Source organism: Bos taurus, chromosome 27 (assembly GCF_002263795.3).
Source record: "Bos taurus isolate L1 Dominette 01449 registration number 42190680 breed Hereford chromosome 27, ARS-UCD2.0, whole genome shotgun sequence".
Lineage (NCBI taxonomy): Eukaryota > Metazoa > Chordata > Mammalia > Artiodactyla > Bovidae > Bos > Bos taurus.
In genome coordinates this window covers 8,205,517-8,277,605 of record NC_037354.1, presented here as the reverse complement: position 1 = coordinate 8,277,605, position 72,089 = coordinate 8,205,517, and positions in this window count along the sequence as shown.

Below are 72,089 nucleotides of genomic sequence, written 5' to 3'. Positions count from 1 at the left end.
CTGGAATGGGGCCAGGGGAGTAATGAGGAGATGGCCATGTATGGGGCAAGTCTGCGGAAGGGGAGTTGAAGATGAAACATGGGTTAACAGCAGTATCAACTCTTGTCTCCATTACTTTCCAACAAGAAATAGTGAGGCAGGGTACAGGTCAGGGATTGTACAGAGGCATTGTCATGTAAAAATGCCAGCATACTTTTACACTGGCATGGTGAAAATGTAGTTCATTTGTTGACTATGACAAATGGTCCTCAGCATCAGTATCATTGGCAGTGTCGAAATGTTGTGTGAATGTTGTGTGACATATATCAATAATAAAATCGTTTATTTAACTAGGAAAGGCATTAAGGTGGTCTAATGTCATGATTTAATTCTATGTATTGGTGCTTGAAATGTAGCAATTCTCTGGTAAGAACTCCCCTCCAAAAGAAATGTCACATATATTGATAATTAGGAAATTTTTCAGAATAAAAAAAGTGGAGGAGAGAGAGGGAAAATAATTAAGTAATTCAAGAATTTTAACCTACATTACTCAGTACTCCTTGGAAGGCTATAGGTGGGTCTAGATCTCAAAACAGAATAAGCAGAATGACACCTTCTTTTCAAATCATGTCCAAGTCCAAATCCCAGGAACCTATGAATATGATATGTCAGTCAGTTTAGTCACTCCGTCATGTCTGATTCTTTGTGACCCTGTGGACTGCAGCACACCAGGCTTTGCTGTCCATCACCAACTGCTGGAGCTTGTTCAAACTCATGACCACTGAGTTGGTGATGCCATCCAATCATCTCATCCTTTATAGATTCCCCTTCTCCTCCTGCCTTCAGTCTTTCCCAGCATCAAGGTTTTTTCCAATGAGTCAGTTCTTCACATCGGGTGGCCAAAGTATTAGAGCTTTAGCATCAGTCCTTCCAATGAATTCAGGACTAATATTCAGGACTGAATTCCTTTAGGATTGACTGGTTTGATCTCCTTGCAGTCCAAGGGACTCGCAAGAGTCTTCTCCAATCCCATAGTTCAAAAGCATCAGTTCTTCAGTGCTCAGCTCTCTTTATAACTCAACTCTCACATCTATACAGTTCAGTTCAGTTCAGTCACTCAGTCATGTCTGACTCTTTGCGACCCCATGAATTGCAGCACGCCAGGCCTCCCTGTCCAACACCAATTCCCAGAGTTCACTCAAACTCACATCCATCGAGTCGGTGACGCCATCCAGCCATCTCATCCTCTGTCATCCGCTTTTTCCTCCTGCCCCCAATCCCTCCCAGCATCAGAATCTTTTCCAATGAGTCGACTCTTCACATGAGGTGGCCAAAGTACTGGAGTTTCAGCTTTAGCATCCTATCTTCCAAAGAACACCCAGGACTGATCTCCTCTAGAATGGCTGGATCTCCTTGCAGTACATGGGACTCTCAAGAGTCTTCTCCAACACCACAGTTCAAAAGCATCAATTCTTCAGTGCTCAGCTTTCTTCACAGTCCAACTCTCACATCCATACATGACTACTTGAAAAACCATAGCTTTGATTGGATGGACCTTAGTCGGCAAAGTAACATCTCTGCTTTTTAAAATGCTATCTAGGTTTGTCATAGGTTTCCCTCCAAGGAGCAACCATCTTTTAATTTCATGGCTGCAGTCACCATCTGCAGTGATTTTGAAGCCCAAGAAAATAAAGTCTGTCACTATTTCCATTGTTGCCTCATCTATTTGCCATAAAGTGATGGGACCAGATGCCATGGTCTTAGTTTTTTGAATGCTGAGTTTTAAGCCAGCATTTTCACTCTCCTCTTTCACTTTCATCAAGAGGCTCTTCAGTTCCCTTTTGCTTTCGGCCATAAGGGTGGTGTCATCTGCATATCTGAGGTTATTGATATTTCTCCTGGCAATCTTGATTCCAGCTTGTGCTTCATCCAGCCCAGCATTTCACATGATGTACTCTTCATAGAAGTTAAATAAGCAGGGTGACAATATACAGCCTTGAGGTATGCCTTTCCCAATTTGAACCAGTCCATTGTTACATGTCCAGTTCTAACTGTTGCTTCTTAACCTGCATACAGGTTTCTCAGGAGGCAGGTAAGAACTTACCACAATTTGTTGTGATCCACACAAAGGCTTTAGTGTAGTCAATGAAGCAGAAGTTGATGTTTTTTTCTGGAATTCTCATGCTTTTTATATGATCCAACAGATGTTGGAAATTTAATCTCTGGTTTCTTTGCCTTTTCTAAATCCAGCTTGAACATCTAAATCCAGCTTGAAGTTCGTGGTTCACGTACTGTTGAAGTCTCACTTGGAGAATTTCAAGCATTACTTTGCTAGCATGTGAGATGACTACAATTGTGCGGTAGTTTGAACATTCTTTGGCACTGACTTTCTTTGGGATTAGAATCAAAACTGACCTTACCAGCCCTTTGCCACTGCTGAATTTTCCAAATTTGCTGGCATATTGAGTGCAGCACTTTCATAGCATCATCTTTTAGGATTTGAAATAGGTCAGCTGGAATTTCAAGATCTCCACTAGCTTTGTTTGCAGTGATGCTTCCTAACGCCCACTTGACTTCTCACTTCAGGATGTCTGGCTCTAGGTGAGTGATCACACCATAGTGGTTATTTGGCTCATTAAGATCTTTTTTGTATGGGCTTCCCTTTTGGCTCAGCTGGTAAAGAATCTTCCTGCAATGCGGGAGACCTGGGTTTCATCCCTGGGTTGGGAAGATCCCCTGGAGAAGGGAAAGGCTACCTACACCAGTATTCTGGTCTGGAGAAGTCCATGGACTGTATAGTCCATGGGGTCACAAAGAGTCAGACACAACTGAGTGATTTTCACTTTAAGATCTTTTTTGTATAATTCTGTGTATTCTTCCCATCTCTTCTTACTATCTTCTGCTTCTGTTAGGTCCATACCATTTCTGTCCTTTATTATGCCCATCTTTACATGAAATGTTCCCTCAGTATCTCTAATTTTCTTGAAGAGATCTCTAGTCTTTCCCATTCTATTGTTTCCCTCTATTTCTTTGCACTGATCACTGAGGAAGGTTTTCTTATCTCTCCTTGCTATTCTTTGGAACTCTGCATTCAGATGGATATATATTTCCTTTTCTCCTTTGCCTTTCACTTTTCTGCTTTTCTCAGATATTTGTAAGGCCTCCTCAGAAAACCATTTGCCTTTTTGCATTTCCTTTTCATGAGGATGTTTTTGATCAATGCCTCCTATACAGTGTTACCAACCTATGTCCACAGTTGTTCAGGCACTCCATCAGATCTAATGTGATGAATCTATTTGTCACTTCCACTGGTATAATTTTAAGGGATTTGGTTTAGGTTATACCTGAATGGTCTAGTGGTTTTCCCTACGTTCTTCAATTTAAGTCTGAATTTCACAATAAGAAGCTCATGATCTGAGCCACAGTCAGCTTCCGGTCTTGTTTTTGCTGACTGTATAGAGCTTCTCCATCTTTGGCTCCAAAGAATATAATCAATCTGATTTCGGTGTTGACCATCCGGTGATGTCCATGTGTATAGAGTCTTCTCTTGTGTTGTTGGAAGAGGGTGTTTGCTATGACCAGTGTGTTTTCTTAGCAAAACTGTTAGCCTTTGACCTGCTTCATTCTGTACTCCAAGACCAAACTTGCCTGTTATTCCAGGTATCTCTTGACTTCCTACTTTCACATTCCAGTCCCCCATGATGAAAAGGACTTCTTTTTTTGGTGTTAGTTCTAGAAGGTGTTCTGCTGCTGCTGCTGCTACTAAGTCGTGTCAGTTGTGTCTGACTCTGTGAGACCCCACAGACGGCAGCCCACCAGGCTCCCCCGTCCCTGGGATTCTCCAGGCAAGAACACTGGAGTGGGTTGCCATTTCCTTCTCCAATGCATGAAAGGGAAAAGTGAAAGTGAAGTCACTCAGTTGTGTCCGACTCCTAGCGACCCCATGGACTGCAGCACACCAGGCTCCTCTGTCCAGGGGATTTTCCAGGCAAGAGTACTGGAGTGGGGTGCCATTGCATTTTCCCATAAGGTGTTCTAGTTTATTATAAAACTGTTAAACTTCAGCCTCTTTGGCATTAGTGGTTGGGGCACAGACATTGGATTACTGTGCTATGGAGTGGTTTGCCTTGGAAATGAACAGAGATCATTCTGTCGTTTTTGAGACTGCATCCGAGTACTGCATTTCAGACTCTTTGGTTGACTATAAGGACTACTCCATTTTTTTTTACAGGATTCTTGACCACAGTAGTACATATAATGATCATCTGAATTAAACCTGCCCATTCTGGTCCATTTTAGTTCACCAATTCTTAAAATGTCCATATTCACTCTTGCCATCTCCTGTCTGGCCGTTTCCAATTTACCTTGATTCATGGACCTAACATTACAGGTTCCTATGCAATATTATTCTTTACAGCATCAGACCTTACTTCTATGACCAGTCACATCCACAACTGGGCATTATTTTCACTTTGGCTCAGCCTCTTCATTCTTTCTGGACCTATTTCTCCACTCTTCTCCAACAGCATATTGGGCATCTACCTACCTGGGAGTTCAATTTTTCAGTGTCATATCTTTTTTGCTTTTCATATTTTCATGGGTTTCTCAAGGCAGGAATACTGAAGTCGTTTTCCATTCCCTTCTCCAGTGGACCACATTTTGTCAGAACTCTCTACCATGACCCGTCTGTGTTCGGTGGCCTTACATGGCATGACTCATGGTTTCATTGAGTTAGACAAGGCTGTGATCCATGTGATCAGTTTTCTGTAATTGTGGTTTTCATTCTGTCTGCCCTCTGATGGACAAGGATGAGATGCTTGTTGAAGCTTTCTAATGGGAGGGACTGGATCTTGCTCTGGTCCAATGGTCAGCCACTGTCAGTAAATCTTTAATCCAATTTTCTGTTGATGGGTGGGGCTGTGTTTCCTCCCTGTTTGCCTCAGGCCAAACTATGGTAGGACATTAAAAAAAAAAAGGACTTATGGAGACTTTTGAAGGACTTTTGAAGAAGGTGCTGGCATAAGCTAATATGATATACTTCTTTTTTTTATTTAAATTTATTTATCTTAATTGGAGGCTAATTACTTTACAATATTGTATTGGTTTTGCCATACATCAACATGAATCTGCAACGGGTGTACACATGTTCCCCATCCTGACCCCCGCTCCCACCATCTCTCTGGGTCATCCCAGTGCACCAGCCCGATATACTTCTTTACAAAAGGGACTCTGCAGATGTGATTAAGGGCATTGTGGATACTATTGTAGATTATTCAAGTGAGGGCTTCTGGCAAGTATTAGAGAGAGGACCAAAGAAGATGGAGGCATCCCCAGGTGACAGCCAGCAAGAAAACAGAGACTTAGTCGTACAGTCTCATGGAAGTGAATTCTGCCCACACCTGAAGGAGTAAGAAAGTAGATTCATCTGCAGGGTCTGTAGAAAGGAATAAAGCTCTGCCCACACCTTGTTTTTAGTCTGGTGATTACCCCCAGCATGGTAAAATAATAAACTTGTATTAAGTCACTAAATTTGTGGTCATTTATTATGGCTAGAATAGAAGAGTAATACACAAGGGCTTCCTAAAATTGTATGCAGTATTTTGTATATTTGTGTGCAATATATTTCAGATGAAAGAAGCTGTATATTTAATCGGTCTTTTAAGAGTCAATGAGATAAACAAGGACCTATGTATAAACAGGGAAACATATTCAATATCTTGTAATAACTGCTGGCTCAGGTGGCTAAAAAATATGCCTGCAATGTAGGAGACCCCAGGTTTACTCCCTGAGTTGGGAAGATCCCCTGGAGAAGGGAATGGCTACCCACTCCAGTATTCTTGCCTGGTGAATTCCAAGGACAGAGGAGGCTGGCAGGCTACAGTCCCCAGGGTCACAAAGGGTCAGACATGACTGAGTGACCAACTCTTTCACTTCACACAGCTGAACAGGTTGCTGTATGGCTGAAACATTGTAATCCAACTGTACGTCAATTTTAAAAAGTCAATGATCACGCTGAGTTGCTCAGCTGTGTCCTACTCTTTGTGACCCCATGGACTGTAGTCTTCCAGGCTCCTCCATCCATGGGATTCTCCAGGCAAGAATATTGGAGTGGGTTTCCATGCCCTCCTCCAGGGGATCTTCCCAACCCAGGGATCAAACCCAGGTCTCCCACATTGCAGGTGGATTCTTTATCATCTGAGCCACAAAAGCAAGAATGAACTATTATCCTTCTTCATCCTGTAGCAGTAAATACATCCTCATTCACTATGAAAGAACACTTCTCATTTTACAATTCAACTGGGAAACATGTGTTTTGTGACAAACAACTGAACAGGAGAGCATGCAGCTTTCCACTGTCCTCTTCTTCCTCGCCCTCTGTACCTCCAAACCAAGCAACATTTAGTGCTTCTTTGTTATGTTTCCTGTGAACTGTGAGCTATTATGGATGCTCAGTGTGGATGTGTGTTCCTACAGAACAGCATCTTTTTCTTCTGCTTTGTGTTTTCTTTCAGCTCTCCACTATACCTGGTAGAGGTACACTCTATTAAAAAATGTCACATGATTGAATCAAAAGGTTAGGTCTTCTCTTAAGACAGTGACCTGGACTACCTAACATTTGGAACTCTTTCCAGACCACTGACATGGTCTGTGTATTAGTTTATTCTTTAATATCTATCTCATTATTTCCTGCAAAAAGCAGAGTTCTCATATATTTCTATGGGAAAAATATTTCAATACCCTCAGATTAATTTCTGAGATGAGAGTCCGGATGGATCATAGGGAAATATTGGAACAGGAACTTTGATATTTCTCACTGATAACCTTGACTCTGTCTGGGATGTTCTCTATTTCACTAAGTTCATCTAGGCTCCAGCAGAATATTGCTTAATGTTCAGGTATGTAATCAGAAGCGTAGTGTTATTTATTAAACAGACGTTATAGACCTAACTCTATTTGGATAAATCACAAGATACACTGATACAAAGAAATCTTGCAGTAAATGAATACATTAAATATTAAATGGAAGAAGGTTAGATGAGAATTTAATAGTCTATTTTCTTACTAGGTTAGTTCAGAATGACTTGAAATTATGGCATGAATGAGATGAGGATGATGACTGAAAATGACTTTGCATGTGGTAATCTGCTTCACACTCAACCTTAAATATTTTTATAGGATATCTGGAATTGATAAAGTGTTAATAACACGTACACAGGTTTCTCAATAAAGTGTGCAGAGGTGTGCTGAACCCCCATACAAATGGAAAATGAGAGGGGGAAAGCCTATAGAAGTTGGAAATATGGTAACAAATTTAAAACATGAGATTCAACTTGAAATAATGTGAGGAAGTGTGTCTGCAGAAAAATAATCAGGTATTCAGTGGAAGGGAGACAGCTGGAAAGCAGTCAAACAGAACAGGACAGAGGGGAGAGGATACCAGACAGTAAATTAGATGAGACTGAAATACTGTGACAGTTTGGAGAAAAAAAGCTGAAAATCACCTTGGTGGCCATAGGACGTTACCAAACAAGAAAGTACACCTGAACTAGAATTCACTTTGAGATAGTGCTTTCTCTTTTTCAATATTGAAGAAGTTAGATGAAATGGAAGGCATTCAAAAAAGAACAGCAAATACAATTAAGCATCTAAAGGGATTGATTTACATAGTGAGAGGGAAGAAATAAAATGTGCAGTCCTCGGCTAAACACTTCTGGAGAGATCTTAATAGTCCCAAGTCTTTAAAGGATTTACATGCTGAGTCAATAGAGAGTGATTTAGTTCAGTAAGAGGGAATTTAGGCAGAAGCACAGGGAGATGAATATAAACTAATGCTGAAAACATTTTTCTGACTTTGTTAATACCAGAAACTAAAGTGTTTCAACTGGTGCTGACTCAAAGGTCTGCTATTGTTTTTGTTGGTCTTTTTAACTCGTTTTCAGATTTCTCCTGAGTGACCAAGGAAGACAGTTATTGGAAAATTCTTTATACCCCTGTTATTCTCTTTCTAACAGATTGAGACCTTTCTTTCACAGTATACAAATGACTACTGATTTTATATTCCTAGCTTTATAATATGTCTTGATATCTGGTAGGGCAAGTCCTCCCATATTGTTGTTCTTTAAAAAGAACAACTGTTCTTTTCAAAAAATAAACTAGGCTGTTTATTTTGTCTCTGTATATATACTCTGTGTACTCACTGATTTTAATATATTATTATAGTAGTCTGCTCAGGCTGCCAAAATAAAAAAACACCATCAATTTGGTGGCTTAAACAGAAATGTATTATCTAACAGTTGTGGAGGCTAGAAGTTTCATTATAAAAACTTAAATATATGAGAATATAGAATAACATCATAGAGTATGGCATATTAACATGAAAGACTAAGCATTAAACCACTATTAAGAAAACTGTGACTGTTTAATTACAGCAGTTATAATTTCAGTTATGTTAAAATAATTATAGTAATGAGAAGGTGCATAACAGGTGTATATATATATATATATATGCATATATGACATATGGCTACTGCTATTTTCTTTGAATAATAGAAAGTAGAAATCAAAGTATTAATTCCATTTATTTTCTCTAAATACAACATTGTCATAATTTAAAAATATAATCCATAAGAAGAAGACATATCTCCACTAATGGCCACAACACAGAGTCTTATAAAAGTAGAAGCTGAGGTTGCCACCTGGCTACTCTGGTCTCCTACTGGAGACCAGACCTACTGGATCAACCAGCAAAGAAGGAGGTTAGTCTACTGGCAGGGGCGATGGAACCTGAGTGGGAAGGTGACACTGTTGTTAAGACACAATGTAGAGTAGAAACTGGTTGTTACTATACGATGGCAACCTGGAGGAGTATGTCTGAAATGTAGATCTTCTAAGTTCTGGCTTAATATTATCCCCGTATTACAAGAAAAAAAATAAAATACTGTAAAATATAAAATACTGTCCCAACTCATATAACAACTTCATAAAGTACTATAAAGCCCATAAAATACTATAACAACTCACACTGGCTTATGAGAAATGAAGGTCTGTTTTACCCTACCAGTTAAAGAACCTAACCTCCAAAGATGTTTGCTGAGAGTAACAGGAATATGGAAAAGGAAGTTTATAATCCTCAGTGAGGAATATATGACTAATTTCAAATGAGTATTGCAATAGTTGAGTCTTTCTTATTGTGCTCTGAATATATGTATGTGTATGCATGTACTGACCAATTATTTTTCTTTCATTTCCATTTCTTCTCCTATTCTCTAGCACTAGATGTGTTAATAGTGGTTAAACCTGTATTTTCAGTATTTAAGTTACTGGACAGCAAATGCCTGAAAGGACACATTTATATCCTGAGAGAAACTGATATAAAGTAATCAAAATACACTGGCAATATTATCATATGTTTAAACATAAGGAAAAAATATTATAGTTAATTAAGAAATATAATCAAGTCAACCAAAAGGTATAATCTCCCCAACAAGAGTTAGTGTAAGAAAGCAATCCACAAATTATCAAAGAAGGACATTCTGTTTCATGTTTTATGCCAAGTCAAGCTAACAAACACAATATGTAAAAATTATGCTTCTGGACATAAATAACAGAAAAATCCAACCTAAATTGCCTCAAATAAGAGACAGGTATAATTGAAATATTCACTGATTGGAAACCATCAATCATGGTTCAGTCAAGTCTCTCAACTTTTTCTTAATTTTTAACTTAATTTCTCTGAGATTTTCTGGGCTCTGTTCTTTCTGTGTTGATTAACATTCACAGGCTTCTAGAAGATGGCTATAAATTTCTATGCCTTATTTAAACACATAAAAATTTTTATAAAAAGAAGAGCAGAAATTGTTTTTATAGAGGCTCATTATTAAGAATAAACAATTTATTTCCATAAATCTATATTCATGGATTGGGGCTAAACTTGGTACCATAACCATTCATTTACAGATGCTTCTCTCCAGGGCACTTTTTAAGCATCTGAACAAATTCACATGTCCAGGTGATTCTATGCACCAACTGGCTTAGGCCTGGGTTCCTGAATCAAAGACTGGCAAGTAGATAAAACTTCTCTTAGACCAAAAAAAAAAAAAACTTCTCTTAAACCAATCAGCATGATCCCCAAACCAAGATACTGTAGTAGTAAGCACTGACTTCATAATTCAGAATATTCCATCACTTGTATGATGTATTTGTCTAATTAAAAATTTGACACAATTCTTCACTCAGTATAATGTATAGCATTGAATTTATTAACTTCTAACTAATTAATACGTCAAGCTTTTATAACTTAGAGGAAAGATGAAGATATTTTAAATATTCTGAAGAAATTAAGAAAGATACTAATTGAAAAACTATTGAAAAATGTTCCCTTTCTTAAACAGTTTCAAATACTTTTAGTTTATCATATTCTCCTCTCATACTCAACTATGGAGTGAAAAGTTATGTACGAGAGAAAAATTATTTACAACTCATTTATTGCATAACCTAAAGAAATTTAGGCCTCCAAACTTTAGTCTTTCTTAATAACAGAAGTAGCTAATTGACCATTATTTACAACCAAAACCTAATTATTTGGAAGATGTGACAATAGTATTTTTTTCAGAATTATATTTTGATATTTTTCTAAGAGATTTTGTAATCTAAACAAAACTTTTATAATGATACAAAGTTATAAATACAATTTAGCATATGAATCATCGTGTTAGTTATGCTAAATCATTATGGCTAATTCTCCTCTGAAAACTTTCCAGGAAGAGTTTGATCTTTCCTTCTTAGAAGATGATCCTGTATTTAGAGAATTTAAGGGCCCTCTAGTTGAGTAACAAAAACTGAACAGCTGATGTTTTGATGGCAGTTGAACTAAATATTTTGTAGCTATTTCATAAAAAAGAAACTCTAGGGATTTCCAACTAGTAAGTGAAGGATAAGTAAAATATGAAACCTTTTGGTCTAAGAGGTCAGAAATTATATCTCAAGTTGTCTAAAGCTATGATTGCTTCTCAGATATGAAAACTGTGGATATGGGAAGACATTATAATAGATTTCTAAAAACTCATGGTTGTTTGGTAGAAATATTTGAACTTCTTCTTGAGTATATAGTTACTCTTATAACAAAAGGGTATAAGCTTTGTATATTTCTTAATGATTTATGTCCTATTAAAAGTTTTAAAATATAATATTATTTTACACGCATTTTGAGAAAAGGTGAAACTGAATAGGGTAAATTTTCAGGGTGTATTATGAACAAAATATTCAAAATCCTAGATTCCTAACCTCTGACTAATTAAGCTATGCTGCCTTGGTGAATCAATTTAGAAAGTAAGGAGAAAAACTTCGTTTTAAATTACTCACTAGGTGTGTATTGTGGGGAAAGTGTCTTGATTGCTTTAAGTCTCAATTTTCTTAAGTATACAATGGATATATTAAGGTACCAGTAGATAAACTAATTTGTTGATAAGATAGCAGTTATTTTAATCAGCAGAATCATAGGCAATACCTTAAATGCATTCTTAAAATTAAAAAGTGCTTATTTCTATGAATATCAATTCACCTATAGTGATGTTTCAGAACCTTGGGGGAATATGGGAATTCATTGGGAGCTTTAGAAATCACCGGTGCCTGGGACTCAAACCAGAAATTTGTGTTCAGTTGTCCTTATTATTATGTGGACATCAGGAGTTTTAGAGATTGACTTAAACGATTAATTATTAGAATTTATCCTTGCATAGTTTTGAATAAGAGTATGTATTTACTTTTAAACTTGATTTGTAAATATCAGATTTAAACAGCTTAAAGTATAACTAGATACAGCAGTACATCTATATTTATTTATATACACATATAATTAAATATATTTAATATTTTATTAACTAAAAATGCATGATGAATTTTAGGCCAACTTATGATAATCCTTGTAAGAATAGACACGTATTACACTTGAGAAAAAATGCTCTCTGTCATTTTTCTTTAGATATCATTTCCTGGTGATGTAGAATCATTCATAAGCCCTTTGGGATACACAGTGAAATGCTGAAATTGATACAAATAGTGTAAAGTTATACCACATGAAAAACTGAACTTCTTTTTAAATTTTGGTCTTTAATCATGCTATATTCTCTAGTTAGTGTACTCATGATATTTTTTTCCCTACAGTTCAAATCTCAAAAGAGAAACTTTCATTGTAAGTGCCTTAGTATATAAGATACATGGTTTATATTATTAGAGTTGGCCAGATTTGATGAGAACTATTAATCACCACTGTTCTTACAATGGCAGAAATAGATGAACTTAACTATTTTTCTTTTTGAAAGGAAGAGAAAGGGAGGAATAAAATCTTGTAGAATTTAAAATAGCTTATTGACAAATTTTGTAAGACAATTATGATAAATATGTATTGTAAATTCTCTGTCAAATTCTTTTATTATTGAAAGTCTTTAGACCTTAATATTAGTTTCTTTAAAAATGAATTTTACAAAAAAAAAAAAAAACTAGTGTGATTTTGAGTACATGAATAAAATACATACCAAGAATAAGGAAATAGATTTTTTTAAATACTCTATAAAAATCTTTGGTCATTTCTATTAAAAATATATATTCTAAGTAGATATTATTTTCATTAAATATACTGGATTCTTTTAAATTGAAAGAACTGCTTGCATAACTCTAGATAATACAAAAGAAGATGTCTCAATTATGTAGTTTAAATTATTTTCACTTGCTGTATGAACTGATATAGTTCTATCCCAATATAGTACTTTAGGAGAACTTGGCAGATAATTAGAAGAAACATCCAATTGAATGAATTCTATTGTCAATAACATGCCAGGCTTGGCAATCCTGAAATCCTTAACTACAACCACATAAAGATTTTTGATAAAGTATTAAAGTTTAATGAATGGCTTTTGCAAAAGGAAGAAAAATGTCCAGAAATCCTGAACAATCAGGCAAAAGAAGTCAAGTCCTAGGAAGCTGAAAACTTAATGAAAACTGTATACTCTTCACTAGGTTCTTTCAGGTCCTCTACTCTTACTGCAAAAGCCATTCTAAACTACCCAACAACACCTTGATGTAGGTACTATTACCCTAGTTAATGATACATAACTTGGCCCAGGTCACACCAGCAAATGTGCATTGGAGTCAGTAAACTTAACCAGCTCATGGGTTAGAAGTCTCTGGATCTGAGATAACACAACAGTCTCAAAATGTTCAAAAAAGATTTTAAAAAAATACACAGGAGTCATAATGAAAGACAAGATACTAAATAAGAATAAACATATTTGAAAAAAGATCTAAATAGAACTTGTAGATGTTAAAAAAAAATAACTCACTAAAAATAAAACTCATTTCACTTAAGCATTGCTTGAGTAAATTGCCACTATTCCTAGTGGAACACTGAGATTACAGGTTAGCTGAAACCTGCTGTATCTATTTTCCGTCACCAGTTTGGGAAATGAAAATGCACCACATGCTTGTATATTGGAAGTCTGAAAGCTTCATAGCGTCCTGCTGCCTCAGCATCCCCACTAGCAGGCTGTGGGCACCCTGCCCAGATGGCCGGAGCAGCAATGTCCACAGGAACCCTTTTTTGTCCGAACTGTGACCTAGTGGAATTGCACACACCAGTGAAACCCGTGCATACCTTTGGCTAGCATGCTCCAGCCCGCGTGCCCCAGTTAAGGCAGTAACCCAAGGGCCCTCCTTCCTCCCTACTTCCTCTCCCTGCCCTCCTCAGCTCCCCCTGCTTGTCTGGCATTCTCTCCTAGAGCTCCCTCCAGGGCCCCTCTGATGGCTAGCACTGATGGTCTCTCCAGGACCTGTGAGTACAGGAAACATTGCTTTCCTACCTCTTCTGTTTCCCCTCTTGTCAACACACCTGATCTACCATCTCAAGAAAAAAAAGAACAGCTGGCTCACAAAAACACTTGATCATATCCAACCACACAAGTCAGCAAATTACAGTCCTACAATGTACCCAGCTGGAAGAGAACCAGATTATTGGAAAATATTTATATTATACTGAAAGTATTCTTTGACATATATATATATATATGCACACACACACACACACACACACACATATATATATATATATTTAAAACTGGGGGTGGGCAGGGTGGGATGAAGAAAATGAATTTATTCCCTTTCTTTTTTAGAAATAAGAATCACTTAAATGATGGAATATGTTTGGATGGGCATGCAAATTTACTGACGGGAAGATATAATAGGAATAATTTTAAGTTTTTAAATACTGAACTGAAGTGCCCAGGTCAGTGGGCTCCAGATGCGGCTCCAAATGTAAGTTCTGACAAATTCATTTTATTATTTCCCTGAGTTTTAAGGTTAAAAGAATCTTTAAGAATTTTACAGTGTCATCATTGAATTTTCAAAAGCTTACTTTTCTTATAATTAAAAAAAATCTCACTAATAAATCACTGTACATTTTATCCACTCCCTGTCTATCTAATACAGTGTACAGATACCATGCTGCTGCTGCTAAGTCGCTTCAGTCATGTCCGACTCTGTGTGACCCCATAGACAGCAGCCCACCAGGCTCCCCTGTCCCTGGGATTCTCCAGGCAAGAACACTGGAGTGGGTTTCCATTTCCTTCTCCAATGCATGAAAGGGAAAACTGAAAGTGAAGTCGCTCAGTCATGTTGACTCCTAGCGACCCCATGGACTGCAGCCTACCAGGCTCCTCCGTCCATGGGATTTTCCAGGCAAGAGTACTGGAGTGGGGTGCCATTGCCTTCTCCGACAGATACCATAGTCACCATGAAATAATTACAAACAGAAAAATAATCATAAACTCTAATACCTATGAGAGTAGGATGCTTTTTTCCCTTATTTTGATAAAGAGGCACCTACATACTTCAAAATGATTTTACAAATGAAAATCAAAATTATCACTGAGAACATTTCAAGAGCTCAAATGTGATATTAAATATTACTATCATTACTGATTATGAATTAGTAACTGAAATAACATTTATGCAACTTTTAGTATTAAAGAAAAATGGAAGAGGCACTGTAGAAAATACTTTCTGTTCTTCTATCAGGTATTAAAATAAAGCCCTGCCGAATTTTGGCAAAGAGACAGCAAGACAGACCAGTTTGAACATAACATAAAGTTCTTAGATCTACATAGCTAGTTCTTAGATCTACATAGCTATCATGTGCAAGCCTCAGTGATTTCACTTAGCTCCATAAAATCCATGCTAAAAGCCTCAGAAGGACTGTAGAAAGCAGATCTCCTAGCCCCCTTTTAATGTTTTTTACAGTATTAACAAAATAACATTTATTTTCATCACCACGAATCCTCAATAAAACATGAACAAACAAAATCCCACAACACATAAAAAGGATCACATACCATGATCCAGTTAGATTCATTCCTGGGCCACAAGTATGGTTCAGTATATACAGATCAATCAATGCAATATGTCACATTGACAAAAAGAAAGACAAAAACCACATGAATATCTCAACAGATGCGGGAAAAGCATTTGATGAAATTCAACATCTATTTGTGATAACTCTCACCAAAGTGGTTGTAGAGGGAACATATCTCAACACATTAAAAGCCATTTATAACAAACTCACAGCCAACATAGTATTTTTTCCCCATAACTTATAATACTAACTTCTCGGGGCAGGGGGTCACTAAACATGACATACATTTTGAATAATCCTTATTACTTTCTTCAATTTACTCTTTATGTTTTAATAGAGTCAACTGAGTTACTTTTTATCCTAGGGAATTCTCTTTGATTTTTCCAAATATTTCTTGCCTAAATCACAAATCACCGTTAAATTAATCTTACACTGGATTAAAACATGCCTCTGAATGATGAATCAATATGAATGAATGACTGATTATGCATCAGACATCTGACACATCCTGCAGTAAGATGTCAGGTCCTTCCTGGGGAGATCAGGAAGTTTGCTGGAGGATGCTCTAAGGGGTAAGCCTGAGAAACCAGGGTCTATGTGAGAGCAAAACTCCAACTCCTCTTCAGTCAGGCTACCTCCTGAGGTCACAAGACAGGAAGGGAGAGAAGATAGGAGGAGAAGAGGAGAGAGGCATCCAGATGCCATTTGGACAAAATAACTTCATTTGAATGCCCAAGGTGCTTGATCTATAATTATTTAAACCCTCTCATCTCTTATAACAAACATTAATTTTAATAAAAATATCTTCCATTTTTGAGTATTTTTACTTTCTTTCCATGTACACGTTACTGAGTATTGCTTAATTTATACAGCACATTGATGAGGCTGCTTCAGTTATAATTCTCAGCTTATGAATGAAGAAGAAAAAAGATTTAGTGGCCAGCCCTGTTCACATCTGACATGTAGCAATAAAGCTGCCATGAGTTCTTGAACAAATCAATGAATAAACAAACACTTGAATCTTTTATTGCTACTGCATTAGAAGGCAGGAAAGTCTCCAAATTGCAAGCATGTTTTCTGATATATTTTATATTCTCATATTTTTATACTTTTTTCAATGTTGACAGAAATAAAATTGCTAAGGAAGAGTAAAATTTGTAAAAAAAAGTATTCTGAAATATGACCTATTTTAGAATCTTTTCTAAAATATGAGCTCATTTTCTAAAAATGAACTCAGAAGACAATGTCAATTCTGATTAGTCACATCAGCACTTTTCATTTATCTGATTAGTCACATCAGCACTTTGATACCTTACCCCTTTGTGTTTCATTTATAACCTGATTTTACTCAGCTTCCTTCTCAAATCTCACAAAAAGTCCTGATTATTTCTTGGTCTCCCATGATGCTGTGCATCTGCCCTGGCAATTCTCAGGTGGATGACTGGAGTCCAGGGAGATTGGCTGACTAGCCAGAGATCACACTCGAGCTACTGAAATTTAGGACTAGAGTCTGAGAACCTTTTGACCTTTAATTTCCTCTCCCCCAACAACCATTAAGATTAATTACTTCAAAAAAAGGTAAAACAACCACAAAACCTAGTATTACTTCATTCTTCTCATGACTGAGGAACTGCATCACAGACCCAACAGATTTCTAGGATCACAGTTCAATAATCAAAGGAAAGAAAGGCACACAGCACTTTGCCTTGAAAATGTAGAACTGAAATAGAGGCTTAGCTGGGAAAACTAATGGTTTACCTTAGTGTCTTCAGTCCTTCCCATCTTGTTCTTCATATTCCAGAGAGACTACTCTTCATTTTGTACTTTTCCTAAAACATGGTATCCTTGAAAGAAAAAATGAAAAAGTATAGTGTGATATGTTTCTTTTACTTTAAGTTACTCTAATTTAATTTGATGTAGTACCTGTAATTAAGCATGTAGGAAGCTTTTCTTTAACAAGCAATAGTTAAGTCCCAAATTTTTAAGAATATCTACAAAAGAGCCTCACACCAACCTTCTGGCAAAGAGTAAATAAAGGACCAAAGTGAAAGGGAAAGGGAAAGTCGATCAGTTGTATCCAACTCTTTGCAACCCCATGGACTATACAGTCCATAGAATTCTCCAAGCCAGAATACTGCAGTGGGTAGCCTTTCCCTTCTCCAGGGCATCTTCCCAACCCAGGGATTGAACCCAGGTCTCTGGCATTGTAGGAAGATTCTTTACCAGCTGAGCCACCTGGGAAGCCCAAGAATACTGGAATGGGTAGCCTATCCCTTCTCCAGGGAATCCTTACTACCCAGGAATTGAAGTGGGGTCTCCTGCATTGCAGGTGGATTCTTGACCAACTTAGCTATCAGGGAAGCCGCAAATAAAGGACCAAACCAACTATCCAATACTTAGACAATGGAATGCTTGACTGAAAAGACATGCATGTATAAGAAAGAGAAAGGATAACTTCAAATTACTTGGAGTACACATGTCACATGGTTACAGGGGAATTTTACCCACTTACACATCATTAATTAACAAGTGGTCTAGACAAACATTTCACATGTGCTCAATTATGACTCACTGATATAATACCAGGGAACCTGATATTTTTAGTTTAGCCTAGAATGGGCATTTTACAATGACAGTGGTACATATATTTTACAGAAATATCAAATTTTGTTTACACATATGTTCACTGATGTTGTTTAGTCTCTAAGTCATGTCTGACTCTTTTAGGACCCCATGGACTGTACCCACCAGGCTCCTCTGTCCATAGGATTTCACAGGCAGGATTACTGGAATGGGTTGCCATTTCTCCCCCACAGAAGGGACAGAACCCACATTTCCTGAACTGACAGGTGGATTTTTTTTAACCAATGAGCCAACAGGGAAAGCCCTTATACATATATAGACAAAATTTATAATTTACTAACAATTAATTTAAGAATATAAAAAAAACTTTTGAAACCTTTAATTTATAAAGTAAAATGATTGGGGTTATCATTTTCATTTCTTTCAAGGAGGACACAGTTTATGGTAAATGTGAGATGTTTTCTATGAGCCTGATTCCTGTACCACATCAATGCAAACTCTTTTTCAGTCATAAAGGATGTGAGTCAGGTATATTAGTATTTTTGTCATTGTTTTTTCTTGCAGTTGAGGGAAAGGGAGGATAAGATAAGGATTTTAATCAAATACATTAGTTTGAAGGAAAATATAAAGAGAATCTAAATATTTTAGGTATTCAGAAATTTTCCAGCTTGGCATTACAATTTGTTTAAATTATCTCTCACTTCTCTCCTTTTCCCCCCTTGCTATGTATATTATCTTGTACAAATTGAAAACAATTGTATTGAAAGAATTTCAAGTTCCAAAAAAATTTGTGACTGACTTTAGTTGAGAATATATAATAGATTACTGACTTAGTCATATTCCAGGAAGCCTGTCTAAGATGACAGTTTAAAGAAATTTAAATACATTGTTACCACTTTTTTCACTACATCTTGAATAGTGTAGAGATCTCTATCCCAGTTATCTTAAATGCTTCTTAACTTTTTCACCCATATCAAAATATCTTCTCTCATTTCCCTTTCCACAAATAGAAAAACAGGAAATAAAAATCAGAAGTTCTTAACATTATACATACATTTTTTCAAAACAAAGCTTTTAACTATGGTGATAAAGCAGTCAAATAACAAAACTATTAACTCCAATTTAAAAATAAATATTATACCAAGAGCATATATTTATTATGTCTAAGCAGACAATTGATGTAATGTTTTTGATTAAATGTGATATTATACTTATAATAAAAACTTCTGTTTGCATTTTAAAGGACACATTTTGGGATGTACGTTTTTATAGTAAAAATAATTAACATGTTTAAATTTTATTTTTTAATATACTGTCAAATGTAAGTTTTATATTAATTTAAACTTTAAAAAGGTACAGTTTTAAAAAGCATATTACAATCTTTTCATATACAGTCATGAAAACAACTTTCTTTGAATGGTCAAAAAGACTGATATTTAGTGTCTGTTTTTATTTCAGGTTGAAACTTTGATTACTTTTCTATAGGCTTCTCCATTTTTTTCTTCATTTTTTAAAAGGTATGCACCTTGGTAAAACTGCAACATTTTAATGGATGACCATTTAAAAAGATAAAGTATATATTTGATAATTATATAAGTTTTAAAATATACTATCATGTCATTTAAGCTTTTAATCATGTCTAACATACTTTTTTTTTGATTGTCCTTAAAAGTCCCCATGTCTCTCCTTTATAGTTTAGCCTTTTAAGTACAAGAAATTTCCATGTATCCTCTCAGCCTGTGGTGGAATATGTGACTCAGACTGAATTCAATAATTGTTTTGCGGTTGTTGAATAAGTGGAGTCCAAATGGTTTACTATGTACATAAACTACATTGTACATATTATTTCTATTCATTTCTTTCAGAACATATTTAATCATGTCTTCAATGTTGTTCATTTGTTAATTTATTCAACAAATATTTCTAAAATATTTGGATAAGGAATCGACTCTTCCTTAATGAAGTAACAACAGCTGTCCAATCTTCTGTGTCTATGTTCATCTTCCTAAATATGGCTAAGCCCTTGCATTCCTGAATTTTAAGCATATGTCAGATCCACTCACCGGGATCTGAGCTGTGGTCTTTCTTGAGCTTGTACTATCATCTTGTCATCATGCTCTGGTATGACAAAGTTCATAATGAAGTGGAAAGAAAATTTTATTAATTAAATAATACATAAATGTTGGCTTTCAGAGTGGCTTAAGTTATGAGGCAGCAGATACCAGAAGCATCTGTCACAGAGCCTGGAGACATGAGTCTCATTTACTTTGATTTGTACGTGCAAGCTGTCTAAGCTCTGTCTTACTCATCTGCAAAAAGCAAATATGTGTAGCTTGGTAACACAAGACTGCTGTGTTTAATTCATTTGTGAATATGTGAAAGCACTGAAAAACTATAAAATGATATTCATATATGGACTGGTAAGCTATCCCCCGTGGGCCAGTCACCTGCTATTTTATTGATCAATAAAATAAAATTTTATTGGATCACAGGCATACCTCTGTTGATTTATGTTTTTTCTATGGTAGACTTCAGCAGAATTGAGTAGTTGCAATACAGGCCTTGGGTTTGCAAAGCCTAAAATATTTACTGTTTGGTCCTTTATGAAAAAACGTTGACCTCTCCTAATGATATTAACACTTACCACTAATAATAATAGCAACAAAAGTCAATTTGTACAAGTCTAATGAAAAATATTTAAAATATTGCAAGTGGTGATGTACTGTTTATTTCTTTAGGAAACTAATATAGTTAATTTTGTTAACTGATCAATAATATCTAACAGTAAATTTTTATATGAATATGCCCAAGCTTAAATTTAACATTCACATATATGTTAATCTCTATAATGATGAGTTTATTAAACTCTTAATATCACACTTATGCATTTAATATTTATACTAAATACCATATAATACTGATTATAAAAACTAGAATGCTGACACTAGTGTATAATCATAAATACATTTATGATATTTAAATTGTGGTACACTGAACAAATATCATCTACATTTACTTAATTAAAAGACTATAGATTAACATTCCTTAGTTTTATTTTTTTTAATTTAAATTTATTTATTTTAATCGGAGGCTAATTACTTTACAATATTGTATTGGTTCTGCCACACATCAACATGAATCCGCCACGGGTGTACACGTGTTCCCCATCCTGAACCCCTTTCCCACCTCCCTCCCCGTACCATCCCTCCGGGTCATCCTAGTGGACCAGCCCCAAGGATCCTGTATCGAACCTGGATTGGCAATTCCTTTCTTATATGATATTATACATGTTTCCATGAAATTCCCCCAAATCACCCCAACCTCTCCCTCTCCCACAGAGTCCAAAAGAGTGTTCTATACATCTGTGTCTCTTTTGCTGTCTCGCATACAGGGTTATCGTTACCATCTTTCTAAATTCCATATATATGCCTTAGTATACTGTATTGGTGTTTTTCTTTCTGGCTTACTTCACTCTGTATAATATGCTCTAGTTTCATCCACCTCATTAGAACTGATTCAAATGTATTCTTTTTAATGGCTGAGTAATACGCCATTGTGTATATGTACCACAGCTTTCTTATCTATTCATCTGCTGATGGACATCTAGGTTGCTTCCATGTCCTGGCTATTATAAACAGTGCTGCAATGAACATTGGGGTACATGTGTCTGGTTTTAAAATATCAAAAGTGAAAATCAATCAGACCACTTGATCTAAGGTAATTAGAGAAGCATATTCACTTTATTAAATCTTTGGATTAGAGGCAATTGAAGCCATCAGTGACCAAGCAAGAAACCATACAAAAAACAATCTATTGGACATCAATAATACTATAAAGTCATCCTTTGTAAAGTGAAGTGGCAGAAGACACTTTACTATATATAAAAGTTAGTCATATAATTGACAAGTACAGAAATGCAATGGACTTATCTGAGTGGGAAGGGAGGCAGTGCAGTACAGCTTAGAAGATGATGTATTGGTCTTGATACTGTTTGTTATTTGAAGAGACTTATTCTTTAAAGGCATTTCATTTGCTGATAGATCAGTTGTGATATATCACAGTTTGAATATGATATTTATTTGAATAAATTAAAATAATATGTTATTTCCTTTTGGGGCATATGACAAAAAGATAGACTTTTAAAGATTCTAACAGTAACTATAGCTTGTAGTCATTAATTGAAATAATAAAACTAACTCTACATGATGTTTAGAAATAAAACATAACCTATAAAACAGATACCCAAATGACAGAGGACTTAACATACAGGTTACCTAGTTTTAGAAGCTTATATGTAAATCATCTTGGTCTTTTGATACAACTCAAAAATGGTCCCTCCTTGGATCGCACTCAGTGTAGAATGAATCTACTGTAATTCTAGTCTGTTTTCATGAAGTTGACATGTATTGATGAGCTATCAGAAAGAGTCTCCTCAGAAGGAAAAACCATCCATATTCTTTGATTAGAAATTCAATTATTTCTTAAGATGCCATGTGACCATACAACAGGGATCTAACTTCTAAACTAGTGTCCTACAGACACAGCCTTAGCATCAAGCCAGGGTAAACAGGTATTACTTAGTAATGGAGTACCATCACTACACACAAAAATTACAAAACACTGATTATCTTTGAAGCATACAACATATATAAGACTGCAAAATCTGTGCCGCAAATCTGTTGAACTATAATCTTCCGCTTTCTCAGCTATGTGGTTGCTTCAAAATATAAAGTCTACAATTTTCTCTTTCATTTTCCTTTCAGACACTGACTAAGTGTGACAAATAGCTTTATGTCACATCTCGTTTCATTTCCATGATGTGATCTTCAAAACCACAAATGCATCAAGAGCAGAAATGACTTTATACCACTAATTCTGGTTGTTTTCATAGGCCTAATCCTGGAGGCAGGAGCTGCTTGACAGGCAAGTCATGGCCTTATTTTGGCCCACAAGAATATTTTGCTTAACCAGCATAGTATTTTAGAAATTGGGAAATTTTGTGAATCACTCCTAATCTTTGACTTCTCTTGAAAATCAAAAAAAAAAAAAAAAAAAATCTTTCAATATGAGTCCACAGCTCCAAATGGTAACAAGCAGTTAGATGTGATTCGTGTCTGCCACACCCTAGACCAATTCTACTGCTTCACATCTGAGACTTTTGATTGATTCAAACTGCCTACAGAGTATCTACATTTTCTGACTTTCTGAGTTTTTCAGTGATTTGGCCCCTAGCACAATTAGAACATAGCAATTAACCTTTCCCTGCATATTTGATAGGCATTTCCTATTCACTTACCTATGATTATACAGTGGAAGTGAGAAATAGATTTAAGGGCCTAGATCTGATAGATAGAGTGCCTGATGAACTACGGAATGAGGTTCGTGACACTGTACAGGAGACAGGGATCAAGGCCATCCCCATGGAAAAGAAATGCAAAAAAGCAAAATGGCTGTCTGGGGAGGCCTTACAAAGAGCTGTGAAAAGAAGAGAAGTGAAAAGCAAAGGAGAAAAGGAAAGATATAAATATCTGAGCACAGAGTTGCAAAAAATAGCAAGAAGAGATAAGAAAGCCTTCTTCAGCGATCAATGCAAAGAAATAGAGGAAAACAACAGAATGGGAAAGACTAGGGATCTCTTCAAGAAAATCAGAGATACCAAAGGAACATTTCATGCAAAGATGAGCTCGATAAAGGACAGAAATGGTATGGACCTAACAGAAGCAGAAGATATTAAGAAGAGATGGCAAGAATACACAGAAGAACTGTACAAAAAAGATTTTCACAGCCCAGATAACAATGATGGTGTGATCACTGACCTAGAGCCAGACATCCTGGAATGTGAAGTCAAGTGGGCCTTAGAAAGCATCACTACGAACAAAGCTATTGGAGGTGATGGAATTCCAGTTGAGCTCTTTCAAATCCTGAAAGATGATGCTGTCAAAGTGCTGCACTTAATATGCCAGCAAATTTGGAAAACTCAGCAGTGGCCACAGGACTGGAAAAGGTCAGTTTTCATTCCAATCCCAAAGAAAGGCAATGACAAAGAATGCTCAAACTACTGCACAATTGCACTCATCTCACACGCTAGTAAAGTAATGTTCAAAATTCTCCAAGCCAGGCTTCAGCAATATGTGAACTGTGAACTTTCTGATGTTCAAGCTAGTTTTAGAAAAAGAAGAGGAACCAGAGATCAAATTGCCAACATCCGCTGGATCATGGAAAAAGCAAGAGAGTTCCAGAAAAACATCTATTTCTGCTTTATTGACAGCCTTTGACTGTGTGGATCACAAAAAAATGTGGAAAATTCTTCAAGAGATGGGAATACCAGACCACCTGATCTGCCTCTTGAGAAATCTGTATGCAGGTCAGGAAGCAACAGTTAGAACTGGACATGGAACAACAGACTGGTTCCAAATAGGAAAAGGAGTACATCAAGGCTGTCTATTGTCACCCTGCTTATTTAACTTCTATGCAGAGTACATCATGAGAAACGCTGGACTGGAAGAAACACAAGCTGGAATCAAGATTGCCAGGAGAAATATCAATAACCTCAGATATGCAGATGACACCACCCTTATAGCAGAAAGTGAAGAGGAACTAAAAACCCTCTTGATGAAAGTGAAAGTGGAGAGTGAGAAAGTTGGCTTAAAGCTCAACATTCAGAAAACGAAGATCATGGCATCCGGTCCCACCACTTCATGGGAAATAGATGGGGAAACAGTGGAAACAGTGTCAGACTTTATTTTCCTGGGCTCCAAAATCACTGCAGATGGTGACTGCAGCCATGAAATTAAAAGACGCTTACTCCTTGGAAGGAAAGTTATGACCAACCTAGATAGCATATTCAAAAGCAGAGACATTACTTTGCCAACAAAGGTCCGGCTAGTCATGGTTTTTCCTGTGGTCATGTATGGATGTGAGAGTTGGACTGTGAAGAAGGCTGAGTGCTGAAGAATTGATGCTTTTGAACTGTGGTGTTGGAGAAGACTCTTGAGAGTCCCTTGGACTGCAAGGAGATCCAACCAGTCCATTCTGAAGGAGATCAGCCCTGGGATTTCTTTGGAAGGAATGATGCTGAAGCTGAAACTCCAGTACTTTGGCCACGTCATGGGAAGAGTTGACTCATTGGAAAAGACTCTGATGCTGGGAGGGATTGGGGGCAGGAGGAGAAGGGGACGACAGAGGATGAGATAGCTGGATGGCATCACTGACTTGATGGACGTGAGTCTGAGTGAACTCCGGGAGTTGGTGATGGACAGGGAGGCCTGGTGTGCTGTGATTCATGGGGTCGCAAAGAGTCGAACACGACTGAGCGACTGATCTGATCTGATCTGATTCACTTACCAATTTTGAATCAACTAACTAGATTTATACAGCATGTGGTATTGAAGAGTACACGACTATAAAGGAGGAGAATGAAATCTCACTTGATGAATAACAGAAACTGAAAAAGCTAGAGTTTAAGCTAGGATGTGCCCTCTGGTCACTTGTCCCTGAAGCCTGACGCTTCCAGTATGCCTCTGGATCAATCCACATACAACCTGACCTATGTAGATAATTTATTGGACAAACTTGATTCAGACTTTTCTGGAATCTTAAATTATAAGTACTAAATCCCTCTGAACTTCTTCAATGTCCAGAGTTTAAGTTGAAGTATCATCATTAGAAATTACAATAATCAGTTCAAATCCTATAATAATACCTTTCAATGGACACTAAATTATTATCTTAAGCTTTTTAAATGCATATAATGCTAAAACTGGCATTTATCTGAAGATGGTAAAACTTCTTATAATAAATATATACAATATGTGAAAATAACGTATGCCTGCCTTTCTTACCTCTACTATGCTTAATCTACTCCTGTTCACTTTTTATATTTCTTATATTATTTGAGATGACAAACAGAAACAGTGCTGTAAGATTATTTGTCTAAATTTTACAAAACCAAAGAACGGTAACAAGCTTGACTGCACTCTCCTTAGCACACAATAGTTTCTTTTATCACATGGCATGATAATTAAATGCATTAAAACATGCTCTTTGGTCTGTGTTTTTTAATTTATTACTTTAGTTTTCTTAGTTGAGCATAAATGAGCTTTATTTCATTTTTAAATTTCATTTCTGACACATTATCCATCATTCAATCATGTTGCGACTGTATGGAAATCATTTCAATAATGAGTAGATGTAAATCTTAAAGAAAAATTAGAATTCTTAAAGAATTATTAAGAAATATAAATTTTTCATAAAAATCCAAACCAGACACAATTATGTGTAAGTTGCTTTTCCCCAAACGAACACATAAACAAACACATACTCATATGCAAACTCCATTTTTCAAAGATAATATTTGTAAAATTTTATATTCTCACTACATATATTAAAGTGTTTTTGACACTCATAATATGTCTTATCCATCTCTCTCTCCATAGTAAAATATGTAGATCTAGGTTATACTTCATGACTATGGAGCATTTAATTGCATGATAAACCTAAATTTATAAAACTACCTCTGGTAAAATGTGGGTTATTTGTTGCTTTCTTGTTTTTTTGACTACTAAAAAATTTAATGAATATATTTTTATATGCATCTTTTCACATAAATGACCTCTGAAAATACTACCTTAGGTACAACTTTTATCTCAGCACTAACAACAGAGAATGTTTGTCTCTCCATACTTTTGTGGACACTGAGTATTATCAATTATTTAAAATTTTGGGACCTTATTTAATCAGCCAATTTGTATCATTTGTTATTTTATCTATAAAATCTTTTTAGATGTTAGTAGATTTTTCTTTCTCATATAGGACATACTAAAATAAACAAATGTGAGCATCATTACTAAACACAACATCTTAAAAGGCAATAAATACTAATAAAGAAAAATGCTACTGTCTAATTTAACTATTCTGACCAAATCATTGCCTATTTTATCTCATTTCATAACTCATTCCCCACCACTTTAGATGTGATAGTTTAAGTGTCCTTTGAAACACATTGGTTTACACTAGTATGTGAAGACCATTTTGAATAAACTCAAATGGTGTCAAGGACCTGGAAGAGTTTGTCTCCTGTGACTTTGCAAAATACATGATTAACTTCCATTTTTCAGTCGCTCTCTCGCAATCCACCAGAAATGTTAGTCATTTATGTGTGTGGTTGCTGGTGAAAAAAAATGGAATTTCCTTTTTTGTTTATAGATAATTGATTTTCTCATTTTTTAGGAGAGGTTTTATCTATTGAATATTATATATTTTTATATTTACACCAAATCTAAATGAACTAGAACTATATAATGAATAATTTTCTATATTCTTTTTAAGGACTTTACAGTAAAAACCTCTCTTAGATATAGAATCTTGGTAAATGAATTCTTTAGAATTACTTCATAAGGCTTTCCATACCAAAAATGATGATTTTAAAAGTTTTTGATGACATAAAGAAAATAACTACAAAACAAAATCAAAAGCTGCTAAACATGGCATTTACCCTTGGGGTCAAGATGTGTTAAGTAGCATCAGGCATTCGGGAAAAACTGTTTAAGCAGAAAGCACTATTTCATAGAACAATTTCTAGACATGGAAATAATTCAGTGATACAGGAGCCTGAAGAAGAATCAGACAGAAAAACAGAACATGACTTTGTAATAAAGTCAGGGAATTGGTATAGGACTTCTGATCCTCATTTCCCTGAATATAGATTATGTGTCTTAAATTGGTGTGCATTCTTTGACACATCACCCCAAATGTTTTTCATCATATTAATGTAGGTGTTCCTCAAAATCATCTTTGTCTCTTGATTGTTAAGTTAGCATTTGCTCCTAAATGTATATCACTTTAAAAAATCCTTAAGTCAGCTTTAAGTAAAAAAAAAAAAATTATCTACAAGTATAATTAATTAAACTTTGCTTCTTTTTCTAACTTCTGTGAGTTTTTCAAATCTAAACTATTTAACAGGAAAAATGAGATACTTTTTGTGAATAATTTAAGACCAACTTTTCATAAATTACAAGTTCTTTCAAAAATCATTTTATGACACATTGCAGAGAATTTCCGAAGCCAATCAGAAGTGCTAAGAAACATAAAAAAAAACGTACTATTCAAGAAGACAAAGAAGGGAACTTATTGTCACTATATACATTTTCATAAAATAGAATAATTTATTTACTACAGCACATACAAATTTCTTATTACACAGAATAATTTCATAAAAACTTCTCACTTCACCTCATCTTTCAACAAAAACATTTATTTTCAGAAGTAACTATTTTTCCAAATAAAAATGACTGAATAAAAATAGGGGTTCAACATATGCAACAATGGATAAGTTCAGTTAAGTCACCAGTCGTGTCCAACTGTTTGCAACCCCATGGACTGCAGCACACCAGGCTTCCCTGTCCATCACCAACTCCGGAGCTTACTCAAACTCATATCCATTGAGTCAGTGATGCCATCCAACCATCTCATCCTCTGTTGTCCCCTTCTCTTCCTGCCTTCAATCTTTCCCAGCATCAGGGTCTTTTCAAAGGAGTCAGTTCTTGGCATCAGGTGGCCAAAATATTGGAGTTTCAGCTTCAACATCAGTCCTTTCAAGAATATTCAGGACTGATCTCCTTTAGGATGGACTGCTTGGATCTCCTTGCAGTCCAAGAGACTCTCAAGAGTCTTCTCCAACACCACAGTTCATAAGCATCAATTGTTTGGTGCTCAGCTTTCTTTATTATCCAACTCTCACATCCATACATGACTACTGGAAAAACCATAGCTTTGACTAGACGACCTTTGTTGGCAAAGTAATGTCTCTGCTTTTTAATATGCTATCTAGGTTGGTCAGAGCTTTTCTTCCAAAGAGCAAGTGTCTTTTAATTTCATGGCCACAGTCACTATCTGCAGTGATTTTGGAGCCCAGAAAAATAAAGTCTCTCACTGTTTCCCCATCTATTTGTCATGAAGTGATGGGACCAGATGCCATGATCTTAGTTTTCTGAATGTTGAGTTTTAAGCTAACTTTTTCACTCTCTTCTTTTACTTTCAAGAGGCTCTTTAGTTCTTATTTGATTTATGTCATAAGGGTGGTGTCATATGCATATCTGAGGTTACTGATATTTCTCCCAGCAATTTGATTCCAGCTTCATCCAGCCTGGCATTTCACATGATGTACTCTGCACAGAAGTTAAATAAGCAGGGTGACAATATACAGCCTTGACATACTCCTTTCCCGTTTGGAACCAGTCTATTATTCCATGTACAGTTCTAACTGTTGCTTCTTGACCTGCATAAAGGTTTCTCAGAATAGACCTCAATTTTTCCCTATTTTTAATATTATGTTACTCTTCCCCTTTTAAAAACTCCTGGGGAAATTCTCAACAAATGTTGAGTATACATTCAAACTAAACTTTATGTAAATGCCAGAGCATATCCTTACAAATCAAACTCCAAATCATCAAGATACTGAGTAATGGACACCCCAGGGCTTCCCTGGTAGCTCAGTTGGTAAAGAATCTGCCCGCAATGCAGGAGACCCTGGTTCAATTCCTGGGTTAGAAGATCCCCTGGAGAAGGGATAGTCTACCCACTCCTGTATTCTTGGGCTTCCCTTGTGGCTCAGCTGGGAAAGAATCCACTTGCATTGTGGGAGACCTGGGTTTGATCCCTGGGTTGGGAAGATCCCCTGGAGAAGGGAAAGACTACCCACTCCAGTATTCTGGCCTGGAGAATTCCAGGGACTGTATTTATAGTCCATGGGGTTGCAAAGAGTCAGATGCAACTGAGCGACTTTCACTTTCACAGTGCTTTGTGAGTCATCCAAAGAGGGTAATGGATGTTTTCTTGGAACAATACCTACCATGAAGCCACTCCCATCCTACACTTGGCTTTGCTTCTTTAGGTTGGTGTTTATGTTTCATTTTAGCATTTGATTCTTGGCAAACACTCAGGATTTCAGCTGAGGTTAAATCAATTTCACTGATACAATCACAGAAAATTCAGCAGGGTGGGTAAAAGCCCAGGCTCAACTCAAACAGATCTAAATTTACATTCTAGGCATGTTATTTACTATACAATCTTTGGCACTATATACAGTTGATCTGAGTAAAGCTTCTTCATGTAGACTATGTTTCATGAAAGAATGGTTTTAAATATTAAATGAGAAACACATGTGAATTGATTGGCTTAGTGCTGAGAATATGTTAAGTGCTCAATAAATATGGCTGTTCTATTAGTCTTGTTGTTTTTATGATCTGTCCTGAGTAGAAGACCTTAGGCTCCACTGGACCCCAGATCTCAGGGGGAGCCCCCTTGCTTGCACAGGACATTTCATTCTCTCCCCACTCTCTGAATGAGGAGAGAAGGAATCAAGTCTTACAAACCTTTCGTGTGTTCCACAGATCCAGTACTATTTGGCACATATAATAGGCACTCATCTAATATGTATAAAGTGAGGATCATGATATTCCTTCATTAATTGACTTTGAATGTGCTCTTGGAAGGAATAACAAAAATGATTCCCTTGGCACTTTATTTAGTTCCTTCAAAATACAAACCATTGGATAAATTGTATGCAGGGTCATCTTTCCACCACACAAATAAATGGCATGAGTTCATACAGGAGGCCACGTTTTCCTTCAAGAATGTCTGTAGTTGGCTGTAAACTATAGAAGAATATGTCATGAGTGCTAATTCCTGGCTACAAGCACAAAAGAAAATCCAGAATGTTTCATACTGCTGCTCGGTAATCTTAAAAGTCATTGTCTACACTTCAGAGTAAAGTAAAAAAAGTTAAGCCAACCCAATACATTGACACTAGATAATTCATCTTCCAAAGGATTTGAAAAAAAAATTTTAGTCTCTGACTTAATATGGGCAATGACTAACAGTTTTTAAGACACGATCAGAGAGTGACTGTCTTATATTTTCAGAGAGTTCAGATTGCCTTTGACTGACTTCTAAAAATAAATCTTGAACCTTTTGGAAAAAGGAAAAGTTGGATCAATTCCTGACCTCACGTACCACAATAAATTCCAAGTAGATAAAATAACTACATGTAAAAAATACAACTTAAAATATACCAGGAGTAACAACATGTGTGAAAATCTCTGTAACTTATGAATGACCTATCTATGATTCAAAAATCAACCAAGATTTATACTTTGATGCTATAAAAATAACAGTATTTATTTGGAATGCCAAATACAACCATACATAAAAGAAAAAGAGAAACATAAAACTGAAAAAATTTTGCAATGTGTGTAACAGACAATGCTAATATGCCTAATACATAAAGATCCTGTGGTAGGAAGAGAAAAAATAATCAATGTCTTTATAACAATTAACCAGAATATAATCAGTTCACCATAAAAATGCAAATTGTTCTAAGACATTAAAAATTATATAGGCATGAATCTTTTGACTAAAATATTCCATTTTTGTAAAACTACTGCAACTATACATGGGAAAATAAGAGATTTATATTTATGACTAGTTACTAAATGAAAATTTTTAATAGCAGAAGATGATAACAATCCAACTATCCATCAGCAGGAGAGTGAATAAACTATGGATTATTTAACCCCAGAAGGAATAATCCTGTGGGATTATTTAAACAGGAAGCAATAGAGAAATAGATATATAATAATAAACTACCATTTCTCTAAGTGAAGGGAAAACATGACTGGATGTGTGTCTGGATTTTTAATTAAACAAATAATGAAAGAATAGATAAAAACTTTTTAAAATGCTTAGCTAAAGCCAGAGGCAAAGACTAGAGAAGATACGACAAGGTGAGATACTAGACTTTTTTGACCATATCTTGTTTTATAGATTTGACTTGTAATGATACAAAGTTTTCTAAAAACCCATATGACAATTAAAACAAAAACTCTAAAATAATATAAAATAAAATGAGACAAAGAAAACTAAATATGTATTTAGTTAATGGCAGATGATAATAAATGATGTTAAAACACATGATCTGACTGGACATTGACCAAGGTATATAACCTAAAGACTTAAAGCAAAAAAGGGAAAAAACATTTAAACTACTTTAAGCAATTAATTTTTGCAAGTGGTGTTGGTATTGTTAAGATTTTTGTACATACACTGTAGAATAAAAAAGATGTGTACTTATGTGGTATGATAAGGATAAAATATCAAGTATTATTGAGAACTAGAATTCTCTGAGAAAAAAGAAAATGCAAAATAGGAGTTAAACAAAATTCTCATGGTCTTTGTTTTGACTGCAGATATCAATATACACTGCAGATGTATTTTTATATTAAAATTATAAGCTCCTTCCACAGGAAAAAAAAAAATCTCAAAACAATGATCCACTTACTTACAAGGAGCCCTGGTAGCACCAATATTTAATTTCAAGCTCTAAGATCTGTTTTTACTAAAAGGAACTAGAGATCCTTAAAATAAAACTGAATGATTCCAGGTCTTAGTCAAGAAATAATTAAGAAATCCTAGGACATCTTTCAGGACAGTTATGAATAAAATTACAAAAGTGTGAAAGAGTCATGCCAAAAGGCCTCAGCAATTATTTTAAAGAGGTTCCCCTGGCCCATTATGGGAAATTAAATATAAAAGCCATGAAATTAAAAGATACTTGTTCCTTGGAAGAAAAGCTATGACAAACCTAGACAGCATATTAAAAAGCAAAGACATTACTTTGCCAACGAAGGTCCGTCTAGTCAGAGCTATGGTTTTTCCAGTAGTCCGGTATGGATGTGAGAGTTGAATGATAAAGAAAGCTGAGATCTGAAGATTGATGCTTTTGAACTGTGGTGTTGGAGAAGACTCTTGAGAGTCCCTTGGACTGCAAGGAGATCCAACCAGTCCATCCTAAAGGAAATCAGTCCTGAATATTCATTGGAAGAACTGATGCTGAAGCTGAAGCTCCAGTACTTTGGCCACGTGAAACAAAGAACTGACTCATTTGTAAAGACCCTGATGCTGGGAAAGATTGAAGGTGGGAGAAGACGGGGATGACAGAGGATGAGGTGGTTGGATGGTATCACCAACTCGATGGACATGAGTTTGAGTAAGCTCCAGGAGTTGTTGCTGGACAAGGAAGCCTGGCATGCTACAGTCCGTTGGGTTGCAAAGAGTCAGCCATCACTGAGTGACTGAACTGAACTGAGCTATGCACTCAGTGAACATCAGCATTTTAGGAATCAGTGAACTAAAATGGACTAGAATGGGTGAATTTAACTGAGATGACTGTTATATCTACTACTGTGGGCAAGAATCCCTTAGAAGAAATGGAATGGCCATCATAGTCAACAAGAGAGTCCAAAATACAGTACTTGTATGCGAGCTCAAAAACAACAGAATGATCTCTGTTCATTTCCAAGGCAAACCATTCAATATCACAGTAATTCAAATCTATGCCCCAACCAGGAATGCTGAAGAAGCTAAAGTTGAACAGTTCTGTGAAGACCTACAAGACCTTCTAGAACTAACTCCCCCAAAAGATGTCCTTTTCATTATAGGGGACTGGAATGCAAAAGTAGGAAGTCAAGAAATATCTGGAGTGACAGGTAAATTTGGTCTTGGAGTACAAAACAAAGCAGGTCAAAGGCTACCAGAAGTTTGTCAAGAGAACACACTGGTCATAGCAAACACCCTCTTCCAACACATAAGAGAAGACTCTACACATGGACATCACAAGATGGCCAACACAGAAACAGACTGATTATATTCTTTGCAGCCAAAGATGGAGAAGCTCTATACAGTCAGCAAAAACAAGACTGGGAGCTGACTACGGCTCAGATCATGAACTCCTTATTGCCAAATTCAGACTTAAATTGAAGAAAGTAGGGAAAATCACTAGACCATACAGGTATGATCTAAATCAAATCTCTTTCCATTATACAGTGGAAGTGAGAAATAGATTCAAGAGATTAGATCTGATAGACCGAGTGCCTGAAGAACTACTGACAGAAGTTCATGACATTGTACAGGAGGCAGAGACCAAGACCATCCCAAGAAAAAGAAATGCAAAAAGGCAAAATGCTTGTCTGAGGAGGCCTTACAAATAGCTGAGAAAAGAAGAGAATCTAAAGGCAATGGAGAAAAAGAAAGATATATCCATCTGAACTGAACTGAAGCATAAATTGATCAAAAATATTAAACACATATTCAAATGTTTATAAGTGACTTAAAGTAACATACAACAAACTAACCTAATTGGTCACCTCCAGATGACAGGGAATAGCTGATACATAAATGTCTGATGTAACTGAACATTTATCCAGCCTTTCCTATACATACTGTGCCACCAGATAACCAAATAACAAATTTGGTGAAGCTTCTATTTTTAGAAGTATTCCAATTAATAAATGAAGAAAGAATAATAGAATGAAAATAGTTTCACTATACAATATTAATACATGTTGAAAGATTTTGGCATTGAGCATAAACATTTCTAAGATCACAAAATAAGTAATTTATAAGCCTCATGGGACTCTTGAAAAATCACATTACCACCTGGCATTATGAAAGAATGGAAAAAACACATCTAAGTGTGATCCCTCTCTAGATCAGTGGATTGGAAGCCATGTTAAACTATAACATAGGGATATGATCAGCAATGGGAAGCTTTGCAGGATAACCTCCTGGCTTCTTCAGCAATAAATTATGTGAATGGGGGGAAAAAGGCTGAGAGAGACAGAGAGATGAAAGAGAACTTACAGATTAAAAGAGACTTCAGAGACATTTGAATCATTATGAAATATTGACAGCATTTGAAACATCCTCCAAACAAATGTAGAAAAATTACTATATTCATGAGGTATTGGAAATTTGAATGTTGACCTGAAATGTAATAAAAAGTAATTATTGCACATTTTAATTAAATTAACTGCATTGTGATAGATGCAAAAATAATTCTTATCTTTTAGGGCTGCATATGGAAATATGTATGGGTGTGATTATATAATACAGGCTTTGCTTTAAATAATATGGCTATGAGGAAGTGATGGGTGGAATAGATGAAACAAGACTGGTTGTAAATTCATCATTGTTGAAGCTGGATGAAGAGTACATGTGTCATGGTGAACTGCTGACTAACCTAAGAGCCACAGTTTGATCTTACTGACGCTTCATTAATAATACAGGAGTAGTGGTAACTGACTGAAAGAGAGGGTCATCTGGCAACTGTTTCTGGGAAGATGTCACATGGTTCTGCCTCCTGGTGTCTAATTTTAGAGAATTTACATTTGCATTACAAAGCTGTTTTAAGGGGTGAAAATACATACTGTAGTTTACAAAACTGGATATACAAATAATGTCATCATGTCTTTGGTGTATCTATGCATTTGCCATACATACAGCATGATAAACTGAAAATGAAAATTACATAACTCAAGTTTTCTTTGACAGCAAACAAATTACTATGGTAACAATAATCAAAGTTCATCATATTCCAAATAATAATATAACTTGATGAACTAGCTGAAAATTGTTTACATGCAAATTATAAGTGAAATATACAAGCAACTCCTACAGCTCAACTCCAGAAAAATAAACGACCCAATCAAAAAATGGGCCAAAGAACTAAATAGACATTTCTCCAAAGAAGACATACAGATGGCTAACAAACACATGAAAAGATGCTCAACATCACTCATTATCAGAGAAATGCAAATCAAAACCACTATGAGGTACCATTTCACACCAGTCAGAATGGCTGCGATCCAAAAGTCTACAAATAATAAATGCTGGAGAGGGTGTGGAGAAAAGGGACCCCTCTTACACTGTTGGTGGGAATGCAAACTAGTACAGCCACTATGGAGAACAGTGTGGAGATTCCTTAAAAAACTGGAAATAGAACTGCCTTATGATCCCACTGCTGGGCATACACACCGAGGAAACCAGAATGGAAAAGACACGTGTACCCCAGTGTTCATCGCAGCACGATTTATAATAGCCAGGCCATGGAAGCAACCTAGATGTCCATCAGCAGATGAATGGATAAGAAAGCAGTGGTACATATACACAATGGAGTATTACTCAGCCATTAAAAAGAATACATTTGAATCAGTTCTAATGAGGTGGATGAAACTGGAACCTATTATACAGAGTGAAGTAAGCCAGAAGGAAAAACATAAATACAGTATACTAACGCATATATATGGAATTTAGAAAGATGGTAACAATAACCCGGTGTACGAGACAGCAAAAGAGACACTGATGTATAGAACAGTCTTATGGACTCTGTGGGAGAGGGAGAGGGTGGGAAGATTTGGGAGAATGGCATTGAAACATGTAAAATATCATGTAAGAAAAAAAAAATAACTGCAATCAAAAAATAAATAAAATAAAATAAAATTGTATGCAAAAAAAAAAAGAAAAATTAAAAACAAATCACATTGCACAAAGGAGAAAATTTAATAGAAATAAACAAATACTGAAATTATGCACCAACAATATATTAGATAAAGTGATCCAAAACCTTTAGGCACCAATTCAAACCTTAATTTTTTAGGACAAACTTAATTTGAAGTGTGACATTTTTTGGCTACTGTGTGAGGAAGGAGTCTGGAGGCTTGAAACTTGCTCCTTGATTATAGAAGCTGTCAATCTAACTTAAACCGGCAGATGTGCTTTTATCGCTGAAGCCATATTGAGATCATCATATTTGGGCCTTTGCGAGAAATACGGTACATAAAACAGCAAGCACCTTTGTGAGGTTGCTTTGCAGCAAAGACAGATAAAAGTTACAGTACTGTCTTAACACACTTCTAGAATTCACCACTTCTCTTCCCTTAACCCCAATAAACCACATTGATTTTATGAGTGACTATGTCATTAAAGTTAACAAGAAAGGAAAAAAAAAAAAAACAGAGTTTTTTCACATAGCCTATCTCATGCTATACGAAATTTTTAAAATTTTACTTTGCAAGTTAACTTATAAAATTAATTATTATTATAAAAATATCCAATGACATAAATCGTTCTGCAATTTAAGACACTTTAACACAAATTCTCAACTTAAAACACTGAAAGATTTTCTTCAACTTTCGTCTTTACAGACTAGGTACCTGGAGACCATATTAATTAGTGAATGTGAGTACAGTAAATGTATAGATTTTATCAGAAATTTAAAGTTTAAAATGTTTTATCAACTATCCAGCTTTATCAACTGGAGTTTGATATTTCATTTTTATGTTTTCTTTTTTTTTCTTTTTTATATTTTATTTTATTTTTTAACTTTTCAATATTGTATTGGATTTTTATGTTTTATGATAGATTTCTATTGATCATTGTCGACTTTTTAGAAAGTTCATGAGAATCTGAGTCATTTATAAATGATGTATATATTCCCTTCCCTATGACCATCATTCACAGAAAGGTACAATATGATAAAGCCACGCTACTGTCCATCTCTATGAATTAGCACTGCAGTATCCTGAGATAATACCCAGATAACATCCCAAGGTTTGTTTGGAGAAAAGGTGAACTGAGGTCACTTTTAACCTGAAAGGTTAAAGTTTAGGAATTTCCTGGAAAGACTGTGCTTTGTCTAGCATTTCTTTAAAGTTATCAAAGGACTCAATTAGCGATAGTAAAACTGTCTTAATCAAAGATGTTAAAAGGATGTGAGTTTAACAAAATACACTGAGAATTAGAAAGGAAGGAAAAGGAATAGTAGTGGTGAGAGTGGGCACCCTTGTCTTGTTCCTGACTTTAGGGGACATGCTTTCAATTTTTCACCATTGAGGATAATGTTTGCTGTGGGTTTGTCATATACAGCTTTTATTATGTTGAGGTATGTTCCTTCTATTCCTGCATAAATGGATGTTGAATTTTGTCAAAGGCTTTCTCTCCATCTATTGAGATAATCATATGGTTTTTATTTTTCAATTTGTTAAAAGGAAGACAGCAATTAGGAATCACAAGCAAAGGAAAAATGCTTAGACAGAGAAAGACAAATATCATATGATATTGCTTATATGTGGAAAGTAAAACAAAGGTACATATAAACTCATCTACAAAACAGAAATAGAGCCACAGATGTAGAAAACAAACTTATACTTACCACGGGGCAAGGGGATGAACAGATAAATTGGGAGATTAGGATTGACATATGCACATTACTTATATAAAACAGATAACTACTGTATTGCACAGGAAATTCTATTCAATACTCTGTAATGGCATCTATGGAAAAATAATGTAAAAAAGTAAATATATGGAATATATGTATACATATAACTGATTCACTTTGCTGTACACATGAAACTACACAAAACTGAAAATCAACTATACTTCAATAGAAATTGCTTTTTAAAAAGAAAGAAAAATGCTTAGGTTTATGCAAAACAAAAGTCAAGCAGTTTATGTGGTTCTCTTTATTGTACTGCTTCTTTTTATTTGCGATAATTTATTTTTCAATTATATTAGAATGGCTTTGGGTAAAATATACATAAATGATATTCCTGCCACAAACTAACACTTCTCTCCTGAATTTACTGTAACTGCACAAAATGGAATCAAGATTGCTGGGAGAAGTATCAATAATCTCAGATATGCAGATGACACCACCCTAATGGCAGAAGATGAAGAGGAACTAAAGAGTCTCTTGATGAGGGTGAAAGAGGAGAGTGAAAATACTGGCTTAAAACTCAACGTTCAGAACACTAATATTGTGGCATCATTTTATGGCAAATAGATGTGGAAACAATGGAAACAGTGATAGACTTTATTTTTGGAGGCTCCAAAATCACTGCAGATGGTAACTGCAGCCATGAAATTAAAAGACACTTGCTCCTTGGAAGAAAAGCTACAACCAACCTAGACAGCATATTAAAAAGCAGAGACATTACCAAAGAGACCAAAGAGACCTTTGCCAACAAATGTCCAACTAGTCAAGACTATGGTATTTCCAGTAGTCATGTATGGATGTGAGAGTTGGACCATAAAGAAAGCTGAGTGCCGAAGAATTGATGCTTTTGAACTGTGGTGCTAGATAAGACTCTTGAGAGTCCCTTGGACTTCAAGGAGATCAGGCCAGTCAATCCTAAAGGAAATCAGTCCTGAATATTCATTGGAAGGAGTGATGCTGAAGCTCCAATACTTTGGCCACCTGATGTGAAGAAGTGACTCCCTGATGCTGGGAAAGATTGAGGTCAGGAGGAGAAGGGGCCAACAGAGGATGAGATGGTTGGATGGTATCATCAACTCAGTAGACATGAGTTTGAACAAACTCATGAGATAATGAAGGACAAGGAAGCCTGGCATGCTACAGTCCATGGGATGACAAAGTGTCGGACACAACTGAGTGACTTAACAGCAACAACAAATTGGTAATATCTGTGCTTAGTAATACTTGTGTATATCACATATCAGTTGGTACTGGTGATTCAGTCGCTAAGTCATGTCCAACTCTTGTTGATACCATGGACTATAGCCAAGGAGGTTCCTCTGTCCATGGGATTCTCCAGGCAAGAATACTGGAGTGGGTTGCCATTTCCATCTCTAGGGGATCTTCCCGACCCAGGAATCAAACCCAGGCCTCTTGCATTGCAGGCAGATTCTTTACTGACTGAATTCCAAGGCTTGGTAATACTTGTATATATCATCAGTTGAGTGAATTCAAATCCCCCAATCCATTATAATGCCATAGCAATGCCACAGCAAGGTTTCCACTGCAAGCACTTTTTTCTTTTTCAGTAGTAATTTCTATGTGTTGAAACAGACCTGCCTGGGGATGACTGTCTGACCAAATTATCTCTTTAGCTCCCTTCTAATCTTACATTTTAATCAATAACTAAACTGCACAATGTAGAATATAAAACATAAATAGTTTTTATTAGCAATTTCTATATCCAATATAAGTACTTGAACAAATCATGTGTTCAAAATACATATTCAAATTAAGTCCATTTTCTGCAAACATACTCTAGCAACTGCCCTGAATTTTTCGACTCTGTGTTCCAAAATCTCAGGTGATGGGTCAAACTCATCACTCAACTAAACTATTTGTATAACGAGGACTTTGTTCCAACTGAGCCTCATATTCATGTTACTCTTGGATATATACCATGAAATTTAAGATAATACATACTCCCAGTTTTTATTGGGGTCATGATGAATCTGGCAAGCAATACCACTATGAGTACTTAATCACTGAATTGTACTGTGAAGTTAAAATGCCTGTGAATACACAATAGATGTTCTAAATGGGTGCATCATGATAATAAAGGTCAAGAAATGTCAAGTGGACTAGGTAGAAACAATATCATTATGGCTTTTGGAGGGAGTTAGCTAAATATTCTTGTTTTAAATGCTACATATACCTTAAAAATATGAATAATCTGCTATAATTTCTAAAAACACAAGGTCAAATACTTTAGTCAAATATGAATTGTACTTACATATTCTGAAAAAATTTAAAACTCCAGTCATTAAAGAAAAGTGTTTTGGGTCACTTATATGAAGGTCAGGCATGAAGCTAAGGCTATAAATAATAAATCATGTTGCCAGACACTTTAAGGCTTAGTTTTATAGTATTGGATCTATGGTTTTTTGTATAAGGGAAATATACTTTCTAAAGAAGATCTTTTCTCCATACTCTGTAACAGAGAAATGGGCCAACAAAATAGAAATATTGCCTATATTGGACAAATAATGCCAGAATGCATGTAAGGACGATGGGGGCAAGTAGGGTGTAAGGAAGTCTTCCATGTCTCCACTAGAGTCATCTCTCTTTTTCCTATTTTCCCTCTTACCAGTACCTGAAGTATGACGAAGACTGTAAATCTCATAAACGAGGTTTTCTTTTTAAATGGTTGTTAGGGATAGAACAGAAGCAAAATCATAGCCCAGTTCTAATAAGTATTTAAAGTAGCACTTTTTTTGTACTTGAACACCCGCCTAATTTTATTTCCCTATTCAAATCTCCCTGTAACCAAATCTCATAATCCATCTTACTTGAAGTACTACTGAGGTAGCAGTTAAATAGATGACTAAGAAATAGATGGCAAGTTAATATTTATACACTCAGGAAGACTGTGTAGCATCTAGACTGCATGTAAAGTCAGGATAGGAGGGACAGAAGGAGCAACAGCAATCTTAGGGTGATGGAAAGAGGTTTTTCCTTCCATCTCTTCCTTCTTCCTCCCCTTTCTGTGTCTTCTCCTAATCCAATATCACACAGTGAAAAACAGAGGGGTCTAGAGGTGAAGGAAGATGAACAAACTAACACTGAGAGAAGCTAGGAGAAAAATACTTAACAGGAACAGTAAATGTAGGTATATAAGTCAAAAACTGTGTGTATGTTACACAGATTTTCCTTGACTATTTATATAAACAACATATAGTATATACTGATTATATATTATGTATAATGCATACACATAAACACTTTAAAAGTTCAGAAAGCAAAACATTTTTATGATACTAGGACAGGGAAAATAAAGCCAGGAAAGGGCTTTCTGGACATCTTTCAAACCTAATCTTGATTAGTTGGCATATACGTTATAAATAATTTGTATCTCTCCCCAAAGCATTTGAGTCTTAAATTAATTCTGTGCCCTATAGCTAAAAATGAGACATAACCAATGACATTCTTTTCCAGCCTCAAGCTCAGATTTTTGTTTGGGTAATTAATAGGACTTATTTATAGAAAAATTTAAATTTCTTTTTATTCTGGGGGGCTCCAAAATCACTGCAGATGGTGACTGCAGCCATGAAATTAAAAGATGCTTACTCCTTGGAAAGAAAGTTATGACCAACCTAGATAGCATATTCAAAAGCAGAGACATTACTTTACCAACAAAGGTTCGTCCAGTCAAGGCTATGGTTTTTCCTGTGGTCATGTATGGATGTGAGAGTTGGACTGTGAAGAAGGCTGAGTGCTGAAGAATTGATGCTTTTGAACTGTGGTGTTGGAGAAGACTCTTGAGAGTCCCTTGGACTGCAAGGAGATCCAACCAGTCCATTCTGAAGGAGATCAGCCCTGGGATTTCTTTAGAAGGAATGGTGCTAAAGCTGAAACTCCAGTACTTTGGCCACCTCATGTGAAGAGTTGACTCATTGGAAAAGACTCTGATGCTGGGAGGGATTGGGGGCAGGAAGAGAAGGGGACGACAGAGGATAAGATGGCTGGATGGCATCACCGACTCAATGGACGTGAGTTAGAGTGAACTTCGGGAGTTGGTGATGGACAGGGAGGCGTGGCGTGCTGTGATTCATGGGGTCGCAAAGAGTCGGACACGACTGAGTGACTGAACTGAACTGAACTGATGATAAACTTTATAATAAAATTTTAAACTTTATGATAAAATTTAAACTCTATGACAAAATAGAGAAAGGTCTACTGGTAGTAATTATTATATTTTAGTATTAATCTGGAATTTGATACATTATAGACAAACAAATCCACCAGATTTTCCAAGGAAAAAATTTAGGAATGCAATTCTTGGAAATATAGCCTGAATTTAAAACTATCAAAGTCTCAGTACAAATTACCATCAAATATCACAATTAAAATGATTAAAATTCAATAATTATTTTCGTTAAAAGCAAATAGGCTATTGCTTAATAAATCAAGATTGAAATCATTGATCTGAAGGATGATTTTACTTGAATGCTTTTGGTAAACCAATTCATAGAAAAGAGTAGGAAAATCCAGGTTACTCAAAATTAGTTTTCAAAATTATTGTAAAATTAATGACTACAAAATACAGTTTTCATTTGATTATTCATTTATTACATCTTTCTAGACTTGTCTCTAATATTATAAGATCTAATTTAAAGATGTTATCACTTAGTGAACTTTACTAGACTTAGTAAGAATCTTTCAAAAGTCTAGTTTTGTGCTGAAAATTACAGGAATACAGAAGAAGTAGAAAACACAACTTCTGCCCTTCTTACTTTTAGTGACAATTATGATGCTTTAAATGCATAGACTAATCCAATATAAGTTGTAATCAAAACAATTTAGGTTAAATAATATGTACTAATCAGCTTCCGTCTGGCAATCATTCTGTAGTTAAATAATCAATTCACACAGACACATATTATTATTAGAATCTCTTCAAACATAAAGGTAGTAAATCAGGATGGGGAATTTCCATAGAATAAAATAGATAAGTAAGAGGGAGAGCTTCAATTCCAGTGATCTTTTTACTACATTTATATTGCCTTCAAGAGCAGAAAAAAGATTAATTTACATATGGGTTTAAAGTTAAAAAGAGTTGGCACTGATATATGTAACATAATTTCCTTATTCCTTTGCCTAGGATCAATGGCAATGTTCACAATACTCACTAAAACATAAACGCTATTCCTTTTCTGCAAAAGAAAATTTAAGATACTTGCCTCAATGTGGGTAGAGATTCCCCAAAAGAACTAAATACAAGCAGAGCTTAGAGTGACAGTGACAAGTTTCTGACGTGACAATTTGCTGAAGATCTGCACTGTACCTTTCAACTTCCCTGTCTTAACAATACTCTTATTCGTAATAATGAAATTTAATTTAATAAAATAAATATACATCAGGAACTGTTAGCATAGCCCAAATATAATTTTAAACTTGCCTGTATAAACCAATTGATTTATTTTATTAAAAAAATGTCATAATTCAAATAAAACTTTAAAATTAAACTAATATATTTTTTAAAAGTACTCAACCAATAAGCAGTTAAGCATATTCCTTGGGAATGTAAGAATTCAGGCAGGATAACTAATGTTTTCTTAGTGAAGCTAAAACAGCACCAGGCACAAACAGGATTTTAAAGGACAGTAACAGAATGGAGGCTTCTCCCAGCCTGACAGCTCTTTTCTGCTGAATGCCAATTGTTTTTGTGGTTTAGATCTAATTCTCTAAGTCTATCTGTCAAAGCCTATATTAAAGATGTGTTGGTTTGTTTTACATGTAAAAAGAGAAAAACCAGGGGACCGGCTGAGTCCTACTCCATTCATCATTGATCAGAAGAGGGGTCTTTCCACACATCACAAGAACTTGAGGTAATCATAGTAAAACTTAATCATTTTTACATACTGCATGAAATTGTCCTTTCTCGTAGAATCAGGATCCAAAATGTTCTTACTCCAGGGAATTGAACTAAACAAAATGAGCTTTAATCTGGCGTCTCTCATCATGGACACTAGTCATTTCTGAAAGCATGAGGCATAATACCTTATTGCATTATTTATATCCTGAAGCACATGGCAGTTAAAATTTCCCACAAGTCATTATTCAGTACACTTCATAAAAGAGAATTACAATCAGTGAGGTCATAACAAAGAAAATATAATTGTTTCACTTTCTTCCACTGTGGCTCTTACTAGATTGAAGCATCTTGAGTCTCCAGTAAGGAGAGTTGAGACATGAAGCTCGTGTTAACAGTGTCTTTTCTTAAATATCCCAGAGTACGTATGTTCTACAGCCAATGATCTTTGCGGGATTCTATATAAGCAGCAAGTCTACAGTTGCTGTTGTTGTTCAGTCATTCAGTCATGTCCGATTCTTTGCGACCCCATGAACTGCAGCACGCCAGGCTTCCCTGTCCATCACCAACTCCCAGAGCTTGTTCAAACTCATATCCATTGAGTCGATAATGCCACCCAACCATCTCATCCTCTGTTGCCCCCTTCTTCTCCTGCCTTCAATCTTTCCCAGCATCAGGGTGTTTTCTAATGAGTCAGCTCTTCACATCAGGTGCCCAAAGTATTAGAGCTTCAGCTTCAGCATCAGTTCTTCAATCTACAGTTAGGGAAATACATTTTCCCATAAATAACCTAAAGTAGATTCTTATGCCTTTTGGTGTAAAACTAAATTAATGGGGTACAAAAAATGAAAGAAAGTAAATCTATATTTCCTTCCTTTATAGCATTTCTGATTTTCACCTAAGGACTTGTTCAATATCAATTTCCTTCATTCTCCTCTGAATAACTGATTTTGTTTTGTTTTCTTTATATCCAATTTTTTAGCAGAGCCTGAAACCTAGACAATATAAGAATACATTCTGACAAATGACAAATGAATACGATCTCACTTATACTCAGTCCTCTGAGTTGTATCTTATTGTAAGACAACTGCCTAAACGTGTGACATAACATAATACTGTGAAAGCACTGACTGAGGAACTACAAGTCAGGCATGACAGTGAGCCTTCCATTCACTCTTGTACTTAGTTTTGCCCAACCATTCTATGAGACCACTTCTATAATTGCCTCATTTAGTAGATGAAAAAAGAAAGAATTGAGAAGTTAATGGTCTCTAACTCACAGGGTATATCAGGGCCAATGCTCACACCTAAGTATGAATTGTCTGAAACCCACTTTTGCTTGAGTAGGAAACAGTCTTTCTACCATCAAAATAAAATTATGTTTGATGTGAAGACCAGTTTTACTATTAACAACCCCATGGCATCAAAGTAGGCAAACTCGATAATCTTTCTCAGAAATTCATTAAATTTGCAAATTAAATTATTTAATTACAAAATAACAAAAATTAGTTTACAACTTCATAAATCCTCACAAATGATGAACTAGTCTGAGATTTTGGAAGACATAATTCAGAAATTGGAAATTCCTAATAGTAAAGAAAGAAACACAATCTGGATTGTGGAAGAAACACAATCTGGAATCAAGATTTCTGGGAGAAATATCAATAACCTCAGATATGCAGATGACACCACCCTTATGGCAGAAACTGAAGAGGAACTAAAAAGCCTCTTGATGAAAGTGAAAGTGGAGAGTGAAAAAGTTGGCTTAAAGCTCAACATTCAGAAAACGAAGAGGGAGGAGCTAAGATGGCGGAGGAGTAGGACGGGGAGAACACTTTCTCCCCCACAAATTTATCAAAAGAACATTTAAACGCTGAGTAAATTCCACAAAACAACTTCTGAATGCCGGCAGAGAAAATCAGGCACCCAGAAAAGCAACCCAAGTCTTCGAAAGGAGGTAGGAAAAAATATAAAAGACAAAAAAAGAGACAAAAGAGGGAGGGACGGAGCTCCGTCCCAGGAAGGGAGTCTTAAAAAGAGAGAAGTTTTGAAACACCAGGAAACCTTCTCACTGCCGAATCTGTGCCGAGCCTTGGAAGCAGAGAGGGCAGCATAACAGGGAGGAAAAATAAATAAACAATTAAAACCCGCAGATTACGAGCCCTACAGTAACTCCCCCAGCGGAGAAGCAGCACAGACGCCTGCACACGCCACTAGCAAGCGGGGGCTGGGCAGGGAGGCGTGGCGCGGGCTGCATCGCTTAGAATAAGGATCTGGCCTGAATACCCCGAGCGCTATCTGAGCAAAATAATTTGGGTTAGCAAACCAGACTGTGGGATATCTACCATGCGAAAAGCCAGCCCTAACCTAAGACACCGCCAGGCCCATGCACGGAACAAAGGACTGAACAGAGATAGCAGGCTGCAGACCGTCCCCCTCTGGTGACAGGCAACCAGAGCTGGAAGGGGGCAATCACAGCCCCAGAGAGACATTATCTATAAAACTGTAAGCAGGCTTCTTTGCTAATTAAAATTTCTTGGGGGTCTGGACGGTCAACATCTGCCTGAGAAGCTGTGCCGGTTGTACACCTAGATAACTGAGCGGCGGGGAGGCGATAAGTCGCAGCAATTGCGCTCGTCAAACACCTCGTCACCTGAGCTGCTCGGACCTGGGAAGGGCACAAAACACAGGCCCAACCAAGTCTGAGCCTCTGAGGACTACCCGAGTGCCTGAACCTGAGCAGCTTGGACCTGGGAGGTGCAAGCAGCCCAGGGCCGGACACAGATGGTTCCCGGCGGAGCAGCCTAGAGCCTGAGCAGTGTGGGCAGGGAGGCTACACGCGCCGTGAGTGGGGGCAGACCCAGTGTGGCTGAGGCACTGCGAGCACACGCCAGTGTTATTTGTTTGCAGTGTCCCTCCCTCCCCACAGCGCGACTGAACAAGCGAGCCTAAAAAAAAAAAAAAAAAAGTGTCCGCCACCGTCCCCTTTGTGTCAGGGTGGAAACCAGACACTGAAGAGACCAACAAACAGAAGAATCTGTAACAGGGAACCGCCTTGGAAGCTACAGGCAATAGCTTCCCTGTGGTTAGTACCAAGTACATAGGAAAGGGCCTATAGATCTTGAGAAATATAAGTCGAACCAAGGAACTAGCCAAAAATAAACTGAACCCACAATACCCACAAAAAAACTAGAGAAAGTCCTAGATATATTTTAACTATTTTTATGATCATTCTTTCTTTTTTTTTTAAATTTTTAAAGAATTTTAAGTCCTCTATTATTCCTTTAATTTTCACTTTTATAACCTACTATTACTTAGCAAAAAAAAGACCGTATTTATTATTTTAAAGCAAAATTCATATATATATTTTTTATAATTTTTTTGACTTTTGTTGTTTTTTTTTTTTCCCTTCTTTTCTTTAACATTGCATTTTTGAAATTCCAAACTCTACTCTAGATTTTTAGTTTTAGCTTTTTGGTAATTGTTATCAATTTTGTACCTATATTTTTTTATATAATTTTTGTGACTTTTTTTTTCTTTTTCTCTTTCTTTCTCTTCTTTTATATAACATTGTATATCTGAAATTCCAAACTCTACTCTAGATTTTTAATTTATGCTTTTTGGTATTTGTTATCAATTTTGCACCTATACTTTCTTTATAATTTTTGCGACTTTGTGTTTGTTTGTTTGTTTTCTCTCTTTTTTTTTCTTCTTCTTTTTTTTTAACACTGTATTTTTGAAATTCCAAACTCTACTCTAGATTTTTAACTTTTGCTTTTTGGTATTTGTTATCAACTTTGTACCTGTATTTTCTTTATAATTTTTGCGACTTTGTGTTTGTTTTTTTTTTTTTTTCTCTCTTATTTTTTCTTCTTTTTCTTTTTTTTTAACATTGTATTTTTGAAATTCCAAACTCTACTCTAGATGTTTAATTTCTGCTTTTATGTATTTGTTACCAATTTTGTACCTTTAAGAACCCAATCTTCAGTACTCATTTTTCACTAGGGAGTGAGATTACTGGCTTGACTGCTCTCTCTCCCTTTGGACTCTCCTTTTTCTCCACCAGGTCGCCTGTGTCTCCTCCCTAACCCCTCTCTACTCTACCCAACTCTGTGAATTTCTGTTGTGTTCCAGACGGTGGAGAACACTTAGGGAACTGATTACTGGCTGGATCTGTCTCCCTCCTTTTCATTCCCGCCTTTTATCCTCCTGGCCACCTCTGTCTCCTTCCTCCTTCTTCTCTTCTCTGTATTAACTCCATGAACATCTCTGAGCGGTCAAGTTGTGGAGTGCACATAAGGAAGTGATTACTGGCTAGCCCACTCTCTCCTCTATTGATTCCACCTCATCTCATTCGGGTCACCTCTAACTTCCTCCTCCCTCTTCTCTTCTCCATGTAATGCTGTGAACCTCTCTGGGTGACCTTCATGGTGGAGAAACTTTTCATCTTTAACGCAGATGTTTTATCAATGGTGCTGTATAGAAAGAGAAGTTTTGAAACGACTGTAAAAATAGGACCGATAACTGGAAGCAGGAGGCTTAAGTCCAAACCCTGACTCCAGGGAACTCCTGACTCCAGGGAACATTAATTGACAGGAGCTCACCAAACGCGTCCATACCTACACTGAAACCAAGCACCACACAAGGGCCAACAAGTTCCAGGGCAAGACATACCAAGCAAATTCTCCAGCAACAAAGGAACACAGCCCTGAGCTTCAAGATACAGGCTGCCCAAAGTCACCCCAAAACCATAGACATCTCATAACTCATTACCGGACACTTCATTGCACTCCAGAGAGAAGAAATACAGCTCCACCCACCAGAACACCGACACAAGCTTCCCTAACCAAGAAACATTGGCAAGCCACCCATACAAACTCACACACAGCAAGGAAATGCCACAATAAAGAGACCTGCACAAACTGCCAGAATACAGAAAGGACACCCCAAACTCAGCAATTTAAACAAGATGAAGAGACAGAGGAATACTCAGCAGATAAAGGAACAGGATAAATGCCCACCAAACCAAACAAAAGAGGAAGAGATAGGGAATCTACCTGATAAAGAATTCCGAATAATGATAGTGAAATTGATCCAAAATCTTGAAATCAAAATGGAATCACAGATAAATAGCCTGGAGACAAGGATTTAGAAGATGCAAGAAAGGTTTAACAAGGACCTAGAAGAAATAAAAAAGAGTCAATATATAATGAATAATGCAATAAATGAAATTAAAAACACTCTGGAGGCAACAAATAGTAGAATAACAGAGGCAGAAGATAGGATTAGTGAATTAGAAGATAGAATGATATAAATAAATGAATCAGAGATGAAAAAAGAAAAACGAATTAAAAGAAATGAGGACAATCTCAGAGACCTTCAGGACAATATTAAATGCTACAACATTCGAATCATAGGGGTCCCAGAAGAAGAAGACAAAAAGAAAAACCATGAGAAAATATTGAGGAGATAATAGTTGAAAACTTCCCTAAAATGGGGAAGGAAATAATCACTCAAGTCCAAGAAACCCAGAGAGTCCCAAAGAGGACAAACCCAAGGCGAAACACCCCAAGACACATATTAATCAAATTAACAAAGATCAAACACAAAGAACAAATATTAAAAGCAGCAAGGGAAAAACAACAAATAACACACAAGGGAATTCCCATAAGGATAACAGCTGATCTTTCCATAGAAACTCTTCAAGCCAGGAGGGAATGGTAAGACATACTTAAAGTGATGAAAGAAAATAACCTACAGCCCAGTTTATTGTACCCAGCAGGGATCTCATTCAAATATGAAGGAGAAATAAAAAGCTTTACAGACAAGCAAAAGCTGAGAGAATTCAGCACCACCAAACCAGCTCTCCAACAAATACTAAAGGATATTCTCTAGATAGTAAACACAAAAACGGTGCATAAATTCGAACCCAAAACAATAAAGTAAATGGCAACAGGATCATACTTATCAGTAATTACCTTAAACGTAAATGGGTTGAATGCCCCAACCAAAAGACAAAGACTGGCTGAATGGATATAAAAACAAGACCTCTATATATGTTGTCTACAAGAGACCCACCTCAAAACAGGGGACACATACAGACTGAAAGTGAAGGGCTGGAAAAAGATTTTCCATGCAAATAGGGACCAAAAGAAAGCAGGAGCAGCAATAGTCATATCAGATAAAATAGACTTTAAAACAAAGGCTGTGAAAAGAGACAAAGATGGTCACTACATAATGATCAAAGGATCAATCCAAGAAGAAGATATAACAATTATAAATATATATGCACCCAACACAGGAGCACCGCAATATGTAAGACAAATGTTAACAAGTATGAAAGGAGAAATTAACAATAACACAATAATACTGGGAGACTTTAATACCCCACTCACACCTATGGATAGGTCAACTAAACAGAAAATTAACATGGAAACACAAACTTTAAACGATAAAATAGACCAGTTAGACCTAATTGATATCTATAGGACATTTCATCCCAGAACAATAAATTTCACCTTTTTCTCAAGTGCACATGGAACCTTCTCCAGGATAGATCACATCCTGGGCCATAAATCTAGCCTTGGTAAATTCAAAAAAATTGAAATCATTCCAAGCATCTTCTCTGACCACAATGCAGTAAGATTAGATCTCAATTATAGAAGAAAAACTATTAAAAATTCCAACATATGGAGGCTGAACAATACGCTGCTGAATAACCAACAAATCACAGAAGAAATCAAAAAAGAAATCAAAATTTGAATAGAAACGAATGAAAATGAAAACACAACAACCCAAAACCTGTGGGACACTGTAAAGGGGAAAGTTCATTGCAATACAGGCACACCTCAAGAAACAAGAAAAAAGTCAAATAAATAACCTAACTCTACACCTAAAGCAACTAGAAAAGGAAGAAATGAAGAACCTCAGGGTTAGTAGAAGGCAAGAAATCTTAAAACTTAGGGCAGAAATAAATGCAAAAGAAACAAAAGAGACCATAGCAAAAATCAACAAAGCCAAAAGCTGGTTCTTTGAAAGGATAAATAAAATTGGCAAACCATTAGCCAGACGCATCAAGAAACAAAGGGAGAAAAATCAAATCAATAAAATTAGAAATGAAAATGGAGAGATCACAACAGACAACACAGAAATACAAAGGATCATAACAGACTACTATTAACAATTATATACCAATAAAATGGACAATGTGGAAGAAATGGACAAATTCTTAGAAAAGTACAACTTTCCAAAACTGGACCAGGAAGAAATAGAAAATCTTAACAGACCCATCACAAGCACGGAAATTGAAACTGTAATCAGAAATCTTCCAGCAAACAAAAGCCCAGGTCCAGACGGCTTCACAGCTGAATTCTACCAAAAATTTAGAGAAGAGCTAACACCTATCCTACTCAAACTCTTCCAGAAAATTGCAGAGCAAGGTAAACTTCCAAACTCATTCTATGAGGCCACCATCACCCTAGTACCAAAACCTGACAAAGATCCCACAAAAAAAGAAAACTACAGGCCAATATCACTGATGAACATAGATGCAAAAATCCTTAACAAAATTCTAGCCATCAGAATCCAACAACATATTAAAAAGATCATACACCATGATCAAGTGGGCTTTATCCCAGGGATGAAAGGACTCTTCAATATCCGCAAATCAATCAATGTAATACACCACATTAACAAATTGAAAAATAAAAACCATATGATTATCTCAATAGATGCAGAGAAAGCCTTTGACAAAATTCAACACCCATTTATGATAAAAACTCTCCAGAAAGCAGGACTAGAAGGAACATACCTCAACATGATAAAAGCTATATATGAAAACCCACAGCAAACATTATCCTCAATGGTGAAAAATTGAAAGCATTTCCTCTAAAGTCAGGAACAAGACAAGGGTGCCCACTTTCACCATTACTATTCAACATAGTTTTGGAAGTTTTGGCCACAGCAATCAGAGCAGAAATGGAAATAAAAGGAATCCAAATTGGAAAAGAAGAAGTAAAACTCTCACTATTTGCAGATGACATGATCCTCTACATAGAAAACCCTAAAGACTTCACCAGGAAATTACTAGAACTAATCAATGAATATAGTAAAGTTGCAGGATATAAAATCAACACACAGAAATCCCTTGCATTCCTATACACTAATAATGAGAAAACAGAAAGAGAAATTAAGGAAACAATTCCATTCACCATTGCAACAGAAAGAATAAAATACTTAGGAATATATCTACCTAAAGAAACTAAAGACCTATATATAGAAAACTATAAAACACTGGTGAAAGAAATCAAAGAGGACACTAATAGATGGAGAAATATACCATGTTCATGGATTGGAAGAATCAATATAGTGAAAATGAGTATACTACCCAAAGCAATTTATAGATTCAATGCAATCCCTATCAAGCTACCAATGGTATTCTTGACAGAGCTAGAACAAATAATTTCACAATTTGTATGGAAATACAAAAAACCTTGAATAGCCAAAGCTAGCTTGAGAAAGAAAAATGGAACTGGAGGAATCAACCTGCCTGACTTCGGTTCTACTACAAAGCCACAGTCATCAAGAGAGTATGGTACTGGCACAAAGACAGAAATATAGATCAATGGAACAAAATAGAAAGCCCAGGGATAAATCCACACACATATGGACACCTTATCTTTGACAAAGAAGGCAAGAATATACAATGGATTAAAGACAATCTCTTTAACAAGTGGTGCTGGGAAATCTGGTCAACCACTTGTAAAAGAATGAAACTAGAACACTTTCTAACACCATACACAAAAATAAACTCAAAATGGATTAAAGATCTCAACGTAAGACCAGAAACTATAAAACTCCTAGAGGAGAACATAGGCAAAACACTCTCTGACATACATCACAGCAGGATCCTCTATGACCCACCTCCCAGAATATTGGAAATAAAAGCAAAAATAAACAAATGGGACCTAATTAAACTTAAAAGCTTCTGCACAACAAAGGAAACTATTAGCAAGGTGAAAAGACAGCCTTCAGAATGGGAGAAAATAATAGCAAATGAAGCAACTGACAAATAACTAATCTCACAAATATACAAGCAACTCCTACAGCTCAACTCCAGAAAAATAAATGACCCAATCAAAAAATGGGCCAAAGAACTAAATAGACATTTCTCCAAAGAAGACATACAGATGGCTAACAAACACATTAAAGATGCTCAACATCACTCATTATCAGAGAAATGCAAATCAAAACCACTATGAGGTACCATTTCACGCCAGTCAGAATGGCTGCGATCCAAAAATCTACAAGCAATAAATGCTGGAGAGGGTGTGGAGAAAAGGGACCCCTCTTACACTGTTGGTGGGAATGCAAACTAGTACAGCCACTATGGAGAACAGTGTGGAGATTCCTTTAAAAACTGGAAATAGAACTGCCTTATGACCCAGCAATCCCACTGCTGGGCATACACACTGAGGAAACCAGAAGGGAAAGAGATATGTGTACCCCAATGTTCATTGCAGCACTGTTTATAATAGCCAGAACATGGAAGCAACCTAGATGTCCATCAGCAGATGAATGGATAAGAAAGCAGTGGTACATATACACAATGGAGTATTACTCAGCCATTAAAAAGAATACATTTGAATCAGTTTTTTTTTTTAATTTTATTTTTAAACTTTAAAATATTGTATTAGTTTTGCCAAATATCGAAATGAATCCACCACAGGTATACCTGTGTTCCCCATCATGAACCCTCCTCCCTCCCTATACCCTCCCTCTGGGTCGTCCCAGTGCACCAGCCTCAAGCATCCAGTATCGTGCATCGAACCTGGACTGGTGACTCGTTTCATACATAATATTATACATATTTCAATGCCATTCTCCCAAATCTCCCCACCCTCTCCCTCTCCCACAGAGTCCATAAGACTGATCTATACATCAGTGTCTCTTTTGCTTTCTCGTACACAGGGTTATTAATATCATCTTTCTAAATTCCATATATATGTGTTAGTATACTGTATTGGTGTTTTTCTTTCTGGCTTACTTCACTCTGTATAATAGGCTCCAGTTTCATCCACCTCATTAGAACTGATTCAAATGGATTCTTTTTAATGGCTGAGTAATACTCCATTGTGTATATGTACCACTGCTTTCTTATCCATTCATCTGCTGATGGGCATCTAGGTTGCTTCCATGTCCTGGCTATTATAATCAGTGCTGCGATGAACATTGGGGTACACGTGTCTCTTTCTCTTCTGGTTTCCTCAGTGTGTATGCCCAGCAATGGGATTGCTGGATCATAAGGCAGTTCTATTTCCAGTTTTTTAAGGAACCTCCACACTGTTCTCCATAGTGGCTGTACTAGTTTGCATTCCCACCAACAGTGTAAGAGGGGTCCCTTTTCTCCACACCCTCTCCAGCATTTATTGCTTGTAGACTTTTGGATCGCAGCCATTCTGACTGGCGTGAAATAGTACCTCATAGTGGTTTTGATTTGCATTTCTCTGATAATGAGTGATGTTGAGCATCTTTAATGTGTTTGTTAGCCATCTGTATGTCTTCTTTGGAGAAATGTCTATTTAGTTCTTTGGCCCATTTTTTGATTGGGTCATTTATTTTTCTGGAATTGAGCTGTAGGAGTTGCTTGTATATTTTTGAGATTAGTTGTTTGTCAGTTGCTTCATATGCTATTATTTTCTCCCATTCTGAAGGTGTAAAAGAATGAAACTAGAACACTTTCTAACACCATACACAAAAATAAACTCAAAATGGATTAAAGATCTCAACGTAAGACCAGAAACTATAAAACTCCTAGAGGAAAACATAGGCAAAACACTCTCCGACATACATCACAGCATGATCCTCTATGACCCACCTCCCGGAATATTGGAAATAAAAGCAAAAATAAACAAATGGGACCTAATTAAACTTAAAAGCTTCTGCATAACAAAGGAAACTATTAGCAAGGTGAAAAGGCAGCCTTCAGAATGGGTGAATCAGTTCTAATGAGGTGGATGAAACTGGAGCCTATTATACAGAGTGAAGTAAGCCAGAAAGAAAAACACCAATACAGTATACTAACGCATATATATGGAATTTAGAAAGATGGTAACAATAACCCTGTATACGAGACAGCAAAAGAGACACTGATGTATAGAACAGTCTTTTGGACTCTGTAGGAGAAGGAGAGGGTGGGATGATTTGGGAGAATGGCATTGAAACATGTATAAAATCATATATGAAACAAGTCGCCAGTCCAGCTTCGATGCACGATACTGGATGCTTGGGGCTGGTGCACTGGGACGACCCAGAGTGATGGTATGGGGAGGGAGGAGGCAGGAGGGTTCAGGATGGGGAACACATGTATACCTGTGGTGGATTCATTTCAATATTTGGCAAAACCAATACAATATTGTAAAGTTTAAAAATAAAATAAAATTAAAAATAGAAAAAAGAAGAAAAAAAGAAAACGAAGACCATGGCATCTGGTCCCATCACTTCATGGGAAATAGATGGGGAAACAGTGGAAACAGTGTCAGACTTTATTTTTCTGGGCTTCAAAATCACTGCAGATGGTGACTGCAGCCATGAAATTAAAAGATGCTTACTCCTTGGAAAGAAAGTTATGACCAACCTAGATAGCATATTCAAAATCAGAGACATTACTTTGCCAACAAAGGTCCGTCTAGTCAAGGCTATGGTTTTTCCACTGGTCATGTATGGATGTGAGGGTTGGACTGTGAAGAAGGCTGAGCACCGAAGAATTGATGCTTTTGAACTGTGGTGTTGGAGAAGACTCTTGAGAGCCCCTTGGACTGCAAGGAGATCCAACCAGTCCATTCTGAAGGAGATCAGCCCTGGGATTTCTTTAGAAGGAATGAAGCTAAAGCTGAAACTCCAGTACTTTGGCCACCTCATGCGAAGAGTTGATTCACTGGAAAAGAGTCTGATGCTGGGAGGGATTGGGGGCAGGATGAGAAGGGGACAACAGAGGATGAGATGGCTGGATGGCATCATTGACTCGATGGACGTGAGTCTGAGTGAACTCCGGAAGTTGGCGATGGACAGGGAGGCCTGGTGTGCTGCGATTCACGGGGTTGCAAAGCGTCGGACACGACTGAGCAACTGAACTGAACTGAACTGAATAGTGGAGAGATTAGAAACTTCTAATGGTAGGTATCTCACTCGATTTCTGAACACAGAATATTCTGTGAAATAGATATTATTATTACTATTATTATTATACTTTATGTATGAGACCATATGTTATAATCAAGAGCACAACCATACAATTGTAATTTTCATTTTAGTTAAAGTATGTAGTCATTTTCACGTGATCATATTTTCCACTTTCAATTCAGATGTGTTCAAAGGATGGTATGAAATAGAAACTGGAGAGAAAATTTACATAATCAGATACTAAATATAGATTCTAGCTCGTGAGGGATATCAGATTTATTTCTATTTCGTGTAAACAAATCTAGGCACCCTACCTCAGTTCCCTGTTGTGTCCTAAACACAATGCTCCTGCTGCAAATGGAGGGCACGTTGGCTTAAATACGCTGGTGAGATCAAGGTTTACAAGGAGCTCTAACTGCGCCGCCCATCATCTGGGGCAGCCCCGAACACCATGGCCAGTCTTTCTTGCTGTGTCCTTATCCCAGGACATACAAGCTGTGAATATCATAGGAATCACTCCCTTTGACAGCAGATTAAAAGGAAGAGGAATATAGTAACTGCTGAATGCAGCCATTCAAGGTGCTGTTGTGAAGCTGCCATCTTGCCCTTTTCCACATCAGAGGATTGTTCACTCTCTCTAAATCATGAAACTCTTAATCACTAAATCATTACATCGTTTGGGTTTGAAAACATTCTAGTTTTTGCTAAACATCATAAATCCACTTATAACAACTGCTATAACTTCTCCTGGGGTTTTGAGGAAAGAGATACTCAATGGAAGAAATTATTCCAAGTGCTATTTAACAGACTTGTGTTACAGTGCCATAAATTACATGATTTCATGTAAAGTCAAGTCTTTTTTAAATGCTCTTTTATAGGCTTAGCACTGAAAACATTGACCTAAGTGTGAGATCATATTACATGCTTTCTTGGTAACAAGTGTTTAGGGTGTCTTCTTGAATAACGTAAAAACTATTTTATATGACATTTCTGAGAAAATTAGCTCATTTCCCATGAATCTGTAAAACAGCCTCCAGTTGATCAACAATTATCTATACTGTGCACCTTGCATGTGCCTCCCACCCACTGACCCACCACTGGACTTGACGCAGAATGAATTAATCTTAATCCAAGAAAGGATAAAGTCTGGAGAAACTTTCTTCTCCATCTAAATAAATGCTTAATAAGTATCTAGGAACTTCTTGGAATGCACATACGAATACCAAAGGGACATCTAAAGAAATATCCAAAGGAACAAGAGGCCTGTTTTAGAAACATAATTTGGCTGGACCTGCAAGAGATAAAGTGCTGAAATGCAAGGTACTTAAAGACAGAAGAAAAACAACAATATATTATTGCTCTGTCAACCCGAACAGAATAAGCTACGCCTTATTTCCATGTTGATTTTGGCATAAACCACAATACTGTTGAATGTTTTGAAAGATAGTAATAGGAGAATTTTTATTGGCAAGAAGCCAAATAAAAGCTAAGGATATAAAGCAGTAGCTAGAACTGTTCCCTATTGTCTATAGAGGCTTTGCTATCAGAGAGCAACAGGCAATTCACGTTGGAAAAAAAATACTCTCTTAATAAGTGGCAAAAGCTAAAAAAATCTAGGGAAAGCATGAAGTGGTAACATAACTTCACACATGAAATTTAAAAGCAATATTGGAGATAAACCCTGCTGGGTGGTTCCTTCTTTGGCTTCAGGGACACCTGCCATATGGAATCTGCACAGCCTTTGATGACTGGCTTGGGAAGCAAATGTTTTTAAGGGTGCTTTCGAAAGGAGTCCACAAGTGTGGCTTCAAGAGAGGGTTTCTCTCCAAGCTGAGACTTTGCTCTCTTACATCTAAATTCAGTCTCAGTGAAACTGAGACTTTTCTTAGTGATTCAGAGGCCATCATGATAATATTAAGAATAAATATACATTCTCCAGGGCTTCCCTTGTGGCTCAGCTGGTAAAGAATCTGCCTGCAATGTGGGAGACCTGGGTTTGAACTCTGGGTTGGGAAGATCCCCTAGAAAAGGGAAAGGCTACCCACTCCAGTATTCTGGCCTGGAGAATTCCATGGACTATATAGTCCACAGGGTTGCAAAGAGTCGGACATGACTGAGCGACTTTCATACTCACTCATACATTCTCCTACATAATCATGACTAACAACATTCCATTCCAAAAGGATCACTGCATAAGTGCATGCTAAATCACTTCAGTCATGTCTGATTCTTTGTAACCCCATGGAGTGTAGCCCACCAGGCACCTCTGTTCATGGGATTCTCCAGGCAAGAATACTGGAGTGAATTGCTGTGTCCTTATCCAGGGGATCTTCCCAACCCAGGAATTGAATCCTAGGTCTCTTACATCTCCTGCATTGGCAGGTGAGTTCTTTACCACTAGCACCAACTGTGAAGCCCAAAGTATCATTAGATAATACTTATAACACCTAAAGGAAAGCAGTCACCTCCAAAACAGACAGACCTCTCTGTCACCTCCCTGACAGACCTCTCAAGCGGCCTACCTCCATGAGACAGTGGCCTGCTGGACATAATCATTACCAATATTACTAACCACCAAGGAAATTTTCAATTCTCTGTCAAAGGATAAGAAAAACAAAAATAATTACAGTAATCCAACCCAAAGATCAAACCCAGGTCTTCCACATTGCAGGCAGATTGTTTACCAGCTGAGCCACAAGGGAAGCCTAAGAATACTGGAGTGGGTAGCCTCTCCCTTCTCCAGGGTATCTTCAAACCCAAGAACCAAACTGGGGTCTCCTGCATTGCAGGAAGATTCTTTATCAACTGAGCTATCAGGGAGTTACTTTGTTATGACTGCCCTCGGAAACTTACACACTGGGTAACACATTCAAAAAAGCACAAAAAGCATAAATGTACAGCTCGGTGTATTAGTGAAGAGCAGGTACCTACATGAATACACTAGAAATGGCCCATATTGGGTGGGAGGCTTCCCAGGTGGCTCAAGTGCTAAAGAATCTGCCTGTCAATGTAGGAGGCACAGAAGACATGGTTCAATCCCTAGGTTGGGAAGATACTTTGGAGGAGGAAATGGCAAACCACTCCAGTATTCTTGCCTGGGAAACCCCACGGACAGAGTAGCCTGCTGCAGTCCATTGGCTTCCAAACAGTTGGACAGGACTGAGCACACACGCACTTAATCCCCATCTCTTCCTTCTTTCCCAAAGGTAACTACTATCAAGGCTTCCAACCCTCTAGCTTCTGTTGAAAATACATTCATAAATAGACCCAGACAGTATGCATTCTTGTGTGTATGGCTCCTTTCATTCAATATCATGTTTCTAAATTTTAATCAAGTCTATACCACATTTTATGCATCTATTGATCCTTGATATTTGGCAGTTTGCAAATAATGCTCCAATAACCTGCTGGTGTATGTCTTTGGTGTATATGCACCCACTGCTGGTTATTTAACTGGGAGTGAATTGCTCAGCCACAAAGTAGGCTTGTTCACAGCTTTCCCAAACAAGTACAAGTAACTTTATAAAATATTTGCATCAATGTGGGGCTTGCACCAAACAAGGGGCTTCCCTCAAACAAGGGGCTTCCCTTGTGCTCAGCAGTAAAGAGCCTGCCTGCCAGTGTAGGAGATGTAGGTTGGGAGGATCCCCTGGAGAAGGAAATAGCAACATACTCCAGTATTCTCACCTGGCAAATCCCAAGGACAAAGGAGCCTTGTGGGCTACATTACATGGGGTCACAAAAAAGTCAGACATGACATAGCCACTGAACAACACACACACCAAGAGGCAGTAAGTGAAAACTCATAGACTTGGTACTGACAGTCTTTTTGAATCATTATCATTCCTGAGGGAGTATAGTAGTATCTTATTACCTTTTATTTTGCACTTCCTTGATCAGTAATTAGTATTTTTTCATGTTTTTATTGGCCACTTTGATATCTATTTTGTGAGTACACAGTGGTAAAACTACACAGGTAAAGAATTTGAAAGAATAAGTAATTTGACAACAAGAAAAGTATAAAATATAATATTATTAGAAAATAATATCACTGGTAACACACATTAGTAAGTGGTTTTTGCAATATTTATTGAGATTAATCAAATGTATTGCTACATATAAGCAAAATAAATCTTTAGAAATGAGGTGAGACACACACTACCTCATCTGTCTATAAGAGGTAGCTTTGTGAAGCACATTTATTTCAAAATATGTAAAGGCCCATTGAAAATAGGCTGTTTATTGCCTGATACAATTTCAGAGTAGCATGATTCCAGTACCCATTAATTCAGTGTTCACTGAACATTACTGGACCACTCTCTACCTTCAGCTCCACAACAAAACAACTCAGCAGGGCGATGGGAGTAGCTCTCCATGGGTACAGACAGTAAGGAGGTCTCTTTCAAATTTATAGTGAAAAGTTGGTATAATGACATTGGCTATTCTCTCCTGTCTAATAATCTAACTGACTTGTTATCTGATGATATGCTTTTACAGCTGGAAAACTAAGTCAATGTCCTGAACCAAATTTCCCGGTTACCGTGTAATAGGTGGGGGGGAATCAAAATAATAAGCATCTTGCATTAATGCCCAATTAAATGAAAATTCTAAGTTTAAATTCCAGATGTAACAGTGAACAAGTTTTCCTCAAACCCAAGTGGGTTGTTACACAAATCTGTAATCAAATGATCATGCTTAAAATGTTATTCTATACCTTAATATATGACACTGATTAATGCCATAGTCACACAGGGACGATCTTATTTCAAACTAGAAATACTCCTTGAAATGAGAGTTCAATTCAGTATGAGAAAAATTCCAAGATGACAGAAAGGTTTATTAAAATATTTTTGGTGAAAGCTATATGGAAATATCTAGAAACAGACTTTTTTCACTAGAATTTAACAGTTTTTTTTTATAAGATGCAAAATTAAAAAAAAATTAAAAAAAGATGCAAAATAAAGCCTTCACTTGCGAAGATTTTTTGTGCCAGAATTTACTCCCAGGTAAACTTCCTCCTGGGCTCACAAATATTAATTATCACCCACACCAGGATTTTAAACCCACACTTGGCAGCTTCTGTGGACACACCCAAACACACTAAGAAAATAAGTAAAAGCATGTATAACACACACACACACACACACACACAATCACACTCTTACAGAAACAATCTCCCCAGAGATTCACTTGGCAGCTGAACTTCCCTTTTTTCTTCAAGTTAGCTTGATGAATGCTTCATTTCCCTGACTTCATCTCTTGCTTTCCTTAAATCTAGATATTCCTCTCGTTTGGATGTTCCACTCAACTGCTGTCTCACTGGGAGCATCTTTCATCTCCCGGTGATTCTCTGGACCTCACTTGGGTGGCAGGATCTCCCCCACCGCCTATTTGGAAGGAGAAGGGAGTGACAAAGTGCGGATGCAAGTAACAGCGCTTCAGAACCAGTGCTTAGCATAGAACTCCCCTCACCTTTCACGACTGCCTCATGCTCCTCTTTCTCCCAGAAGTAAGACGGCAACTCCAAGATGCCGCATCTTTGCTCAGGCATCCACCCTGGTCCTGTTACTCAGTCACAGATGAAGATTCGCTCAGTTAACTGGAGGTTAAGACTGACGGGCAGTTAACATCTCACTGGAAGCCCAGAAATGATCCATCCTAAACTAAACAAGTATGTTTCACCCTTCTATCTAGGATGTTTATCACATGGCCAAAACAGCAGCTTTAGATCCATGAGAAGGAAGACTGATAAGAGCTCCTATGTGGGGAAGAAGACACTTGATAAATCTTAGCCGTGGGCCAAACTGACCACCTCTAGCACAGCTCTTGCTATGCTGAACTGAAGAAGCCAGCCCCATCATCACTCCTCCTTCACAGACAAAGAAGCAGAATCCTGTCGAGTGTGTCTGCATAAATATAGGATTCAAATTCTCTTGTGCTTGTGGGGTCTGCCTCTAACATTTTTAAAGATGCAGGTGAAGAATACAAGTGAAGGTTCACATAACATACATCTAAATATCTAACAAATTAAGTTAACCAATTTTAAATTAAATTGCTCTTACTCTAACAAATACTGCTTCAGAGAACCCAGATGATCAGGTTCAAATTTGGATCTCTAGATACTCTGGTACCCTTGGGGACAAAGCCTACCTCTTCTCACCGCTGACTCTGTCCTGTGTCACAAGCAGTCACATGCATCCATCCCTGGGGGTCCCAGCTGTCACATCCACCACACTGTCTACACACACCACAGTCACCCTTGCCTAGTTCAGAGCTTGAAGAGCTCACAGCAGTGGTGTGACCCATGCTAAAAGGACTGGGTTGGAGAAGAAACCAAACTGGGTCCTAGCAGCAGGTTAAGAGCTGTTAGAGTATAGAATTTGGTGTCCGGGTGTACAAAGTCACACAAAGAGAGGGTTTGGCTCCTTCCTTGAAGTTACGGCCACCTTGCCTCCAGAAAGCATCTCAGCCCCTGGGTAGCATCTAAGAGCCAGAATGGGACTTTCTAAAGCAGTGCTTCTCATACTTTAATTTTATTTGGATCAAAAGCCTGGAGCCGTGAGCAGAGAGCCTATTCCTGACATCTGACGGCAGTGATTCCTGCCAGATTCTAAAGGTTAAACTTCTATCTCTACTGCTACGCGCTGCCCAAAAAAGTGCAGAAGGAAAATAATACAGAAAAGATAAACTAATTAAGGCTATACAAGCATACTTAGAAAAAACAATACATATAGAAGTTTCCTGGGAAGAAGCTCAAATTATGAGGTCAATCTAAGAGAGTTTGTTTCTTTCTCCAAAACTATCCAAGCCCAGTTTTCTCTCTGCAGAATACACTGCTTTATCGCCTTATGTAAATCATTATTTGTTGGCTCTCAATGACATGGAGTGAGTGGAAATACTAAAAATACTTTGCAACTTGGCTCTAAAGAACTATGGAGAAAATTCTGGCTTGTAAGCTGGGTTTTGGCTCTAGTTCTATTGCTAAGAAGCCACTGTGGGTAAGTCACTCAACCTCCCATTTGATTGTCCTTGTCTAGAAGAGCATGGCAATAGGAAAGGCACTGCAGGTCCCCCAAAATGAAATATGAATCAAATATAACAATAAATATAAAATATGTATTTTGGAAAGCATACAATGGATTTATCTAGAAACCTACGCATATGTAACATGACAAAATTTACTGTTCATGTAAAGAAAAACAATCTTTTTAACTTTTAAATACTGAAAATATTATGTTTGAGGGCATTATTTACAAAAAAACATTTCCAGGATTTATGAAGTAGGAAACAAAGAGAAGTACTTTAGGAAAACCATTTTTTTTTTTAGGGAAACATTAATGTTAGTTTCTGTCTTGCAAAGTTTTATGCTAAAGCCAAGACATGAAATAACTAGGTAACGTTACAAGAGGCAAATTCACAACTGAATTACAGGCAATTTCTACCACGGAAAATTCAAAACAGCTAGTTGAAAAATTTCTACCATTCAATAGTTAAAGCACATTACGTGTGAGAGAACTGAAAATAACTTGCTTATCACAAACATGCCCAGAAATGTATTTTTAAAAGTCAACATACAAGATATCATATATTAAGGATTTGATTATATATTTTCCCAATTTAAAGGCAGAATGAAATATTTTCCATTTTAACAAAGTTAATCATCAAACAGCTTCTTACTTCTAAACAGAACAATATAAAATAAACATACAATTTTACATTTAAGACATCATCTTTTACTGTCCCCTTGAACTTAGTTTCTCCCCGCAAAAAATGAAACAGCTGTAGACCTTCTGAATAATTACATCAAATAATTCACATTCTCTACAATTTTATTTTGTAGAGAAGATATACATTGCTTCACTATCACCTGACATTTATCACCTATATTAACATCTTCTGTGTCAAGTCATATGGGCAATATGTCTTAAAGTAATGAAATTTATATAAAATTAAAACATTTCTTTAAAAATGTAAATTATTTTGTACAGAAAAAGTAATCCTTCATTCACTATGGTTTTTCCAGTAGTTATGTATGGATATGTATGAGAGTTGAACTATAAAGAAAACTGAATATTATATATTAACATATAATAATTATATATTAATATAATTGTTATATATTAATATATTATACATTAATAAGGAGCATATTATAGGTCCTTAATAAATATATCTAATTCTTCCAACCTTGAATTCTTGGTATTGATATTGCATTTTTACTTGGGCTTTAGAATCTCACCCAGACATCCATATGGGCCAGTGCCTTCCAATCCTGTAACCAAGAGCTGCATGTAGTGAGTGAGCTGATGAAATGTGGCTAGGACAACTAAACAGATCATGAACTAAACAGCTCAGATCATGAACTCCTTATTGCCAAATTCAGACTTAAATTGAAGAAAGAAGGGAAAACCATTAGACCATTCAGGTATGATCTAAATCAAATCCCTTACCACTGTACAGTGGAAGTGACAAATAAATTCAAGGGATTACATTTGATAGACAGAGTGCCTGAAGAACTATGGATGGAGGTTCGTGACATTGTACAGGAGACAGGGATCAAGACCATCCCCAAGAAAAAGAAATGTAGAAAGGCAAAATGGTTGTCTGAGGAGGCCTTACCAAATGGCTGAGAAAAAAGGAGAAGCTAAAGGAAAAGGAAAAAGGAAAGATATACCCAACTGAATGCAGAGTTCCGAAGGATAGCAAGGAGAGATAAGAAAGCTTTCCTCAATGATCAGTGCAAAGAAATAGAGGAAAACAACAGAATGGGAAAGACTAGAGATCTCTTCAAGAAAATTAGAGATACCAAGGGAACATTTCATGCAAAGATGGGCACAATAAAGGACAGAAATGGTATGGACCTAATAGAAGCAGAAGATATTAAGAAGATGTGGCAAGAATACACAGAAGAACTATACAAAAAAGATCTTCATGACCCAGATAAACACAATGATGTGATCACTCACCTAGACCAGACATCCTAGAATGCAAACTCAAGTGGGCCTTAGGAAGCATCACTACAAACAAAGCTAGTGGAGGTGATGGAATTCCAGTGGAGCTATTTCAAATCCTAAAAGATGATGCTGTGAAAGTGCCACACTCAATACACCAGCAAATTTGGAAAACTCAGCAATGGCCACAGGCCTGGAAAAGGTCAGTTTTCTTTCCAATCCCAAAGAACGGCAATACAAAGAATGTTTAAACTACTGCACAATTGCACTCATCTCACACACTAGCAAACTAATGCTCAAAATTCTCCAAGCCAGGCTTCAATAATACATGAAACATGAACTTCCAGATGTTCAAGCTGGTTTTAGAAAAGTCAGAGGAACCAGAGATCAAATTGCCAACATCCCTTGGATCATGGAAAAAGCAAGAGAGCTCCAGAAAAGCTTTTGTGTGGATCCCAACAAAATGGAAAATTCTTCAAGAGATGGGAATACCAGACCAACTGACCTGCCTCCTGAGAAATCTGTATGCAGGTCAAGAAGCAACAGTTAGAACTGAAAATGAAACAGACTGGTTCCAAATCAGGAAAGGTGTACATCAAGGCTGTATACAGTCACCCTGCTTATTTAACTTATTCACAGTGTACGTCATGTGAAATGTCAGGCTGGATAAAGCTCAAGCTGGAATCAACATTGCTGGGAGAAATATCAATAACCTCAGATATGTAGATGACACCAACCTGTGGAAGAAAGTGAAGAAGAACTAAAAAGCCTCTTGATGAAAGAAAAAGAGGAGAGTGAAAAACAACATTCAGAAAATGAAGATCATGGCATCCGGTCCCATCACTTCATGGCAAATAGATGGGGAAACAGTGGAAACAGTGACAGACTTTATTTTTGGGGGATCCAAAATCACTGCAGATGGTGACTGTAGTCATGAAATTAAAAGATGCTTGCTACTTGGAAGAAAAGCTATGAGAAACCTAGATAGCATAGTAAAAAGCAGAGACACTACTTTGCCAACAAAGGTCCATCTAGTCAAAGCTATGGTTTTTCCAGTAGTTATGTATGGATATGAGAGTTGAACTATATATAAAACTGAGAAACGAGGAATTGATGCTTTTGAACTGTGGTGTTGGAGAAGACTCTTGAGAGTCCCTTGGACTGCAAGGAGATCCAACCAGCCCACCCTAAATGAAATCAGTCCTGAAAATTCATTGAAAGGACTGATGCTGAAGCTGAAACTCCAATACTTTGGTTATCTGATGAGAATAACAGACTCACTAGAAAAGACCCTGATGCTGGGAAAGATTGAAGGCAGGAGGAGATGGGGATGACAGAGGATGAGATGGTTGGATGGCATCACCGACTCAACGGGCTTGAGTTTGAGAAAGCCTCAGGAGTTGGTGATTGACAGGGAAGACTGGTATGCTGCATTCCATGGGATTGCAAAGAGTCAGACATGACTGAGCAACTGAACTGAACTGATATATCGAAATGATAGTGTTTTGGATACATAGACTAAATAAAATATATTACTGAAAGCAATTTCACTTATTGTATTTATTTTAATGTAACTACCAGAACCTTTTAAATTACATACATGCTTACATTGTTTTATCCTGGATAGCACTGACATGAAATATATATGGCTGACCTTAGAGAAAATCTAATCTGTCTATCAAGTTGGCTATTTGCATTAAGGATAGGCTGGTTCTCAGTACACGAATCATTTGCATTAATTATTTCTCTTTGGCTTGAACAGAAACACTGAATATGATTAAATTTTAGTGTGAACCAAGAACATCTCTGCAGCATATATTTTTATTCTGTGCTATTTTCAGTGCCACTGGCATGTTTTTAAGCTATATTAAGTAGTCCAAAACTGTTTTGGTTTTGTGGTTCTTAGTTGTATTTCTTGCTCTTTATAAAATTTTTTCTCATTTTTCTCCTTGTTCTCAGGCTATGAATTTTTCTCCCTTCCCCAGCCCCACTATAGACATGTCTCTCTAGCAGACCTTTCTTCCCTAGTCTCCTTAAACGCCTTTGGAGTTCATTTTCTGTGGACCAGGAGGTCAACTGAAGGGTCCCTTAGCATCAGTTATAAAGTATCATCAATTTGGCACCTGCAAAACATGTGCTGTTATCCAAACTATGTGTTCAAGAGATTCTCACAGAAAAGCAGGAATGGCTTTCTAATGAATATTATGTCTGCTTACAGAATTTTAATTTTTTTTTCTGTTTAAGTTCCATTTTTGGCATTGTTCTAGATATCTCATTTGGCTAAATAAGTGAATATAGGTGTTATTATTTACACATTTTCATTTCAAGTGTTATTTGGCTCAAAGGTGAGTGCACATTAATTCCATAGCTGCCACTCTCTACTAAAAATGGTAAAGAAATCATAGCAACAAAAATCCTGAAATATGGTATATTAAATAAAGAATGAAAACATTCCTTCTGCCAAATCATTTACTTCTCAATGAAAATCCATTAGAGAACGTTCAGAAAAAGACCTCTGAGGGCTCATCGTTATAAATGACTTCAAGACAGTACCCAGGTGGGTGAATTTCTTTTTCACGTATTTCTATTTTGTAAGACTGTTGTTCATATTACAAAACAAGGTAGCTTTAGATTATAGCATGCACTCCAAGGTCCACTTAAAGGGTTAACCTGTGGTTCTCACACTGGTTATTAGTAGTCAAGATTAATACACTATTTTATCAATTACATTTGTTCTTTAAATATTTTAAGTTCTTTGGATTCTATGTATGTGTTTATTTCCATGTCAGAATATCCATGAATCCCAATGGTTAAGAAACAAAATTTCCACAGCTAAATTTATTCATGAAGTTTTGAGTTTTAAAAGCCTTAGATTATAAAGAAATGAAAATACAATAAAAATTTTAAAGAACTTTCAAAGAATATAGTCAAATTTAGTGCTTAAAAAAAATCTGGATTGTTAAAAGTGACCAATTTTATAAAAGTGACTGAAAACACAGAGGTCTTCAAAGACAGCATCTCAAGCCTGTCTACTGAAAGTGAAGTCGCTCAGTCATATCCGACTCTGCGACCCCATGGACTGTAGCCTACCAGGCTTCTCTGTCCATGGGATTAAGAGGCAAGAGTACTGGAGTGGGTTGCCATTTCCTTCTCCAGGGGATCTTCCCAACCCAGGGATTGAACCCAGGTCTCCCGCATGGGCAGATGCTTTAACCTCTGAGCCACCAGGGAAGCCTACTGAAGCAGCTAGCTTATTGTTATGAAACCTCGTAAGCAGCAGGCTCAGGAGTCAGTCCACATTGTACTGCTGTGACAAATACAAGTTCCAGTGCTCTAGTCACTGTGTTCAGAGATTTCTAAAACTGGGGTTTTTTTAATAATGATGTGAGTCAGACATAACTGTCTTCCAAAAGAGCAAAACAGCATAAAGTTAGAATGCGTTTTCCAAAAAGAATAACTATTTGAAGTTGTGCTTATCATGTGCAATTTTTGATGAAATTCTGAAAACACTGGCAATAAATATCTACATAGCAGAAGACTCCCTTGACTGCACAGCACATAACAAATATCCATGTTAATGCAGGATGGACCAATCATGCAGAGACATAGGCATTATGTTTCTGTCCTATCCACTTTTTAATCTCTGGGTCAGGACTTAAACTCTCCATTCAGGCTCAAGCTGTCCCCCTACTCTGCAATGTGGGCATTGTTAAGATGAATCAAGCAACGTTTTTTAGACCCTGGAGCATTTTGTAGAGTATATTATTTTTCAAAACAATTTCTCACATTCTACCATATTTACTGGGAATGCGCTTCTAAAATCAACTAAAGAAAAACTTAAGCCCTTTTTAAAAATGAAAAACAAAGTGGTAACACACAAAATACCAGGGCTTACATTGTGCTCACCTTCATGTGGAATCTAATCTTTTATTCCCCACGCTTCTTTCAAAATATATCTGCTGTTGAAATTCAGTAAGGATTGAATTCTTAGCCTTTTTTAACCCTTATCCTTGTCTACTGAATATAAAACTGATTTTCTAAAGCTTCCAGGGGCCTATATCTAGAAGAAATGTAGAACTTAAAATGGTTTATAATGTTTTAGAGTTTAGAGTTTTCTTTAAGAGTATGAAGAAACTATATAGGCCTTCTGTGCTGAAAAAAATGCCATTAAACACAAAATATTGCATACAATTTCAATGAATTCATAGATTTATTGAAAAGGACCTCCCAGTGGTGGTAGATTTCAGGTCAAAAAATCATGAGTTGTATTATTCTCATGAGTATACTTCACTGCTGCTGCTGCTGCTGTTACTGCTAAGTCGCTTCAGTTGTGTCTGACTCTGTGCGACCCCATAGACGGCAGCCCACCAGGGTTTCCCATCCCTGGGATTCTTCAGGCAAGAACACTGGAGTGGGTTGCCATTTCCTTCACCAATAGTTCACTAGTACTACACCTACTGTGTAAAGCGTATCAGTTGGGAATGGACCATCAGTGTCTGCATGGAAATTTATTTTATGCACAATATTTTTCCCCAATATTGAAAATCTAGAATTTTCCCCTCAGGCTTCAGTCCATGGGGTCGCTAAAAGTCGGACACGACTGAGTGACTTCACTTTCTCTTTTCACTTTCATGCATTGGAGAAGGAAATGGCAACCCACTCCAGTGTTCTTGCCTGGAGAATCCCAGGGACAGGGGAGCCTGGTGGGCTGCCGTCTATGGGGTCGCACAGAGTCGGACACGACTGAAGTGACTTAGCATACCATAGCATAAAGATTAAGTCACATATTTAGATTTAATTATATCATTAATAGTTATCAGAAAAGAAATTTTAAAAATCATGTTAATAAATAAACAGAAGGCAATTAATTACTATATAAATTCAAGGATGATTCATTCTGATTACTAATTAGGAAGTTGAAGAAAGACATCAACAGGGATAATACCCAGAAATTCACCATACCCATGATGAGAAAGAAAATAAGAGATATCAATAAGTAAGTCAAGGGAAATAAGGAAATGTCTGTGTACCTTACCCCTCATCTTTCCAAATTCTGGACAGTGGAGTACCCCAGGATTAATTTCTTACCTCTTCTCGTATCCATCCATATTTAGGCTCTAGGTGACTGTACCAGTTTCAGTTTCAAATGCTACCTGTACATTTGGCACCTCATAAATTGTTATCTGAAGTCCTTATATCTCTTCTGAATTCCAGAATCATATAAGTATCTACTAGATTTCTCCACTTAAAAGTCTAAAAGACATATCCTGTCTGAAATCCAAACCTTATTTTTCTCTCTCAAACCCTGTTGCTCCCAAGGTTTTCTCCATCTAAATAAAAAGGCATTTCCAGTTGCTCAGACCAAGGGCCTTGCTGTTCCACTACACTTCTCCTAGAAAATATATACTCACTCGGACAAGTTGTTTCCCTACCACATTAGCCGTGTAGTCAAAACCACCATCACCCCTCATTTGGATTATGGCCTGATGCTTTACCCTTTCCCTTTATTCTTCATACAGTATTCCACTCTCCACTCTCCATTTTGTAAAGTCAAAATGCATTACAATGACTTATAAGAGCCCACATGACATGTCCCCCAAATCCTTCTCTAAGTCTGTCTTCTTCTACAGGTACTGTACCCTGCCCACTCTGCTCCAACCACAACCACCTCCTTCAGTCACCTCACCCAGCTGCTTCCACCTCCAGGCCTCTGCTCTGGATGCTCTTCTGCCTGGATGATTGTTTCCCCAAGTATTTGCATAACTTACTCCTCCTATTCTTTCAGGATAAAATATAACCTCATGAATTAATCCTTTCTTCATTTTCCTGGATAAAATAATAGGTTTTTATTCCACTTCACCCTTGCACACTTAATTTTCTCTGTCTTACTTTATTTTTAATCACCATCTGAAATACTACATATCTAATTGTATGTCTGTTCACTATCTGAGCTCCGCAAAAGATAACTAGAAAGAGAGCAGAGATTTGGGACTCGTTTTGTTCTGTTTGCTGATTTCTCTGCAGTGTTTAGGACAGTGCCTAAGGCCTGGTAAATTCTTGATAAATAGTGATATTTAGTGATGGAGTCTTTGTCTTTAGTTGAAGAATATAATTCAGGGAAGTGAAAGCACAAGAAATGGCTGAGGAAGTGCTCGTGGTGATGGATAACAGCCGTTTGGACTGGTGTGGCAGAAGGGAAATCGGAATTTCCAAAAATTAAGATGCATATTTGAAGTAGAATCAATTGCATTTTCTCGTAGATTAAATTTAGAAGTAGAAGGAAGAAAGAGAATCTCAAAAAAAAAAAAAAAAAGAAAGCGAATCTCATCTGATTTCCAGATTAATGACTAGAGTTAAGTTTGTAAACATCCGCTGGATCATCAAAAAAGCAAGAGAGTTCCAGAAAAACATCTATTTCTGCTTTGACTATACCAAAGCCTTTGACTGGGTGGATCACAACAAACTGTGGAAAATTCTGAAAGAGATGGGAATACCAGACCACCTGACCTGCCTCTTGAGAAATCTGTATGTAGGTCAGGAAGCAACAGTTAGAACTGGACATGGAACAGACTGGTTCCAAATAGGAAAAGGAGTACGTCAAGGCTGTATATTGTCACCCTGATTATTTAACTTATATGCAGAGTACATCAAGAGAAATGCTGGGTTGGATGAAGCACAAGCTGGAATCAAGATTGCTGGGAGAAACATCAATAACCTCAGATATGCAGATGACACCACTCTTATGGCAGAAAGTGAAGAAGAGCTAAAGAGCCTCTTGATGAAAGTAAAAGAGGAGAGTGAAAAAGTTGGCTTAAAGCTCAACATTCAGAAAACGAAGATCATGGCATCCGGTCCCATCACTTCATGGGAAATAGATGGGGAAACAGTGGAAACAGTGTCAGACTTTATTTTTCTGGGCTCCAAAATCACTGCAGATGGTGACTGCAGCCATGAAATTAAAAGACGCTTACTCCTTGGAAGGAAAGTTATGACCAACCTAGATAGCATATTCAAAAGCAGAGACATTATTTTGTC